Raw genomic sequence first — 72,089 nt, 5'->3', positions numbered from 1 at the left:
GTAGATAGCATTGTAGGAAACATGAATGACAAGTATTATGAATCATAAAGCATGCTTGAGAAGATCCTGTGGAATTGTTGGAAGAATTTGTGTCTTCTCTTTTCAGGAATATTTCTTTTGACTCTTGAACACAAGAAAGTAAGCAGGGAATGCATGTGATAAACCTCCAACAAAATAAAAAAGTATAGAGCATAAAACATGGTTTTGAGCTATGCAATTCATGTCAACCATAATAATAAGGATGTGGTACCAAGTATCTCATATATAAAGATGTCTATGTGTCATGAGTTTGACCTCTTATGAGTAAGTGTTGCCTCATTTTCTTGAATGCTAAGGACTACACCTCTTGCTACTCAACTCCGGGTTACCAAGACCTTTCGACATACATGTTTTAACCAAGTGTCGTAATTGGGTACCTTCATGCCACCTGTACAAAGGACCAAAGGAGATGTGCATCTCAACTATAGGCCATCCGTACCGAGACAACATGAACAACAGACGTTGAGCATCATCTCTAACTCTCTCTCACTTTTTTTCTCATACTCTTTTTGTTTCTTTTCTCATACTATTTTTTCACACAACTCTTTTTTATTTTCAGCACAACTCTTTTTTCACTCTTCCTATTGAGGATGCTCGTTGCTAAAACTTCCACCATGATTAGGCATGGCTTCGGTTAGCGGCCCATTGTTCTTCTCTAGCAATGCATGCTTACTTGCTTAAATAACCTCTACTTATTTCGCAAGAGATAGCCATCAACAAAACAAAATAAATGATGATCAACGAAGGGTGTGATACCCCAAAATTGCAATGTTGAAAGACTTCCCCAGTAAACATGGTTACGGTCTAGCTCGTTACTCATAATCACTCAAACCAACAACATGCATAGTAGTATTTCCTACCAAACCTTACTTTCTAATGAGCTTTAAATTACAGAAAAAAGAAATTTTGAAAAGGTTGGAGGCAAAACACACACATTATACTTGGAATAGCAAGTGCTATGTAGGTAGGTATGATAGACATTGGACTTGAGTTGAGCTTGGAAACAAGTCTATGCTTGTGTAAGAATTCAAATCTTTTGGCTAGCAAGAGGTCTAAAAGCATGCAATAGTATCCATAGGCTATTCATTCATATTCAAACAATGATACTTAAAATTAAACATCTATGTATACTAGCAAGAAGTAACACTGAATAAGGCACATAACAAATCATCACTCAATAGAGCATGTGAAACTAGAGATACAATACATAAAATAAATTTCAGCTTTTAGGAATTCCTTCTTTTCTTTTAAGAGCATGCAACTTAATTTACTTTGATCATTCAGAGATAGAGAGTTTGGTCCAGTAGCTCATTCATATGCATAATAAACATTCAATATGATGGTTCTCTAATAAAACAAAACAAAACTAGACACAACTAAAACAAGGATGCTTCAAGTTTTTGCGAAAATTCTATGTTGCTCAAAAAATAGAGTTTAGAGGTGCTCAAACCAGGGATTTTAAAATGAGTCCAGTGGGATTGCATGGGCACCCCCAAGCTTATGATCTTCATCATACTTGAATCATCTTAGTGTAATATTCCTCCATTCCCTGTGAAAAAACTTCAAAAACTTCAACACAAACTTTTATGCACATTCTTTTCTATGGGTGACATTAGAGGTAAAAAGAAATCATGCTTGCTGCTATTTTACTCAAGAATAAAATTATATCTTCATGAACCAGACAGGAAATAATGTTCTATTCATTATAGCATATCAAAAGATCCAAGTAAAAATCATTTTGACACTCAAAAGAATGCATCCAACAAAGCAAGGCAGAATCTGTCCAGAATTTTTGCTACAGAAAAACTGAATTTTTAGTACGACTTCGACACCTCAAAAAACTAAACCAAATTATGTAAAAATATAGGACGAAACGTTGCAGTTACAGTAATAATATCTTATTTTTAGAAGTTACCAGTAAGGAGAAAAAATTCGTGCACTAAAAAGTGCAGCACAGAAATCAGCAACTCCATATTATGTTTACAACTTTAAACATCCAAATGGGTAAAAACTTGATACTTTATTTAAAAACCAGAGATTAAAATATAATAAAACTAACATTCTACAGCAAGCATGCAAAAACAAAAAAGCACAAATAAAAACAAATCGGGTTGCCTCCCGTAAAACGCTTTCTTTATAACCATATAGCAAGGCTTATTTACTTGATTCAAGTGACATGGAAATTATGTGGTAGCATAAATGCTACCTCCTTCTTCCTAGGAAAGTGTTCCATACACTTCTTATGAGGGAACTGGAACTTAACATTCCCTTCTTTGGAATCAATGATATCCCATGTTGTTCTAAGAAAAGGTCTTCCAAAAATAATAGGACTAGAGGTATTTCTCCCCATGTCCATAATAATGAAATCAAGAGGTACATAAGTCATATGAAATTCAACCATTACATCTTTTACTTTTACTATAGCCTTTTTGGTTGAATCATCAGCAATTAATAAATCCATAGAGCATTTTTCCATATTTTTAAGATTGAGTAATTCATATAGCTCTTTTGAGATGACAGAAACACTAGATCCTAGATCAAGAATGGCATGATGTGTTTCTTTGCCAATAGATATTAAAATCTTGGGGATCCACACATCCCCAAGCTTAGGTGGAATCATGGCCTCATTATTATACCTCTGAATTTTTTCTTTAATGACATAGTTAGCAATATAAGAACCAAAGCCAGCTTGATTAACATTAATAGTGCGATCTTTAGCAAATTCATAAAGTAAATCAATCAATTCATTCAAGCTACATTTATCAAGATCCAAGAGTGGTTCCTTAGCTTCACTAAGCATCTTAACTTCTTCAATATGTTTATCATTAGCAAGCATAAGAGTTTCTTTTTCATCCATAGCATTCAAAGTTTCCCAAGATTTGTCTACAACTTCTTGCACATATTTAATTGTTTCTTCATGGCTCTTTTATTGCAAGATATTTTAACTTCCTGTGTGAAGAGCTCAACTTTATCAATCAAAGCATCTTCCCTTTCAAAATTTTCTATGAATTCTTTATTCAATTCTTTTTGTGAAGCAATAAAAGATCTAATGGTGTTTTCTAATTCATTAGAGTTACTACCACTAGCATATTTGTTGGGCACATAAAGGGGCCGGCCATAGATATTGTTGTAATTATTATTCCCGTACCCATTGTTACCAAAGTTCCTTATAAAATTAACATCCACATTTTCATTGTTGTTGCCAACTAAATCTTGTAATGGTACATTATCATTATTTTGTTTAGCTATGTGAGCAAGTATGGCATCAATTTTACTAGATAAGGGATTTTCTTCTTCAATTGAATGCACTTTATTTGTGGGATTAGGTGCTCTTTCAGTATGCCATTGACTATGATTATGCAACATTCTTTCTAATATGGCTTTAGCTTCAGGCACAGTTTTACTCATGAAGGCACCTCCCGCATCAGAATCTATCATGCTTCTAGACATTATGTTTAACCCATTATAAAAAAAGTGTAGGATAGTCCATTCATTAACTCCATGTCATGGGCAAGTTCCAAGCATGTTTTTAATTCTCTCCCACACTGTTGCTACATGTTCATTATCATGTTTTCTAAAAGACAATATACTATTTCTAATTTGTAGGATTTTAACAGGTGGATAATACTTTTTATTGAAAGCCTCTTTAAGATCATCCCAAGAATTAATTCTAGCAGTAGGTAAAGATAATAACCATTCTTTGGCTTTTCCTCTAAGAGAAAATGGGAATAACTTCAACTTAACAATATTGTTTTCCACATTTTTAAATTTTTGCATATCACAAATTTCGCAGAAATCATGTAAATGCATAGAGGCATCTTCACTGGAACTCCCGCCAAATTGTTCCCTAGTTAGAAGATTTAATAACCCAGGACTTACTTCAAAGATTTCAACAGTTATCTCACGTGTAGTAATAGGCTTAGCAATAAAATGATCATTAGGAGTGTTTGTGTAGTCACACAATTTAGTATTTCTTTCCACCATGATTTTCAGAAGATGGTTGTTACTACTTTTTAGGTGTTTTTCAATTTTTAAAGAAAGAGAAGTAACAAGCAAAAACTAAAAACAAGCAAACAAAGACTAAAAACAAGACAAATAAAATACAATGAGAAATCTAAAAGAGATAGGAGAGCTCACAGTGATGTTACCTCCCCAAGCTTTGGTGAAGCACGACACCAAAAAAATACTTGATACTGTGGGAGTTGTCAATCTCTGTGGTGTCACTCTTCTCAGTTCCCCGGCAACAACGCCAGTAAATACTTCTTGATAGCGGTAGAAGGGCTTGATTATTTCCCCGCAACTACGCCAAAAAGAATCTTGATACATTGGGACTCCAAGTGCAGAGTGATGTATCAAGGGAGTATCTTCCCCACAAGGGTGACTCGAGAGTTTATATCAAACTCTCGTGGAACTAGATGGAAAAGTATTATCTTCTCTCTTCTTCAAGCAATCCTGCAAGTAAAGTAAATGCCTTGTGTCCCCAACTCCACCGTGTGGTTGTCAAGCACAACGTTTCGCGTAAGTAAATAACACAAGTAGTAATAAAGCAAGTAGTAAACTAGACTAGATAAAATAACTAAGTAAAAACTATAAAGAGATTGATTGTTTTTGGTGTTTTGGATGCAAATAAGAAAATTAAATATTTTCGGATTTTCGGATTAAAATAGTGCAGCAAATAGAAAACAATGTAAATGCAAGATAAAGGTGTTTCTTATGATAAAAAAAATGGACCAGGGTTCATGGGTTCACTTGACTATTCTCTCTAAAAGTTGTGGTGGACAAAAGGCAATTCATCAATGAGATATGAAGGTACAAATAATATTATATGTAAGATCAGAATTAAATATGGGCATCACGTCCTAACATAGAGATGATGCAATACACCTCTCTTATACTCCACAAGAAAGAAACTTCATCAATCTTGTAGTAAGAATTAACAGAGCATAGCAATAAGTACTTTGACATGATGTTTGAATATCAAATTTGCTAACTTTAACAAACAAGATCATCATTGCTGTCACATGATGAACGTAGCACATGCATTCACTTAATCCCTAGCGAGGTAGCAAAACAAAGGTAAAAACCATAATAGATCATGAACATATTGTCACTATTCAATCACTAAAACCATGCTACTCCATCTAACACATACATCACCCCACACATGCTCTTGCATAGATGTTGGATCAGAACATAAACTTAAGAACGGGTTACATAATATGCAGATATCAATACATCTCACAATATAATAAGATAAGATCTCATAAATCAATATCATATAACAAGGATCCACCACATAGGTATTACAAATATGACCATAATCATGATAGGGAGCTCATATGGCACTAAGTACTATGAAGAACATGAGAGAAACAGATCCAGCTACTGCCACAAACCCATAGTCCAGAGGTGGACTACTCCCTCTTGATCATGGTGATGATGATGAAGATGTTGGAGAAGGTGGAGATCCCTCCGGCGGTGATCCCGGCGGAGTTTCCCCCTCCAATCTTCTCTGCAGCAGCTTCCAGTTTCGTGTTTCTATCTTTCTGCGGCGCACTCCTCCCGAGAACTCTTCAGGGTCATATATATAGTGGTTTTTAGAACAAAATACATCGGTTCGCGAAAGAATCATGGCAAACGGACGATCGATGGTCGAACAGAGGTGGGTGGCGCGGCCAAACATCCGGGCCGCACCACCTATACTCTTTCGGCGCTCGGGCCTCTCCAGGTGTGCTTCAAAAGTCCATGTTGTTCCTCCCGATGAAAAAAAATGATGCTCCAAAAATCTGTTGCGGTCAAAACCCACCGGCGGGCAGCGACGGGCAACACAGTAGAGCCGGGAACAACTTAGGGCTGCGGCTGGCCCTGGTCCCTCCGAGCGACGGCCCGCAAAGCCTCTGGTACACACGCCCGATGTTGTTGCAAGGGCGTGCCACCTGACCTATACCTGGTCAGGAAGGTGATGGAGATGCCTCGCTTAGTTTCCTGCATGGCATACACGTAAACATTAAATACGAGCCTCGATCGGCTCTCAGGTTATCCTGTGAATCGGCTCAAGGAGCCGATCCACCCATGATTCATACGAGGTGCACAAATATATGGTGGTCCTGCTTGATCAAGATAAAGCTAATACGATCTACGACGATTTAGGGTTTTCACCGCATAATCGGATCATCCTACTCACGATTGGGCCTCGCGGCCACGCACGGTGATCGTAAGCCGATCCTAGATAGGGCCTAAAAACCAACACGAGGTTGATCCCCGGAACATCCTGTCTAGGACTAGCAAGCGACACCCTACGCGCCGCTGGATCCTCCAACCCTTTGTAAGGCCTAACTATTGCAGATATTAAACTAATCCTTGTAGAACAAGGAGCAACCGTAACGGATCGGATCTACTAAATAATGATCAAGCGGGGTGCCGCCCCCACACCTAAGATAGGTGTGAGGGCGGCTAGATATGCAAGGGCTGCACTACGATAGCATGTTATACGAAGAACTATGCTAACCCTAACACATCTATGATAACTACGTTGCTCGCCATCAAAAAGGCTTCAGTACGAGCAACGCATGAACAACATAAAGCTTCTGCTGCCTAGATCGCAAGATGCGATCTAGGCAGCATGATGCTTACCGGTAGAAACCCTCGAGACGAAGGAGTTGGCGATGCGCCGAGATTGATTGGTTGGTTGAACGTTGGTTGTTGTTTATTCCATAAACCCTAGATACATATTTATAGTCCAGGGGACTTTCTAATTTAGGCGTGCACCTAACCGTGCACGGGTAAAACTCTAACTAACCGACACGTATCCTAATATATTACAGATACACGGGCTAACCAACCCAAACCTTGCATATAAAGGCCGATTCACATATTTCTTCTGTATATAATCTTCAAATCCATCTTGATCGCGGCCCACCTCTGACTCGGTCAAATTCTGGTGATAACACATGCCCCCCTGGTTTTGGAATTGATAATTCCAAAATCACTCTGTTTTTTCTTCATCGGGTCATGTCGTGGCAGAGCAGAACCGTTGCAGTATCTTTATCACGATGCCCTGTCTTCTCAGCTTCTCTGCAAAATTTGATAGCTTCAGTATCACCTCCTCGGACACTGTAATGACATCAAATCTCCACCAGGCTCCTTATTATTTAACCGTGCCGATTGGTTAGCCCACTTCATCCCCTTCCTCTGTTCTAGCTATCGGCACCAAAAAACCCTCTTTTCCTGTAGCAATGTCTTCTTCTTCCTTCGTCTCCTCTGGCCTCTCCTTCCAATCTTCTTCTTCGAGCGAGCCGATGTCGGAGCCCAAGTGGGACTTCGACTTCATGTCAGATGGCGACATGCCCCTGACTGATGGGGAGGGCAACCTCCAGTTCCTCATTGAAAGGGAACTGGAGAGCGAAAGCGAAGGTGACCTCCACTCATGGAGGAACTCCACTTCTTCCGATAAAGAGGAGGAAGAGGAAGACGAGGAGGTAGAGGAAGAAGAGGAAGAAGACGATTCCTCTTCCTCCGCTGGGTACCCGCCGGCGAAGCGTCTCCGTGCTTGGGCGGACAGTGAAGACGACGATGATGACGAAGAGGAAGAAGCTCCGGTCGAAGGCTGGGGCAGCAGTGACGAGGAGTTCTCCGGAAGCAGCGCCGGCGGCAGCTATGACGCCGACGACGAGGGCAGCGAGGATTAGTGACATAGGATCACTAGTATGTGAGCAATGGGCTCTCCTTTTGTTCCTCTTTCCTTGAGCAATCGGCTCTTCATTGTAAAAAACCCTCCTTTATTAATGAAGAAGTAGTTCCAGTCAACTCTTTTGCCGATAGTCAACGTCAAACAATCTCCCAAAAGAGCCGATGGCATCGCATCGGTCCCTATCATAAAAATACGAGTGAGGTCGACCTAGCCGCCCCTCCAAACGGTAACCTGCGACCTCCGTCTGAGAAAGCAAACTCAGATCCCCAAATCGCCGCCTGAACAGTTCCAATTCACGACCACCTGCATCCAGATCTCACCCGCGCCGCCCCCAACTTCTTCAGCGCATCCGATGGCGGAATCATCCAGCACCAACGCCACGGCCTCTGGTCTGAAGGTAACCCTTAGCCTCTTCTCACCACTTGAATGATATAGGATCAATGGCAAACACCTGAATTAATATTTTGTTCCGCCATTAATTTAGGTTTCAGACATCCTTCTGCCACATCCTTCTCTCGCAAATTCGATGTGCCTCGGTCCTCGTTCTTCCGAGAGTCCCGCCCTCTTAATTTCGTGCGAGGCTAACAGAATCCCCTTCATGAATCAGAACTTAGATCTGACTTCCTGGGCCGACTGCCTGCGAGCCTGGCCTAATCCTCCTGAGGGTTGGGTGGCATGGTACAATAGAGTATCCAAAGCCCATTATGCCACTTGGGAAACCATGGGGATAGCCGATGCCTTGTCATTATCGTTGTCTCCTCTTGAGAAGAATGAAAATATTCTGAAAACCATCGGCTACTTCTAGTCTGATGCACTGAATTGCTTCATGTTTGGCCATGGCCCTATGACACCGACCCTGCTGGATGTGGCCATGATCACAGGCCTAGACATTGCATCCCCCAGCCCTTCTGCATTCAAACTGCCGAAAGTCCCTTTCACTCTTTCCTCTAAAAAAGAGTGTACCAGCTGGGGTGCCTATCTCAATCGTTATATGAAAAACAAAGGCCCCGTGACAGAGAGGGAACATACAGCCTTCCTGAACTTCTGGTTGGAGCACTTCATATTCTGTGGCCCATCGCTCGCCCCCACCAAGAATTACCTCTCCTTGGCCTATGAACTTGCTAAAGGCACCCAACTTGGCCTAGGCAAACTGTTTCTTGGAGAGGTCTATCTATCCCTTCAACTGATGTCCGTCAAACTGTTTTCTCAGAAGACAGTTAAAACTGGCGGCCCCTGGTGGTTTATTCAGTTGTGGGCCCAGCTATACTTTCAGAACCAGACCCCAGACTTTCCACCGTTGACCTCCTGCACCTTCCCAGATGTTAATGGAAAGGAGATCCGATGCACCAGCTACGGCCAAGCTTTGTATGGTCTCCCAGGCAGCAGGCTGATCCCTAAGGAAGCAGCAGGGTGGTTCAAGATTTTCTTCCAAGGATTGGACAACCCCCTGTTCTTTCCTTATATTGAATCGGCGAACTTTGAAAACCCAGTCTCCTTTCGATTGGATAACTTTGCCGATGACGCTAGCACCCAGCATCTGTATTCTATCATGATTCGTCCTTGCTTCCTCCCTGTTGGCATGAGTACCTCGAACCGGATCATCAAGCCCGGTTATGAGTGTTATCAGCCGGTAGTGGTAGCTCGACAGCTTGGTCTCGGGCAGGTGCCTTCACACTTCTTCTTACACCACCTGACAGCAAGTAGAGCTGATCTACCTGACATCCTTACTGGCCAAAGGTGTTATACCTTCTTTGATGCTTTGGCCATTCCAATTCCCCACGACCTCCATTTTTCCTCCACTACCGATGGTTTCGAGACTTGGTGGTCCATGTGGAAGACCCATGTCTTCAGGATGGCTCTGGGACCGCTGCTGAGACAACTTGATGCCGAGTATGACATCCCGGCAGACCAGGTACCATCACTTAAACATTTCTTGTAATCAGCATTATAGTGACTAGTCATTAACCCGTGCACCCTGCACGGGCTAGTTCCTATGGCGCCTCGTATTCATAAGTTCATATATCATACAAATTTCATTTTCCGTTGTCAATAGTAGCATTATGTTTTGTATTTATTAATTAAAAGAACATTGTTGTTCGTAAACATGAGGTTTATTGTCTTTTCTATACCAAAAAAGAATATGTGATACGAACTGTAGACAAAGCCATTTTTTGACCTAGGAACGATTAAGCCATTCAACAGTTTTCAACATTGATTACTTCAAGAGTCTTCGGTCTGTATGGTTTATCTTATAATTTTGGAGTTTATCTCTTCCACATTCCCTAGTTCCTTGGAAACACACATTATGAAATTGGATGATCATGTTTTGGCGTATTGTTCTAATTAACACAGTCTACCACTGCGATTAAATTTTTGAAACCTCTCAAAGAATATGTGATACGAACCGTACCAGGAAGAAGCCATTTTTTTGACCCATGAAGGATTAAGCCATTCAACTGTTTTCAACGCTGATTACTCCTAGAGCCTTGGATCTCAATGGTTTCTCTTCAAGTTTTACTTTCTTACAATTCAGGAGTTTATCTCTTTCCACATTCCATAGTTCCTCTGAATCATACATTATGAAATTGGATGATCATGTTTTGACGCACTATGCTAATTCACAATCTACCACTGGATTAAATAAACACTACCAGAAACCGGTCTTTTCCCCACGGCCAAGTACCTACAGGAAATTAGCTATAACCGTCAGGAAAATAGTCCGTCAGGACTAATCTGACAGGGAAATTTTCAATGCCTGACGGTTGGCCGACAGGAATTATTTTCCTGGCGGTTATTCTTGCTCCCAGGAAAATATCAGCGTCAGGTTTACAAAGTGTTGTTTTCTATGTCAAGTAACCTACAGGGAAATGTCCGTTTTCCTGACCTGTTCCTTCCCTACATGAAAATGCTACCGCGCTGTCAAGGATAATAACCTGCATGGCGCTAAACTGCTCTCAAGAAACAAATCTGAGCATAATCCACATCATACAGTACAAAATTATTCAGTAAATACACTCGGCCAACTATCCAATTCATATTCAAGTACACTCATCCAGAATCAATCTATAAATAAGATTGTAACAATCCACTAAAACATGTTCCAACAAATGATAATTGACATATACAGACTTGCCCAAAAGAGGGTAATAAATGTGCCACAAATACATGAGATCGCCACTGTAATTTGCATCCAGCACACTGCACATGTCAGTACAATTTAACACAAATTACATGAATTTCTAAGTCATACAAGTTCATGATAAGTAACAACACCTACATACATATATCTTCCCTGTTTCTCATCCATCACATTCCACTAACATTGAATGCAACAAGAGATCCAACATACCATAAGAGTGTCAATAATTAGTTGAAGTGCAGGTACACTTGTGAGATCCTCCTCCAGAAGCACATTTGCTCTCACCATCGTTGCTACCTACAACATTGCCATGGCCAAAGAGAACAATTTTCAAAATGGAACAACACATAAGACATTTACAAAAAGAACTTGCCAATGATGTACAGCCCTGGCACTAGTAAACAAGGAAAGGCATCACTATCTACAGAGTACTCGATGCAAAGATCCTTTTTCTTAGAAAGCTTCTTTTTGCAATAAGCTTGTATCGTTAACACAGTTTACCTTACCAGGCTGCACCAACAGGGAACCTATATAAATTTGTATTGCTATATATAGCTGTTAAGGATCAGCATTATATAAATTTTACAAGCTTAATCTCACAGCCAGATCATCCAAGACACTTTGTTACACACGACGTTTCAGATGTTCTATATATAAGTGCTAATGGAGGTTCTGGTAAAGAGATCCTAACATGATAGAAACAAAAATAGGACTGGCATAAGATATACAACACAAACAAAAGATGGATTGGTAATTCGATACACGTTTTCAAGGATTATAAGCCAGGGACAGTATGTTCTAGAGTACTACTAGTAAGCTATAGAAATTCTTCAAATTTAGCTGTCTTTTTGTGAACACATCATCTGCACCAAGTTTTATGAGATTCTTTGTTGCTTTTTCTGACGAGGCCTACAATTTTTTTTACTTTGAGTTACAGGCCTACAACACTTCGGTTACAAAGGGAAACAAACAATTAACTTGAGAAAGATAAAGTAATCTGAAAGTAGAGCAAGTGCTTTACAACTATGCAAATTAAATGACCATGAAACTATTTAGTTTCCCAATGGCAGTTTCCTATGAGCCTTGGCTAGCTAGCCATGCCTACCTTTTCTTGCTTCCAGTCATGTTGAAGTGGCAGGGAGATTGCAGTAAGAAAGCAGAGTATCTCTGCTAAAAAAACAGAGCAGAATTTTCCGGTGCAGATTAGAATCCGTTGTTTGAACCTGGCATCAGAAGAGTGTCAGCAGAGTTGGTTTATTTATACTTAAGGAAAGCTGAATCTCCAGTAAGAAAAAAAAACACAGCAGATGCCAAGAGACCAGCACTAGGTTCTTGACCCTCTTCAAATCGGCACATACTTTCAAGTGTAACTTGGTTCAGATAGGAGTATTCAAATCTACACACTTCATAAACTCACAGATAGGTAATATCATACACGTATATTCAGCAATTGTATGGTATGCTGACTACATTCTCTACCTGAGTCAATAGTATACCTTCTCACTACACGGAGGCGCCATGCCTTTTCTCAGCTTGCTGCAAAAAAATTGTAAGCGCCTTTTGCAGCATTAGTTAGTCTCCAAAGAATTTTTTACGTGTAGTAATTGTCTTCTCTTCCCTTGTTTTTCATGTACTAATAACGCACCTACATTAACACCTAAATCTATGAGCTACAAGATAGAACAAAGTTGTTTCTTCCATCGTGAAAACTAAAATGAAACAACGCACTGAAAATTCAAAAGGCCCTCATTTTTTCCCAGTTATGAGTAATAATTTCACCAATGACCATGATTGATACTTACCACACCAAAACGAAGCTGCTGGCCTGGACAAAAGGGAGAGGAGGGAGCATGAGTTACGAAAATGGATGGAGGTGGTGGTGGTCAGAGGAGAAGGGAGGGTAGGAGGACGGCGCTCGTGCACAGAGGTGTGTTGGCAGGTTGCGCCGGAGGAGGTCAGAAGAGAAGGGAGGTGGGCGTCGCTTGTTGACGGAGGTGGGGGCAGCCGGCGTCCGTGTAGGTCGGAGGAGAAGGGGGTGGGCGGCGCTCGCGGACGTAGGTGGGAGCAGGCAGCGGTGGAGGTCGGAAGAGATTCGAGATGGCAGAAGGGAGTGGTGGAGGTCTGAGATAGGATTTTGTAGCCGGCGGCCGCGGATGGATCTGGTGGCCGGCGGCCAGGATCTGGTGGCCGGCGACCGGCGACCGAGGGGGGGGGGGGGGGGGGGGGGCCCAGGAGGCGGCGTCAATGGCGAGGAGATGGGAGGAGGAGGCGGCGATGCGCGTTGAAGACGAGAGAAAATGGGGAAATTTTCTAGGGCGCTGCCTTATGTCCTAGTACTAAGTATTTTTTTTCTCGCGCGAAGTTTCCAGTGTTGGCGCGGAGAGGGAAAATTTTAGCGCGAACTGCGTTTCATGGGCATCCGGTTGGCTCTAATCTTTTTTCCTGTGAGCTGACCAGAACACAGGAAAACCTGTTATCCTGAGATCCACTTCGGGCCTCACAGGAAAATTCATAGCTGAGAGGAAAATGTCGGTTTCTGGTAGTGAAACTACAAAATCTTGATTGAACCATAGTAACCTGGCTATCACGCTTCACTTAGAAAATCGTAGCTGCTAAAATAATCAACTACCACTGTCATAGGTATATACTTACAGCAGATTAGTCATCCATTCAAATGTTTATATACCGAGTGTATAACTGTATATTCTCATCTTTTAAGCATTGTGGATCCATTCAATGCGTTCATGTATGAACAAACAAAGCCAGCTGAACCGGTTGGGCTACAACTCTTAGCTGAACCGATCTATCTCTCTTCCATTTACTCTGCAAGTACAATTCAGTGTGCGCGTGAGCATATTTGGCCATAAAAACCAAATGCAAAATCAATCAGAAAAGGAATGTGATATGCGCCAGATTGCTGGTCTCGAATCAACATCGGAAGGCGTCTTTTGAGGCTGCTGGCCGCCGGAGCACCTGGTCTTGAATCAACAGCGACGGGAAACATTGACCGTGTCAGCACTGTTAGGGCAGGGGTGACGTCTTGGACCTTGGTGGCGCGTGAGGGCGAGGGCCGCATGGAGAGGCGGCGGCTTGCAAGACGGGGGTGACATGTTGGGAGGATTCGCGTGAGGGAAGGGACAGCGACGTCTGGTCTTCTCCTGCGGCGGCATCTTGGAGTTCCCGGCAGTGGAGTAACAGGACGTCACCGCCCCGAGCAGCGGCGGAGTAGGGGCGAGTGGAGAAGTGGATGGGGGCGACCAAAAACCGTGCAAAGATTCCATCGGTCAGCAACCTAACAAATGCATGGTGACCTCTTGAGTTTGTTGTACAATCGGAATCAACCTACTCCATCAAGCAATCAAATATCCAGGGATAGATTTAGAACTTGAAAAATTAGGATAATTAGTACAGAGAATATTAGAGGAAGATGGAGAGACTGATCGGATCGTACCTAACCACGCTTGCCGGTCGTGGCTCTCGTGAATCTCATATGCTCCCTCACGGTCGCTGCAATACCGCGTCTCTCCGCTCGCTACTCTCGCTTCTCCCTCGCCTTTGCTCTTGCCGATCCTCGTGACCTTGTGCATCCCGTCCAAGCCGGCCCTAGTCGTCCTCAATGACCTCCTCCATGACTTCACATTGGTCTGGTCGCCGGCAACTATCACCTTGTCCTCCCCGTGCTGCTCCTCGTTCAAGCTCCTCCTCCGGCTCCCCGTCTGTCTCTTCCAAGCCAGTGTGACCGTGCTGGCCGCCGTCGATCATGGAGTAGCCGGTAGTTGGTTTTCACGTTCGCCTGCTCGCGGACATCCTCGACAACATCGTGGGCCTGCTCGGATGCCGGCTGGTTCCGCATCCCATCACCAAGGCCACAGCGGCGAGCGGAAGGATGCTACGGGAAATACTTTTCGTCCATGAGCACCACAACACCAGTCGCAAGGATGGATCTGCTTGTCAGCATTGCATGTAGTAAGAGAGACCTACATGAAATCCAGATAACAAATATGTAAGCAAGTTCTTCGGCGGCTACCAACGACGTGCTCGAGGCCGGTAGGGCAGCTCCTCGTTCTACCAGCGAGAGAATGGCTGCATATTGACTTTGGTATGTTGGGTCGATCGGTACCTCTTTTTTACAGAGAATGGCCACATGCGATAGGAGTTTTTTATTTTTAAAGATGAAATCGTACATGTCAAACAAAGGATAAGTATATGTCTTGAGAGACGTGTGTACGTTGGACTTTCCTGTTCAAAAGATTAAATCCACCGTACGTGACACAAACAATATCTAGTCTCATGCCAAAAACGTTGGACTCTAGATATCTCAATTTCTTTAGCCTTGCAACAATTAAAACAACCGTACATGACATAAAGTATGTCCATGCTCGTGCCAACGTTACACCCTATGACATAATAAATTACAACTCCCTCGATTAATCTTAACCATAAATTGTAGATCTAACTGTCTTAATTATTTTGATGATGTGGATTAACGTGGTGTCTCTTATGGTGCCTCCAATTAGTAAATATAAGATTGTCTGTGACCTGATTCCATCTCCTGGTAGCAACAAGATGGCCCGGCTCCCACGCAAGCCGATGGTTCCCCTTTCGTATTCCTTCCTCCTGCACCAGTGGTTCTCTTCTGCCAGAGCTCGCCACCTCTGAAGAAAGTCATAATGCAGAGTCAGCCGATTTCACCGAAATCGGCTCCCAAGAGTAAAGCATCTTCGGGTCCAGTTGCCCCCCGAGCCTCGACTCAGGCGAGGACGGCAGTGAGGAAGGTGGCTGCCAGGAAAACCCTGAAGCGTAAAGCTCCTGCCCAAGAAAGCTTGCATGTAAGTTGGTTTATGCCCCGTCCGTACTTATTCGCTTTCCCAGTCTTTTACAACACGCTCGTATTCTTTTCTACAGACTTCCACCGAAGAAACCTCCAGCAGGGCCGTAGAATCCAGCCAGGGGGACTCGAGCTCGGGCAATTCCGAGAGGTCCACCACCCAGAGCCAGACGGCTTCACCAGCGCCGGCTTCTAAGAAAAGGTCGATCCCCGAGCCTCCTGCTCCCCAAGTCCCGACCAGATCGGGGTCACGCACGAAGCGTCGATGCGTTGAAAGGGCTCGTAAAAACCCACGAGTTTCTCCATCAAGCCAGGAGGTCTCAAATGTAATTATCTTCCCGGTCATACTTCATGCTAACCCATTGTCACTTGGACCGGCTAACCATTTCCTCCTGCAGACCGAAGAAACTTCTAGCGGAGACGTCGAGGAGGTACCGATGCTGCCCGCCACCCTGGATCTAGCCACCTCGACGATCGCGGCTGCCCAAGTGGCTGACCTATCCAAGTCCATCGACAAGCCGATCGTTACTACATCGGCTGTTCCTCCTACCTTGGGAGAGGTATGCCCCTTCTCCTTGGCTCCATCACTTTCTTCATTGTATGCTAAGCTCGCTTTGTTTGCCCTATCAGGGTTGTGATCTCTCGAGCTTGCTGACGTTCGATCCAGAATCCATCGAACCAACTTCTTTCAAGGCAAGTGGAGAGCCGAGTCTTAGTACGGTCCATGGTCCACTCCAGCGTCTCAAAGACTTGCTCTCTTCCTCAACTGAGACCCTGATCGACAATTCCGAGGAAGTCAAAGGCATCCTTGAAGATATCCAGCCCCATCTCCCTATGACACTGCAAGTGAAGCTCTGGCCTGCTGTTACCCTGTCGGTCTTCAAGTCAAGGGTGCAATCGGCTCGACAAAGGATTACTCTTCGCCACACCCAGCTTCCACTGAGAGCCGATATTGCGGGAAAGTGTCAACGGCTCAACGAGAAGAAGGCTGCTCTGGACGCCAAGACGGACACTTCTGCCACTCGCGCCGAACTCGAGACCCTGCGCAAGGAGCTGGAGAGCCTTGAAGGGAGGGTCAGGGTGACCAAGCAGCTTATTCAAGACAAGGAAGCTCTTATTGCCCGTTCCCAAGATGAAGCAAAAGGTCTCACAGCCGATCTGAAGACCGATCTGGCTGAAATCCGTACCCTGAGCAGCCAGCTGGTGACGGGTAAAGACGAGGACGACGAGGCTGAGATCGCTGAGGTAGATCGCATCCGTGTTGACGCCCTTCACGCCCTCGACGCGTTTCTTCGGTAGGGCTTCCAGAGACAAATGTTTCGCTGAACTTGAATCTGCTTCGGCTGTACTTGCTACATTTTTTTTTTACTGGCCGATTTTCCATCGGCTCCTAATATTTCATTGCCTACGCGTCTGTCTGCCTGATCATGTGCCCCCCCCGAGCCGAATCTGTCAGGTCACTGCAGATATCGGCTCTGCGGTTATCGGTAGGATTATACCTGAACATCGGCTTGGCAGTCAGGACCGATGTTGATTTCCCTGAACTCGCAAGCCGATGTAACCCCATACTCCAGTCTTCCGTTACCCGCTAGATCGACGCTGAATGTAGGCGAAGCGTACGGCAAGGATCATACGTGGCGGTTGCTGACTTGGCCCCTATTCTGATTGTATTGTTCAAACGAGGCTTACATCTCATTGTGCCAGCCGATGTCTCATCATCGGCTTTCTTTCGTTTGGGGCGCCATCCTCCCCTTTTGTGGTTGACCCTTGTTCGTGACTGGAGTGCCGTCCGCCATCTCAGATGTAGATGGCGATGTGGTTGATGACGAAGCTTGTCCCACCGGGTGTGCCAGAATGTGTTGCGGTCAAAACCCACCGGCGGGCAGCGACGGGCAACACAGTAGAGCCGGGAACAACTTAGGGCTGCGGCTGGCCCTGGTCCCTCCGAGCGACGGCCCGCAAAGCCTCTGGTACACACGTCCGATGCTGTTGCAAGGGCGTGCCACCTGACCTATACCTGGTCAGGAAGGTGATGGAGATGCCTCGCTTAGTTTCCTGCATGGCATACACGTAAACATTAAATACGAGCCTCGATCGGCTCTCAGGTTATCCTGTGAATCGGCTCAAGGAGCCGATCCACCCATGATTCGTACGAGGTGCACGAATATATGGTGGTCCTGCTTGATCAAGATAAAGCTAATGCGATCTACGATGATTTAGGGTTTTCACCGCATAATCGGATCATCCTACTCACGATTGGGCCTCGCGGCCACGCACGGTGATCGTAAGCCGATCCTAGATAGGGCCTAAAAACCAACACGAGGTTGATCCCCGGAACATCCTGTCTAGGACTAGCAAACGACACCCTACGCGCCGCTGGATCCTCCAACCCTTTGTAAGGCCTAACTATTGCAGATATTAAACTAATCCTTGTAGAACAAGGAGCAACCGTAACGGATCGAATCTACTAAATAATGATCAAGCGGGGTGCCGCCCCCACACCTAAGATAGGTGTGAGGGCGGCTAGATATGCAAGGGCTGCACTACGATAGCATGTTATACGAAGAACTATGCTAACCCTAACACATCTATGATAACTACGTTGCTCGCCATCAAAAAGGCTTCAGTACGAGCAACGCATGAACAACATAAAGCTTCTGCTGCCTAGATCGCAAGATGCGATCTAGGCAGCATGATGCTTACCGGTAGAAACCCTCGAGACGAAGGAGTTGGCGATGCGCCGAGATTGATTGGTTGGTTGAACGTTGGTTGTTGTTTATTCCATAAACCCTAGATACATATTTATAGTCCAGGGGACTTTCTAATTTAGGCGTGCACCTAACCGTGCACGGGTAAAACTCTAACTAACCGACACGTATCCTAATATATTACAGATACACGGGCTAACCAGCCCAAACCTTGCATATAAAGGCCGATTCACATATTTCTTCTGTATATAATCTTCAAATCCATCTTGATCGCGGCCCACCTCTGACTCGGTCAAATTCTGGTGATAACAAAATCCCAGGTCAATTTGACTCCGCCTGAGTTTTTGGCTCGGCCTGAGTTGAGCTCGGCCCGCAGAAAAGCCACACTAAGCCGAGCCCATTTTTCTTTCATGTTGCGAGCTTTTGGCTCGTCAAGCTCGGCTTGGGCCTGCCCGAAAGCTCTCGTTTTTTTTTGCCGAATTAAGAGCATGAGGAGATTTGGCTATTCTTTGGCCTCTTGAGATCGAGCGAGTCCTGTCGTCGTGGTGAACAGACAGATGCCATAGGATGGCTAAGGTTGGGGCCGAATGTGCGCTAGAGGATTCGGGGGAGGGTTTCCGGAAGGATAGCCGGTATCTTTCCTAAGAAGAATTTGGCCTTGGCCAGAGGAAGAAGAAGAAGAACACTCAAGCGATTTCTCCCTCAGATCTTTCTATTCCTTGAACACAAGCGATTACAAGTTTCTGGGTATGAATCTCTAGCTGAACGTAGATGATAGAACGTACCCGTGCAAGGGTGTGCCCCCTCTCCTTATATAGGGGAGAGGGTGGCTTACAGGGGAAGGAACCCTAGGAAACCCTAATAGCATCTTTGAACAGACAAACTACTTTACAAAGCGACTTTGGCTACCGGTGACGCCGGTATCTCTTTAATCAGGGGCGCCGACCTCATCCGGTACCTTTTACGTCACCTTCTGCTTTAGGCGTCAGGGCTTCGTTTAAAGCTGAAGTGCTTCGCTCATCCTTGTCCTCTAGCTCTGGAGAGAATCTTTGACCAGCCTTGCCGACGTGCTACAGTGTAGACTGTACCGGTATTCCGGTATCTTCTTAGCCGGTGCCGGTATACCCCTCTTGGGGTACCGGCACGATTCACTTCGCATAGAGCCAACTCTTGTTAGCCGGAATAACCTTTAAACCGGTATCTTGATGGCTCAAACCATCCGGTTTGGCATGCCTTTGGCATACTGGGGGCCATCCCCCCAACATTAGTCCCCGAAGCTGGTATAGTCCGGTGGATCCTATCCAACGGACCATGCCAGGTTCCCTTTCATTCACGATACCGGTTTAAACCTTCCGGCAACCAGTTTAAACCTTCCGGCTTCTCTGCCAATCTCATACTTAGCATAGTCCAGGGGATTCTATCCGATGGACCTTGTCAGGTCCTCACCCGGAGTGTACCGGATTAATCCTTCCGGTTTCCATTTAAACTCATCCGGCTCCTTGCCAAATCTTTCCGGTAGCTTCGTCATTAAGACTTTCCTCGACGGAGTCAAGAATTTCTCGGGTACAGTGCCTGTCAGTGACATGCGCACTGTGCCTGGCATGACAGTGTCAGAGGTCACTTCCCTTCGACTTCGGCGCCAGCAATTATGACGCCACACCGGATCCTTGCCGCCGTTCCGGATCCGTGCGGCTTCCCTGTGGCATTCCGTTTTCCGCGCGTGTACCGTCGCGCCACGTGGCGGCCCGCCAGGCGAACCGTCGCGGCCCGGCGGTTGCCGGCCCACGACCTCCTCTCTCTATTTAAGCGGAGCGGAGGTTCCACTTCGTCTTCTTCCCGCATTCGCACTCCCAGAGCCTCTTGAGCCCTTAGCCCTCTGCGCTCCTCTCGCCGCCGGTCGCCATCAAGATCCTCCGTTCCGCCCAGATCCTGTGAGGAAGCTCCGCGAGGGTTTGCCCCACCGCGCTTCACCGAAGCTCCTCCGCCGCTTCCATCTCGAGCTCCGCCCCAGCACCTCTTTCTCTTCTCCTTCTCCGTTCGGTTCATCTCCTCCCCTTCTCCGGCGACCAACATCCTCGCTTCCTCCGCCTCAGGTTAGCCTCAACCCCCTTACCTTCTCTCTCATTTGCTTTTCCGTTCCTGGGTCGTTAGGGTATTTATCTTTTCTTTTCCTTTGCTTTTTCTCTTACTCGTAGATCTTTGCGAGCGGGTAGATTTGGGGAAAGTTGTTTCTAGATAGACTCAAGCTCTTTTTTACCGGTATGTCTTCTGGAGAGTATGCCTCGGATTCTACCGGCAGCAGCCAGCACAGCGGATCTACCGGCAAGCTCGAGGCCGAGGTCGACCGGATGAACATCTCCTCCTCCAACTCTGAGGCCGGAACCGGGAAAGGCCAAGAAGCCGGCAGCTCCCGCCAAGCAACCGGCGCGAACCCGGCGGCAGTCACCCGCGGAGCCTGGAAAGGTTCCGACGTGAAGCAGCCGGAGATTGACTGGCTATACCGCTCCCGGAGGATACCGGCTGAGGTAGCCTGCCGCCTTCCGCGCGGCGAGATAGAGCCCGCGCCGGAAGCCGGAGAGTACGTAGTTTTCTCTGCTCATTTCGAGCGTGGCTTCGGCCTCCCGGCCTCCAATTTCTTCCGGGAATTCCTTGATTTTTACCAACTCCAACCCCATCATCTCCCCGGCAATGCCATTTTCTATCTCTCTTGCTTCGTTTCCTTCATGGAGGCCTACGTAGGTCTCCTTCCCTCAAAAGAAGCTTTTGCTCGCTTCTTCGGCCTTCGGATCAACTCGGTCCAAGGCAAAAACATTCCGAACCCCAAACCTCCGGTTCAATGCGGCTCGTGCATTATCAGCGCACGCCAGGGGAGCCCCTTCTTCAAGTTCTCCGGTCTGGAGTCATGCCGGGCATGGCAACAGACATTCTTTTATGTGAAGAACAAGGGTGCCGCAGATTTTATCAACCTGCCGGCCTACCAACCGGGGACTCCTTCAAAAACCAACTGGACGTACAATCCGGCGACCAACCATATCGAAACCAACCGGATCGTTCGCTTCCTGGAGAAGCTCAAAAGAGACACCGGCATCTGCTCTGACGATATCATCCGGGCATTTATCTCTCGTCGGGTGCTTCCTCTCCAGCGCCGGGCTCACAAGATGAGTCAGATGTGCGGCCCCCGTGATCCGACAAAGATCACCAGTTTCACATTGAGCAAAGAGGACGTAGTCCTCAAGGCTAAGCAAATCTGCCAAACGGAGATGCCGATGGATTGGGAATGGTGCCTCCTTCCTCTCTGCTCCAAGAATCCCCCAACAGCTGAAGTAAGAATCGAGCAATCCGGGTTGTTTTTCCGGCATCCTTTAATGTGTTACTAACCATTTTTTCCCTTTCTTTTTTCAGACTTGCGAGCGCTTTCCTCGCGTCGCCGCTGAGGCGCTACAGGGCCCCATCCGCAAGCGCGCTCTGGAAAGGAGGATCTGGATCCTCACGCCGCTGGGCACAAACACAAGATGGGCCGGACCCACACCTCGCGCCCGGGTAAGTTTTCAACCGCAGCTTCCGGTTACTTGGTATCTTAATCTCCCGGTATCTTATACCATGCTTTTGTGCAGATCTCCCCTCTGCCAGCGCCAACCCTCCAATTGTGGAGCATGCCACCCCGCTGGAGGCAGTGGTTGGCCAGGAGTTCCTGGACAAACTTGCCACCAGAGGCCAGAAGAAGAAAGCTCCGGCACCTGAGGCCGGCACGAGTGAGGCTCCTCCCCCCAAGCGCTCCCGGGTAGAAACTGTGGCCGGGAAGGTGGTCACCTCCAAGCGCTACCGGAAGCGGGAGATGCCGGTATCTTCCGGGTAAGTTTCCCTTTCCATCTTTCTTTTGTTTCATGATTTTTCTTTTCTCCGGAAGCTTTTTCTGAACTTCCTTTTTCTTTATCTTCTTAGCCCTCCGCTCAAGATTGCTAAGAGCGCCTCCGGCATGAGGCCGGAAAGCACTGAGGGTGCCGCCAGGGCCCCATCTCCACCTCAGCGAAGTCCGGTACCATCTGGTGCCGGCAAATCTCCAGCCTCCCCCCGGGGAGGCAACACAAGTGCGGGGCGCGCGGCCCCTGAACCTTCAGATCACCGCGCGGAGGGGGACTTCTCTTCCCCTCCAGAAGTTCGAGACACCGGCGCCACCAACATTGGCGCCGGCACAGAAGATGCCGGGAGGGCGGAACCTCTGGTTCCTCCCGACCCGGAGAAGACCACAACATCAACTGCCACTGCCGCTAAGTCCGTGCCGGATTCTTCCGCGCCGGCAAACTCCTCTGCGGCAATGGACGCACCGGAAGCTTCTGCGCCTCCGCCGGCTGCTTCTACCGGCACACCATCCACCGGCCGGCCTACAACTCCAGCGCAAGACCCTGCCGCGGTGGCCAGCGCCGCCAGCTCTCCTTCCTCTGGCTCGCGGAGCCTCGTGCTGCACGCCAGCCGCGCCGCCCATCTGGCCGGAGAAACGGCCTCAGCTCAGCTGGGCCGGATCACCGAGCTCACGCGCGGCAGAGCCGACCTGGGGCACCTCTCCGATTACACTGAAAAGTGGAATCGGGCAGATCTGTCCCCATCGACGCTTGGTCTGGGGAAGGACAGGCTGCCGGTGGTGGATCCTGCCGGCCCCCGGAGCACCGGTCAGCACTTTGGCCGGCTGCGGCGCGCGGTCAAGGAGTTCGACACCGCGTGGCACGACGCCAACCACAACGTGGCGGTAAGTTTCACAACCTTCACCACTCTTTAAATTTATGCCGGTTTCACTTTCTCAAGATTATATATATCTTCCCAGTCCCCGAGTTTCGGGTTGAGAGCGCAGCTCTCAGCGCGAAACTTTGTCAGAAAAACCAAGAAACCGGCATAGCCAGTCCCCGGGTTTCTCACCGGCATCTTCTTACCGGAACTTTTCCACTTGAACAGAACACCTTCGACACCCGGAGGCGTCTCTTTGAGGAGCTTCTGTGGGAGCACCGGGAGCTTTCCGAGGCCCACAGCAAATGCCAAGGTTAGTTTTTGTGCCTCCGGCTTCTTTTTACCGGTTGCTTCTTTCCAAGTACTTATATAAACTCTTTGCACGCCAGCTGTGCCGGAAGCCACCATCAAGGACCTCACCGACCAGCTCGCCACGCTCAAAGGTATCTTTTCTTTTCCGGTTGGTTCCCCCCCCTTTTTTTTTTTTTTTTTTTACCTACCGGTTTCTTAACATTTTGCTTCCGGATTGCAGCTGAAAAAGAGCAGCTCGCCAAGGAGCACCAAGAAGCTCTGGATGCTCAGCGGAAAGTCACCGCTGAGCTGAAGGACAAGCTCATGGAGTCCGAGGTCCGGCACTCTCAAGAGCTCAAGGACGCCAAAGCCGCCGCTGAACTGAAGTTGGTTCACAACAGCGAGGTGCTGCGGACAGAGCTGGAAGAGCAGAGCAAGGCGCGCAAAGCTGCCAAAGAATGGATCGCCGCCCTCACCACGGACCAGGCCGCATATGACCAGTTGGTCCTGCAAGCCGACGCCCTGGCTCTCAGTAAGCCCTTTCTCTCTTTTCCTTCGCTTAAAAGCTTCTCTGTTTTTCCGGCAAGATCTTTTCATATCTGTTCTCTGTCTTTTCTGCTTATAAGCTTATCTTACCGGCAACATTTTCTTATGCCGGTTCTCTTTTCTTCTTCCTCCCGCAGAACTATTTCCGGATTCACAGGCGCATGCTTCCAAGAAGGTGGCGGAATTCAGGGCTAAGCAACCCATTACTAATCCGGATGCGCCCTGGGATTCCTACGAGCACCTTGTGGCGCTGGCCGCCCGGATCTGCCACATGAGGGCGGTGGACCGGCATCTGGTCGAACTGCCGGAAAGGGCGATAGAGATTTTCAAAGTCTTGTGGCCTGAGGAAGCCGTGCCGGTGAACCTGACGCTGATCTCAGATCGGCTAAAGGATGCTTGCCGGAGGATCCAGGAGTGGAAATGGTCAGCGGCCCGTGCCGGAGCGGATGCGGCGCTACGCATCGCCTACTCCTGGTACGAAGAATTGGATCTGGACGCTTTCCATAGCATCCGTGGCGACGCGCCCACAGATACAGATCCAGTTCTGTCCGCCAAGCGCCAGGACCGCGTCAGAGACGAAGTCTCCGACGACGAAGAAGATGCTGAGGACGAGGAGGACGAAGAAACCGCAGAAGGCAGCGCTGCTCCGGGACAAGGCAATGCTCCTCCGGAAGCTTCCAAGGGCGGCCCGCAGCCTCCGGTTGCTTAAGCTTAGTCATTATGTATCACCTGTTGCCTCAGAACAATAGTCATTAAATTCTACCCCGGTATGCCGGGGTCTATGATGTAAGATAATACTTCGCCGATATCTTGTTTGTGCTAGAACATTTTATGCCGGTCAGCTATACCGGTAACTTATGAAGCTTAAGTTTGTATGCTATCTTAGCACTTTACTTATCATTTTTTTTTTCATACCGGTATACAGTTTCGGGTTAGGCACGCAGTACTTGGCACGAAACTTGCCAAAAAACTGGCATAGCCAGTCCCCGAGTTTCGGGTTAAGCACGCAGTACCTGGCGCGAAACTTGTCAATGGTTAGCTCTCGTTCTCATCTCCTTCTTTTACCGGCATCTTTTTCATACCGGTCTAGCCTTCTTGGGCTTTTGTCACTTACCGGTGTATAGCCTTCTTGGGCATATACCGGATTGGAATCTTGCCATCTTGGCATGTTTGACATTTTGCCCTCTTGGGCTTTGTCACATACCGTTGAATACCGGATTGGAATTTTGCCATCTTGGCATGTTTGACATTTTGCCCTCTTGGGCTTTGTCACATACCGGTGAATACCGGATTGGAATTTTTGCCATCCTGGCATGTTTGACATTTTGCCCTCTTGGGCTTGTCACATACCGGTGTATATACCGGATTGAAATTTTTGCCATCCTGGCATGTTTGACATTTTGCCCTCTTGGGCTTGTCACATACCGGTGTATAGCCTTCTTGGCGTATACCGGATTGGAATTTTTGCCATCCTGGCATGTTTGACATTTTGCCCTCTTGGGCTTGTCACATACCGGTGTATAGCCTTCTTGGCGTATACCGGATTGAAATTTTTGCCATCTTGGCACGTTTGACATTTTGCCCTCTTGGGCTTGTGTCATAATGATACCCGATGAGCCATGGCAGTTGGCCATCCCTGACATGCAGTGACTTGATATAGCGATCAATGCCACGTTACTCGTGATATGATGTAGCTGGCTTTGGCATGATACTTTGGCCAACCGGAATAAACGGCGATCTGAGATATTAGATGGTGCCATGATAAACGGCGATCTGGGATATTAGATGGTGCCATGATAAGCGGCGATCTGAGAGATTAGATAGTGCCGTGATAAATGGCGATCTGAGAGATTAGATGGTGCCGTGATAAATGGCGATGAATTATCATCCGGAAATGGTTATGCCTGAAGACAAGGTTAGTCAACGCATATATATCATAAATATTTAACCTTAGCAGAAACTCTACGCATAGGGATGTCAGCCCGGCTTTGTTCGAGCCCGCTGCCCCTGAGCAAGCCCCAGAAACACCTGTTGCTGCCACTCAAGCCCCGGAGAGCTCATCTCCACTTTACCCGTGACAACTTTGTTCCTGTCTCATAACAAACAACCTCGTGAAATTTCCCCGGTATGCCGGGTGGGAGAATGTATGCTACTTAAGTCTTTGGTGGTGCTACTCTTAACTTTAACCGGTGCGCCGGTAGGCTTGTACATTAAGCCGGCATTTATGTGATTAAGACCCTTTCAGTTTGTTTTGGTTTCACTTCCACTTGCATGGTGAAGATTCCGGATTTGTTGCTGCATCCAATCTGATGCACACTTGGTTCTTTTGCTTTGGCTCTGCCTACCTCTCTAGGTTTTTTGGCGTATGAGTTCCAAAGTTCTTTTGCCAAGCAAGCATTTTCTTGAACTTAGAAACAATTCGAAATGTTTCACAAAAAACCGGTATGACCGGGGTTAGTTAAACTTTTCCGGATTGTTCGTTCCCACTCCCTCTTTTCGTGGTTCACGTGTTTAATTCCTACCGGTTTATCTTGCTTGCCATGAAGCCGGGTTGCGGACAGCAGCAGAGTCGAAGATTCCGGTAAGTTCAACACGTTACTAAACCAGAAAGAAAAAACGTTCACTAAGCAACCGGTAAACTGAAAAAATAAACATATTACATGCAATTTCGATAGAGGCAGTCCCCGAGATTCATTCGAGGTGCCGGCATCTTTTGTTCATAGCGAATAAGGTACGAAAAAGAACTCCTTACATTACCGGGGTTGATAGTGATGGGCGTGGCCAACGAGCCCACGGCGGCCTGCAGCAGGGTTGGCGCCGGTGGCGCGGTAGTGGTGCCGGGATGATCCCGTCGCGCTCCGTTGGAGGCTTTGCGATGCGCCCGAACTTGGCAGGCCCAGCACCCTCCTCAGCTGGCGCTTCGCCAGCGCCTCCTGCGCCGGCCATCATCGCCTCGACGCTGCCGGCGGCGCGGTCGGAGCGCAACCCGCGAGTTGATGAAGATCTTGGCGAGTCCGGCGCCACCAACACCGGCGAGGGGTACTGGCGCTCCCTGACGGTGCCGAGGTAGACGTGGTGGCTGCCGAACTCGATGATGCTGCCGTTCTTGGGGAACTTACCGCCGTTGGCAAAGCAGCCAATGTTGTCGTTGATGAAGTCCGTCGAGAAGACGCGATCGACGAGCGCAGTGACGACACGCTCGCCGGAGATGGTGAGGAGGCCCGCCCGAATATGAACTCCAACAAGCGCCGCTGCTAGCCCCACGGTGGGCGCCAACTGTCGTCGTGGTGAACAGACAGATGCCATAGGATGGCTAAGGTTGGGGCCGAATGTGCGCTAGAGGATTCGGGGGAGGGTTTCCGGAAGGATAGCCGATATCTTTCCTAAGAAGAATTTGGCCTTGGCCAGAGGAAGAAGAAGAAGAACACTCAAGCGATTTCTCCCTCAGATCTTTCTATTCCTTGAACACAAGCGATTACAAGTTTCTGGGTATGAATCTCTAGCTGAACGTAGATGATAGAACGTACCCGTGCAAGGGTGTGCCCCCTCTCCTTATATAGGGGAGAGGGTGGCTTACAGGGGAAGGAACCCTAGGAAACCCTAATAGCATCTTTGAACAGACAAACTACTTTACAAAGCCACTTTGGCTACCGGTGACGCCGGTATCTCTTTAATCAGGGGCGCCGACCTCATCCGGTACCTTTTACGTCACCTTCTGCTTTAGGCGTCAGGGCTTCGTTTAAAGCTGAAGTGCTTCGCTCATCCTTGTCCTCTAGCTCTGGAGAGAATCTTTGACCAGCCTTGTCGACGTGCTACAGTGTAGCCTGTACCGGTATTCCGGTATCTTCTTAGCCGGTGCCGGTATACCCCTCTTGGGGTACCGGCACGATTCACTTCGCATAGAGCCAACTCTTGTTAGCCGGAATAACCTTTAAACCGGTATCTTGATGGCTCAAACCATCCGGTTTGGCATGCCTTTGGCATACCGGGGGCCATCCCCCCAACAAGTCCCTAGGGTAGGCTGCCCGCACAGAAATAGGATGTGCTCATCTGTGTGCCTCCTCTCGGGTTCTCCCACTCCCGTACCCCAAGTGCCGCCGCCGAAAAGGATTCACCACCGCCTCTCGACCACGCAGGCCAAGCCGACTTCCCCGTCCACAGCAGCACCACCGTCCCCTTCACCGCCCGACTCTGATCCCCAAGCCGTGGCTGCTGCAGAAAGGATCTGGTGGCCATTAAGGAGCTCAACGCCGGTGTTTCTTCCACGCCGTCGAACACCCACTACAGGATTTCACTGGATCTCACTGGTGCGGGCGTCATCGAGGTCATGCCACTAGCATGCTCGTCGCCCCTTGGTCCCCTCCACAACTCCACCATCGTCACCCATGGCCCTCCACGGTGTGGCCCACATGTCAGTGACTACAGGCGCCCAGCTCGCGAGCCAGCCCGAGCCATACTGAGTTTTCATCGAGCTCGAGCCGAGCCTATTTTTCAAGCTCGTGGAACAAACAACCAGCCCGAGCCGAGCCCATTTGAATCGAGCCAAAAGCAGGCTCGCACCGAGCCTAGCCCGAGCTGGCTCGTGTCTACCCTTAGGGGAGATGCAGCAGGTGTTGCGGCACAGATCAAGGACCTACCCTCAGTCTATTGGCCATCGCTGCTATCCATCGGTGGCATGCCATCGCCAACGTAGATAAGGGACCTGGCCGCTGCCACCCAGCGCAGCAGGAGGAGATCCGCCGCCGCCACCACACGGGCTTTGCCCGGTGGCGCCATCGGTGGCGGTGGGTGGGTAAGGGTTGGGGGAGGTTGGGTGTGGGAGGGTTGGGGGAGGTTGGATGCCGGAGCCATATTTACAATACATGTTAGATACAACTGGTTTATATAGGACCATACCATATACCTACACTATTGATAGCTCGAAATTTAGCACTATTTTACTAAGGTTTTTAAGTATACTATTACTCATATTGTCACTCATTTCATGCTCCAGCTAGATACACCTATGCCTATTTTGCATACTTACGAGTTCTTGTTCATTTTCATATGAGCTTCGCATATTTAGTAGTTTTAGTAAGATTTTATTATGTTTCCCTTGTGTCTTTGACATGTATTCAGGTGTTATTGGAGATCATGGAAAAAGGGAGCAAAAGGGACCAAGAGGGTACAAGATGGGAGAATTACAGGCACCAGGCTTAGCCATGTAAGGTGTAGGAAAAGTGATATTTTTCCAACATATTATATTTAAGTTCTAAGGCCATGGTGTTGTAGCCCTCGTCCATACGAGTCCAACGAGGCGAAGAACACCTCATTCAGAGTCTGGATAAAGAAATAACGAGCAAAATACGAAAGCGTCTAAAACTTTAACGACCATCGATACGGGCAGCCCCGACCATACCGTACGGCCGTACTGGGCTCCGTCGGGTCCGTTTCGTCAAACGGAACAACATTTGCGAAGGCCCGATGGGCATATTCGGCCCCAGGCTCCGTCGGTTCACGAAACCGACCTCCACCGCATATATAAAGAGGGGAGGAGGCAAGGAGAGGCACCACTTCATCCACGCCCAAGGGGGCGGAGCCCTGCTGCTCCGCCGCGCCGCCGTCGCCATCTCCGCAGCCGCCGCCTCCATCACCATCTCCATCAACACACATAAGAGGAGGATGAGGCTAGGATCTTGAAGGGCAACGCATCAATCTCCGTCATCAACACCAGCATCAACGTCTTCACTGTGATCCCCTTTGTATACTTGTTTGTGATCCGAACTCTATTCGGATTTACACTTGTATGCAATTCTACCTTCATATTCATATTGCCATGATGTTGATACCCTTCATGTATGAGTAGTCCCTTTGTTCTTGGGGAGATATGGAGAAACCCTAGTAATATTATGATGTGAAATAAAGATGTTTTATACCTTTGATCAATGAATGTGTGTTAGTTCTCTTCTTGATGTTATGTGAAGTGCACCACATAATATTTGCATTATGGACAAGGAGGGAACTACCCTTTGAAGTGTGGTAGAGTGAACGGCGGGAAGTGACATTACCATATCGGCGCTCTAACACATGGATGAGGGGGATAAGGAGGGATTCACTAAGCTCATATCGATAACCATGGGGTAAAACCCTTAATAGCAAATAGTCAATATGTGGCTTGCAGAAAGCTGGCTGCTATGGTTATTTAGAAAACTGTTTCTACTAATCTTGTCTTCCAGGATGTCTATTAGAGAACTTATGCAACTTGCAATGGAGGAGAAGGGATACGATGAATTCCTAAACATGGCTGCTCAAGAAGAGGACGACGTCTACAACAAAGAAGAACACATAACCACTAATGAGGCGCAGGTATACAAGATGTATCATCAAATAATATGCTGTGCTCACACATTATGTTCTTCTTATCAAATAATATGTCCTCAATGTATGTGTGCCTGTCATTTTCGCTTTCAATATTTTAATACTTATTATGATTCCGTGGAGTCTTTCCATAGTAAAGATGCTAATAGAGAATTGATAGAGTATGTTCTTTATGAAGGTGCCCATGAGCTACTCCGAAAAATTATGATACTTATGATGAGTAGTGATGATAAATATTTACGAATGGCATACGAAACCTTATAATATTTTGTTGAGTATTGCCAGGAAAATCTTAGTGATAATGCACTTGTGATAAAGAATAAGGAACATTGCAAACTTGTAGTTCCCGAAAATAACCATTTGCAGGATTCACAAGATAAAGAGGAGGAACACCAAAAAGGTGAGATTGACAATGAGTTGCACACTACAAATTCTATGGTTCTTAATGATGCATCTCTCTTTAGTGATGATTTTTGTAATGCTAAAACTAAACATAATTTATATGCGGAGGCCTTGTGCCTAGATACTCATGAGGAGAGCATTACTAATGATGAACTGGAGATAGAACCTTGCTATGAATCTTTCGATGCTAATATGCAGGAACAAATTTCTTATGCGAAAGAAGAATACTATGAAGTGTTCCCCTACAAGGAAAGCCAAGGTAAAGATTTAAAATTTATTCATGAATCCCTAACCTTTTTGTTGCAGCCACATAAGAAGGCATGCTCACCATGCTTAGTGCATCCACACTCACTTGAAAGCGAGAACCTATTCATCTACAAGATGCCGATGCACCGCAAGAGGGTACGACTCCGATCGTACTCCACTATGAGATGCTCCAGACCTCATGAAGGTAAAATCTATAATTCAAAGTTCATCTTTTGAAATAATAATGGAGCATCAAAGCCTATCTATATGGCTTTAAAGAAAGCGCTTCCCGGGAGGCAACCCGGAAGTTATTAGGTGTCTTTCCTAATTTTTTGTCTTGAGTATAGTTGCATTGGAACTTTTATATATGCATGATTTTCTATTAGAGTTGGCTTGGGACTATTTCAAAAGGTAGAATTGATCATTGATGAAATCATGTGTTGCATATCCTGGTTAAAATTTTCCTACAGAATATATGCATGCGTTTTTGGATGCTGGACTAATGTTTCAGGTCCTTCGTGAATTTTCGGAGAAGAATGAATGGTTTTTGAGACTCCAGGGAGTTTAACGGGCACCGGTACGGGCGCATCTACCTATACCACCTGCCCGTACCACTCCTACGAAGCAATGAAGAAACCAATAATTTTTCCAGAGAAGTGGCTATAAGTTTAGCGACCGTCGGTACGGCGGGACATGGCCGTACCGCGCGCCCGTACCAACTTCACCACACGATGCACTGATTCGAAGAAATTTCCAGTAGGAATAGCGAGCATCAGTACGAGCACATTTACCCATACCACCCGCCCATACCGGGAGGCGACAGAATGCAATAAGGATAGGTATACCAAACAAAATCGAACTTTTTTTACAAGTTAATGTTAGTAGAGTACCTTCTCCATGTTCTATTGCATCTTGTTTTAATGCATCTACCTTTGAAACTCCCTAGCCTATAATTCTCTGTAGTGTTTCATGTCTCTTTTTGTTTTTTTGTTTTCACGGTTGGGTGAATGAACTCCGTTCATACACCGAACTATTTGCTTTTTACTTCGTGTGTTATTTTCGCAGGGACTTGAACCTTGTGTGGGAACATAGAAGGTGTGTGCTAACCATTCAAACGTCCACACTGGCGACTTGGTTGATTCAACTCAACGCTTCAACAACAAGTGTATAGTAAATCCTTCCAACTCGAACCTTGCTCAATAAATTTCTAGTAGCAAGTTTTCCGCCTTAAGCGGGACTTCTCATTTTTAATTAAGCACATAGGTCTGCACACTTGTGTCTCATATGTTGTCTCATTTACACTTTATCAAATCCAAGAGTTTGTACAACTCTTAGACTTAGTTTGTTGACTTAAGCGTGGTGCTTAGGTTGATGAACTGACCTCATGAGACTTATGCTTTTATCACTTGTGATCTAACCCCGTGCTTCCAAAAGAACAAAAATATTTTGTTTTCTTTTTAAGTTTTCAAGCAGGTTCTCGAGGAAGGAAATCACCATGCCATACCAAAAAAGGTTCATTGAAGCAAAGATTCTTGTCCAATGAAAGAGAGGTCATTCGCACCGCAACGGTAAAAGTGCATCACCCTTGCTTTAATCAAGCTTGGGGAGGTAACCACTTCCCACACTCTCTTTTGAAAACTGCATTTTCTCTTTTATTTTGGTGATATATTTAAATTTGGTTCTTGCAAGAGCCTAGCTTGGGGAAGTTACTTTAGCATGTGTAGGACCATGTGCAATGCTCTCATTTAATAAAATTTGAACAAGCATGTATCCCGCTATTTTTGATTGACTTGCTTGAGTAAGTTATGTTTCGTACTTATATAAGGGATGCACTTGCTTTTTGTTAATCTCCATAAGAGCGGAGTTAGAGCTTTGATGCACCATGTTCAAGTCTTTATCCAGCTTGATAAAATACAGTAAGAAAAAGTTTTCAATAATGACTTATGTAATGATCAACTGTTTTAAGAGTTTAACCATGAAGATATTCAACCCCGTAGATACGATGATAGGAGTTGTTGGATGGAATTGAAACTTAGTGGTAGTTGAGACACATGCCAAGATGTAAGGTTGTGAGTAAATATGAGATATTGCTTTACGCGTGTAAACATATAAATTAATGTATGATATTGCTTTACGCGTGTCAACATGACTGTTGTGCACACTCTCATGACTTTTGCTTGGAAACTGTCAAAGGAATCCAAAAATATCACTTCTCGAGTCTTGGCATGGACTCGCTACTATTAGATGAATATTCTTAAAAGACAATGAATAGATAGTAAGTGTTTTGATAACCTTGATTTATTGATGTGGGTGTTAATGAAACACTCCGTTGTTATGCTTCTTTTCACATGATCTATTACTCTTAATATACGAACATAAAAAAAGAGTGGAATAGGAGGATCACAAGTTTTATTTCAAGGTAGATTTACTTTTGACATGAGGCATAGAAGTTGTAAGTGATCTCTTATGGACCAACACAACTGAATTGGTGCTTCCTTGTATGATTATGTTACATCTTACTTCTAGCTTGGGGAAGTATAGGATATCACCTCATACTTGTGAGTCTTTCTACCCAAGTTCATTTCTTGCTATTATTCTTTTTCACTTTGTCACTCGAGGGCAAGTAACAGCTAAGCTTGGGGAAGCTGATAGCTCGAAATTTAGCACTATTTTACTAAGTTTTTTAAGTATACTATTACTCATATTGTCACTCATTTCATCCTCCAACTAGATAAACCTATGCCTATTTTGCATACTTACGAGTTCTTGTTCATTTTCATATGAGCTTCGCATATTTAGTAGTTTTAGTAGGATTTTATTATGTTTCCCTTGCCTTTGACATGTATTCTGGTGTTATTGGACATAATGGAAAAAAGGAGCGTAAGGGACCAAGAGGGTACAAGATGGGAGAATTACAGGCACCGGACTTAGCCATATAAGGTGTAGGAAAAGTAATCTTTTTCCAACATCTTATATTTAAGTTGTAAGGCCATGGTGTTGTAGCCCTCGTCCATATGAGTCCAACGAGCCGAAGAACACCTCAATCGGAGTCCGGATGAAGAAATGACGAGCAAAATACGAAAGCGTCTAAAAGTTTAACGACCATCGGTACGGGCAGCCCCGCCCGTACCGTATGGCCATACCGGGCTCCGTCGGGTCCGTTTCGTCAAACGGAACAACATTTGTGAAGGCCCGATGGGCATATTCGGCCCTAGGCTCCGTCGGTTCGCGAAACCGACCTCTAGTGCCTATATAAAGAGGGGAGGAGGCAAGGAGAGGCACCAGTGAAAGTGCATGGAGCCCTATGTGTGGTTTTGGTAATTGATGACAATCCCTATGGATTAATGTTTGCATTGAGTTATATTTGTAGGAGTTGTCCATAGGCAATGCTTGAACCATATGTTGGCTTCAAGGTTGCAATAAGAAGAAATTTATGAAGAATATCAAGTATCAATTATGTCTTGAAGATGAAGATGAAGTGAGCACTCAAGTTTAACTTCAAGACATCAACATGATGAAGAATGAATAAATGAAGTGCAAGTTCAAGATGAGCCATCTCGAAGAGATCATTTGCTTGAAGCTTGCCATCCATATGGTGATCACGGATATGTGAGGATGTGCCAAAGAAGAAGCTCTCCCATGGTGGATTACGGGGGAGTAATCCACAAGACTTCATCAAGCAAGTACTATCAAGAAAGGCGTTCCATCTTATTGCAGTCAAGATCGTCATCATCGAGCTCAAGAGCAACGCACAAGGTTAAGGTTTGCTCTTGATAGGTTTTCTTTCTTACTGGTCTCATGGTGTAGTTGGAGATCGGTTTATAGTTTAGTTGATGTACTATCAAGAGGGCTCTCGAGTGAGTAACTCGATCGTATCCTTCGGAGAGCTCAAACCTTTGCATCCTTGTATCATCTTTCTTGGTTTTTATTTGGATCATATTCTCATGACAAGCTCTAGATCATCGAGAACGGATTTTGCACGGGAAACTTGTTGTGTTTTCAAGGATGGATGTTTTACCGGTTTGTCTTTTATAGATAGGTCAAACATTTTATCTTTTGTTTCTATCCTCCCCTAATGGACTATGATTTTTCCCTGCATGATCTTGTAGAGCTTGTTAGTAGCTTCAAAACGAGCCCAAGATCATCAAAATCGGAGTCCGGATGCTCAAGTTATGGTCTTTCTTGTTTTGTTGTTTCTGCCAGTTTTCAGGGTGGCGGAATATCCGACCCTAGTGGGGGGGGGCGGATTTTCCGGGGGCGGATATTTCAAATAATCCGGCCCTCGAAAAATGGCTAAGGACCTAAGGAAAAAACCCCCACCCCCGGATATTTGGCCGAATATTTCATCCCGGGGGCCGGATATTCCGGCCTGGGGCGGATTTTCCGGCCCGAGAAGACCTAAACGGTCATATTTCGTGGGGGACCTATAAAATGCCCCCTTCTTCCTCCTTGGGCTTGTCACTACTCATATTCTATCTCCTCCATTGTTGTTCTTGAGTAGCTTGCTCTATCTCCCAATCCCTCCATGATTCTTGCCCCCATTTGAGGGAAAAGAGAGAGGAGCTCTAGATCTACATTTCCACCAATCAATATCCTCTCTAAGTGAGGGGAACTCACTAGATCTAGATCTTGGAGTTCTTTGTGTTCTTCTACTTTGTTCTTCCTCCCTTATTCCCCCAATAGCTTTTGTAGCTTTGTTGGAATTTGGGAGTGAAGGATTTGCCATTGCATTTGGTGCATCGGTTTGAGCTTTCCACGGTGATTCGTGGAAGTGAAAGTGAGAAGGTTTTTCCTCTTGGCTTCTTGGAACCCTATGTCTTTGTGGTGTTCTTGGGGTCTCCAATTAAGTTGTGGAGATTGCCTCAAGTTTGTAGCTTTGTGGCTTAGTGGTGTTCTTGGGGGCTCCAATTAAGTTGTGGAGATTCCTCAAGTGCAAGGCCTTTGTGGCAGAATATTGGGAGCATCCAATTAAGTTGTGGAGTTAGTTGTGGAGTTAGCCCCAAGCTTTGTGCGGGTTCGGTGACCACCCTAAGGTTCCATAGTGTATCGAGGACATCCCTTTTGGTGGGAATTCTCGAGGAGAATACGGTGAGGCCTTCTTGGTGTTTGGAGTGACTTGTCCTCCACACCGCTCCAACGGAGAGTAGCACTCGCAAGAGTGTGAACTTCGGGATACATCGTTGTCTCCGCGTCACCTCGGTATTACTATACCTGAGCTCTTTACTTATGCACTTTACTTTGTGATAGCCTTGGTGCTTGAAGTTATATATCTTGCTATCACATAGTTACTTGTATTGCTTAGCATAAGTTGTTGGTGCACATAGGTTAACGCAAGTTATATAAGTTTTGTGCTTATCAAATTAAACAGTAGTTTTATTCCACATTTGTTAAGCCATATTCGTAAAAGTTTTAAACCGCCTATTCACCCCCCCTCTAGGTGGCATCCGTGTACTTTCAATTGGTATCAGAGCCCGGTCTCTCATTTTAGGCCTCACCGCCTTGAGAGTAAGGATGTCGGCTAGAGATTTAGTGCATGATCACACTTTTATATTCGATGGCACAAATTATGATGTTTGGAAAATTCGCATGCTTAGTCTTCTTCGGTCCATTGACCCTCATATGGAGCGAATTGTAGATATAGGTTTTTCTCCTCCGATGGATTCCCAAAATCTATCTTTAGAACATGAGAAAATTTTATATCTCAATGCTCAAGCTTCTAATGTGCTTGTTCATGCTTTGAGCAATATAGATATTTTTGCAATCTTGCGTTCCCAGAGCGCTCATGATTTATGGACAAAGCTTCGAGAAAAATATGATGTGTCCAACATTATTGAGGATGGTTCTATTCCCTATACTTTCGGCCGTAATGAATTTTCATCCACTTCACCAAAGTTTTGCAAGACACAAGGAAAAGCCATGGTGAGTGGTGATGAACTATGCAATGTTGATAGTGTGATTAATCTTTATGATACTTCATCTCTATCTCATTGTAATGCTTCATCTTTGGACTTAAACACCTCTAGCACAATAAATGATTCACATGCTTGTGTTCATAGTCCTTGCATACCATGTGTTAAATGCTTATCTAAATGCCATGGTGATATGCTTGCTATTTATTGTCGCCATAATATAAATGCTTCTATTTCCTCTAGTTGTTGTGTGTCTAACAATGTAGAGGAAACAGAAGAATTCATTATCAATGACAAGATCTTGAATGGAGCTTCAAGTAGCTCGTCTTCTCCATCATCTCAAGTTTCTCACATATGCCTTATGGTTAGGGCCTCTACGGTATCTCATACCTCGGAAGCTAATATTCCGCATGATGATGAAGATGAAGTACATGGAGAAGAAGAGGATTTGATCGCCTCTTTACATGATATGGGTGAGTTTGTCTTTCGTGCTCTTCGCAACAATAAAATTGCTCGCACTAACTTTGTTAAAATCTTAGTTGTTGCTATTGAGAGCCAAAAACTAATTGAGGAGCATGAAAACACCATATCAACAAGAGGTACTCTTGAGTGTGAGTATGCCGATGAAATAGCTTCTATAAAGAATGAACTTGAAGAAGAACAAACCACCAAAGAATCTCTTGAGGAGACCTTTTCTCTAGAATTGTCTAGAATAAAGGAAAACCATGATAGAGATCTTTAAGTGGCAAATGATTTGAAGCTAAAAAATGATAAGCTTGTGTTTGTTAATGCTATACTCCTTGAGGATTTTGAGAAACTCAAAAATAGCTCAAGGGTCATTGAGAGTGCGCTCACCAAACTCACCGAGTCACATGAGCAACTTAAAGCTTCATATCTAAGAGATAATTCCAACTTGCATTCTCCTATTGCTATTAATGATGATGCTTGTGCTACTAACTCTACATCTTGTGAAGAATCCATTTTGAAGGAGAATGTTGAGCTAAGGGCTCAACTTGAATTGCTAACTAGCAATTATGGGATTTTGGAAGAAAGTCATGCAAAGCTCTCTAGCTCCCATGATGATCTTCTAGTTTCCCATGATAGGCTAAAGTTAGCTCATGAGGCTATCATGTCAAAGGTAACATCTTGTGACCCTCATGTGGATACTAGCACTAATTCTCAAAATGCTATATTGCCATGTGCGAGTCCTATTAATTCATCTACTCATAGTATTGCAAAATCTTGTGATGAATTATCTTCCTTCCCTTGTTGCTCTAACAATGAAGTTTCTACTTCCTCTAGTATTTGTGTTGTTACTAACCATGTAGAGGAAATCAAAGAGCTCAAGGCTCAAGTCACTTCCTTGAAGAATCACTTGAAAAAGAGTCATGAAGGGAAAAGCAAACTTGACAAGATGTTGAGTGTGCAACAATCCCTCAATGATAAGAGCGGAGTTGGATTTATCTCCAACAACAAGAAGAAGTCCAAAAGCTCCAAGAACAAAAAGGGCCAAGTACAAGTCAAAGACCCGGCCAAGATTACTTGCTTCAAGTGCAAAATTGAAGGGCTTCATGTTAGATCTTGCCCATTAAAGAAGAAACCTCTTAGTGAGAAGCAAGAAGGCATGCAGCCTCAAGTTCAAGGCCATGCCCAACCTCGGGTTGAATAAAGGCCACTTCCCAAGAAGAATCAAGCTAATGCTCCCATTGTGGAGAAACCTATTGAGAAGAAGGAGAAGAGAAGAACTTGCTACATATGCCGTGAGAAGGGCCACATCTCCTCCTTTTGCACTATTGGTACCTCATCCAACCCTACCATCATTGATGATTTTTATTCTCTTAGGAAGGATGAGGTTGGCAATGTGTTTGCCAAATATGTTGGTGCTCAAAGTGGTGTCAAGAAAAGAACCATTTGGGTTGCCAAGCCTATTGTGACTAACCTCATAGGACCCAACTTGGTTGGGGACCAACAAGCTAAAACTTGATCAATAGGTGGTGATTGGAGGGCATTGAAGACTTGGCTACATCATGAAGAAATAAGGGACCTTCATAATTTATATTCTCTCAAGCCAAGTCATTTGGATTATCTCATTTATATCATAGATCCAATGTTCCTCCTTGCGGTAACATCTGCTCAACTTATTTACATTGAAAGTTACTCGCCCCTTTGCATGTGTTGGTTTGGTACCTTGCATATGCTTGTATATGTTGTGCTTCCTACTTGCTTTATCTTGAGAAATCAAGTCTATGTATGTTAGGTTGTGCACCATGTATTTGTGTTTGTGTTGGAGCCTCTTTGCATCTTGTTGTATCTTATATGGCTCTTGTGAGTGATTAATGAACTATCCCATTTTGGGGGAGTAATATGCCCTTGGGAATGTCACAACCCTAAAGATGTGTGTACATGAGGAATGCCACTTAGAGTTGATATTGCAAGTTTATCTAGTCTATGTGGTATGCCATCCTCATGAGAAATTCAAATTCTATACTGTCCTTTAATGATCTCTTGTTGGTTCTTTGTTGCCTCTTGTGAAAATAAAATCTTTATCACATTATGGGGGAGTATTATGCTTTGTGTGTAGTACAAGCCATGGAAATGTGTATACTTGAGGTTGTGTCACATAGTAGTGATATTGTAAATTATCTTGCTCCTATGTGACATGTTTGCTCAAACATGTTCCAATTTGTTTAAATGGCTTCATTGCTAATATCTTTGTGGATCTTGTTTGTGAGAACCTTTCTTGGCATGGTTTTCCACAATGTGTTTCTCAATATCATTTTTTGGAAATCATGTGCTTCAAGTTATGCTATTCATCGCTTTGTATGGTCGTGTAAATAATTGAAGCTATTAAGAAACTCTCTTTGCATAATGGTTAACTCTTATCTTTCACCATATGCTTTCTTGTTGTAAATATGATCTTAGGTATACTTACAAACTACCACCGGGAAATATTTCCTAATACCTGTTGTCCTAGGACAATTGGCAATCTATTATGAGATAGATATTTATTGATCATATTTACATTGGCTCTTGTGTTTAATTGCCTTATGTATTTCCATGAATTTGTTGTGCTTTTATTCCCATGTGTCTTCCTTGCATCTTATTGATCTAATTTGCCTATTTGAACTTTCTTAGCATTTTTAGTAGTTATAGGTAGCGTGATGATCCTAGTTTTGTGCATTTTGTATTCATATGCAAAATCCTAGATAATGCACTAATATTGGGGGAGCTCTCTTATATTTGTTAGAATGCTTAACATCTCTTCATCATTATCAAGAATTTTGTTTTGGGAGACAAACCTTTTCTTTTTGGTACTTTGTGCCATCATAAAAAGTGTTGAGGGTTTGATTTATTTGGAACCTTGCTCTCTTGGGAGTTGGTTATCTCATTCCTTTGTTTTTGGGTTTAATTAGCTTCTTATAATGAGATAAGTCTTTGGAGTCAGTATTGTGTTAATTTAATTGTTTGATATAATTTGGACAATCATTGTTTCTTGATTTAATTGGTGTTTTGTCCTTCCTTTGGTTCTTGAATGTATTGTGCATGCATATTTAATATATGTATATCTTATGGCATGTGTTACTTTCTTTGATCCAATATATAGGGTAAACTCCATCAAATCCTAATTTGGCTAAGATGTGCATGAAATTTAATTTCATATCTATATGTACATAGTTATGTGGAGTTTGTCCTATATGTTGTAGTGTGTCTAACTACTTCGGACCCAATTAGTTTGGGACCATATTGTACTTACCTTTGTGTTAGGTACAATGGAGATGCATTGGATGCTTGTCTCACTCTTAGGAAGAAGTGGTGACTCAATGGTAATTTGAGGCAAGCTATGATGGTCGACGAACTCATATCTACTACATCTACACCAATGCTATCTCGGTAACAAATATCTTCTCATGCATATTTTTCTAGCATCCAACTGTGTGGTTGCATCTTGGCATGGAACTCTTGATTTGCAAATATTGTGCTTCTTGCAAAGGTCTTAGTGTGAACCTCTTTGTTGCAAATATGAGTAAATTTAGATGAGTGCATATGTTGGGAAGTATATAAAATCATGTTCATGATTCACCCATCCCAAATATGTCTATCTAGCAATTTATTGCATATCAATTACTCAAGTTTCTCACATGAGCAACATTGATGAAAGTGCAAATTGAGTTATTTGTTTTGGTATCCTTTTTTTGTGAAACTTGTTGCTCTTCTCAAAGCATCTCAACTATCTTCTTTCCCTTGTTGATATTTGTGATGTCTTTGATGTGTTTGTGCTTGATATTGAATCGAAGTTGTTGTTTATCAGGTGCGCGACCAGCGCTCCCGGTGGGAGTAGCCCCCGAGTCTATGGGCTAGTGCTTGCAGCTGCGCATAGACTCAAGTTGTACCACTCGAAGAACATGAGAAAGATATCAATGTTTTTCTCTATTGGGTGGGCGACCAGCGCTCCCGATGGGAGTAGCCCCCGAGTCTATGGGCGGGTGCTTGCAACCGTGCGTAGACTCAAGTTGTACTAGTTGAAGAACTTGATGTTTGATGTCGATGCTTTCGAATCCTTTCCATCTTTCGATGCTTTTAGATTTATTGGGTTGTACAAGAGTATAGTCTCGAAAGAAGCCGGAGAATTGAATGTACGTAAGGGATGAAGTAACGAGCCCGGATTTACTCGATGAGTCGAAACCGGTTAACTATCGAAGCAAAACAACGTTACCCTACACAGATTCGCGTCCTCGGGCTCGAACCTGGATTGCTAGAACCTTCGGGTCCATTCCTATTATTAACGAAGCTTTCATCTTTTATCGGGTGCGTGACCAACGCTCCCGATGAGAGTAGCCCCCTAGTCTGTGGATGACTATGAAGTAGTTATGTATAGGCTATAAATTGCCGAATCGAATATCGTAGTTTCCTTCGAGTTCTGATAATAGTCGGGTGTTGTGTGGCAACTGCTGCTGCGTGCTAGTGTTCGGGCTCTGCTTCAATTATAATCGACAGGTTGGAGGCGGGCACCGATGCAGACCTACAAGCTCGGGCCAATCGAAGGGCAGGAGGGTCGAATTAATTTGTCGATTGATCGCGCAGGTGACGTACTTTTTGTATGTAATTGATAGAGCATCTCGTCATCTGCAGCCCCAAGTGTTCGGGTGTGCTGTAAATCGAGGCAGTTTTCATCATATAGCCGATGTAATTATTGCTGAGCTAATTCTTTTTGCGTTGAAGACTTATCGATGGCGATGCCCATGAGAACGGATGAACTGCACTATCGATTGACCCATGGTAAAGCTTATCGTGAGAACGACGTGTTACATAGAGCCGTTTTTTGGTATAATTGTTAAGCAGCAGCCCCTGGGTAATCGGGTGAGCCACAGACTCGTGGCTCAAATATCGTGAAGACGACATTTTGGCTCGGAGCCGTGGTATAGTTTGTATGGCGCCGGCGGCAACTTTTGAGTGATCAAGTCATGTTCAAGCTCGACGGACCCGTAGCAATCTTATCACGTAAATGATGCATTATGCGTAGTCGTATTTAATTTTCAATTGTATCGGCAGCAGCACCCGAGTCATCGGGTGAGCCATGTGCGTGATGGACTCGTAGCCCAAGTATCGTGAGAATGACGTTTTGGCATGAGCCGTTGTTATTATATAAGTTTTGTCGGCTGCAACCCCCGAATGTTCAGGTGCGCTACAGGCTTCGACAGACTCGTGGCTTAATTATCGTGTAAACGATGTTTTGGCGTGGAGCCGTAGGTTTATGTATTTATCATCGGCAGCAGCCCCCGAGCATCAGGTACGCTGCAAGCTCGACGGATCATAGCGCTTGTTATCGTGAATACGATGAATCGCCTGGAGCCCTATGTTTTCGTGCAGAGAACTTATCGACTGCAGCCCCCGAGTATTCGGGTGTACTTTCTGGTAATCAATAGTTTCTAAGGTTTTATGGCAATTTATCGTGCATATGATGTTTATTTTGAAGACCAGCGCTCCCGATGGGAGTAGACGTTGTAGCCGAAGATCTTCTGGTGTGTCCTACGGAACAGAGCAATAGTTGTATAAACTAGAACTTTATTGAGTAACTGTAACTGATGTACATGTCGTCTTGCTATGGCTGAGAAGCCTTATGGAACGAAGTAAGAGAAAAATCCTAAACATAGAATCGTCGTAGCTGCGCAACATTCCATGGGTTGCTCTCCTCCAATCCTGGTGAAGTGTTTCTGATGTGGTAAGCGCCTCCTAGGATGACTTTGGTGACGATGTAAGGTCCCTCCCATGGAGACTCTAGCTTCAGGTGGCCTTTTTGTTTCAGCCGCAAAACTAGGTCACCCTTGGCGAAGCTTCGGGTGCGTACCCTTCGACTGTGATAGTTGCGTATCGCTTGTTGGTACACGACCGTTCTGGCGAGAGCGATGTCGCGAGCTTCATCAACTAGATCCACAGCGTCTTGGAGCGCTTGTGTAGATGTTTGCTCGTTATACGCGATGACCCGGGGTGCTTCGAATCGAACATGGGCAGGCAGAACAGCTTCGGCTCCGTGCACCAGGAAGAAGGGTGTGTACTGCATTGATCTATTTGGGGTGGTGCGCAAGCTCCATAGTAGCGATGGCAACTCTTCCACCCACGTGCCAGCTGTCTTTGTGAGACGCTTCTTTATCCCGTCGCAGATTAGACCGTTTATCTTCTCCACCTGACCATTGGTTTGAGGGTGTGAGATCGAGGTGAAGCTGAGTTTGATGCCAAGTCTTTCGCAAAATTTATGGAAAACGTTGGAGGCGAAGTTGCTTCCATTGTCCGTGATGATGTTGTGCGATACACCGAAGTGGCAAGTGATGCCTTTAAAGAACTTGACAGTTGTGGCAGCCGTTTGACTCGTGACTGGTATTGCGTCTATCCACTTGGTGAACTTGTCACCAACGACCAGGAGATAAGTATGACCTCCTGGCGAAGATTTCGGCATTGGTCCAACTTGATCGAGTCACCACTGCGCGAACGGCCACGCGAGAGGTATCGTCATCAGGTCCGTGGCTGGAGTGTGTGGTTTTGGCGCGAAGCCCCGAAAGGGTTCGCATTTCATGACCAGATCCCTAGCATCTTTGGCTGCTGTTAGCCAGTAGAATCCAAATCTGAAGGCTTTGGCGACAAGTGGTGGCCGCAAGTGCCTTCGTGTATCTCTCGTAACAGAGCTTTTCCATCTTCGAGTGCGATGCACCGTTGAAATATGCCTGATATAGTCCTTTTGTAGAGCTCACCTGACACTACCATTTACGCTTTGGATCGGCGTACGATGCGCCGTGCCTCTGCTGGGTCTTCGGGTAATTACTGCCATAGTAAATATGCAAGAAAAGGCTGAGTCCAAACCGGTTCGAGGAGCAGAACCTGTTGGCTTGGACTGATGATGACGTTTTCGTCGACTTCGTCGGGCGCAGCCCCCAAGTTGGTAGTCGACTATGTAAGGGGTGCGGGAGGTTTGACATTGATGGAGCGTTGTTTGATTACTACATAGAAGACTCCGTTCGGAATTGCAGCCCATGTGGAGCCGATGTTTGCCAGAGTATCGACTTCTTCAATGCTGGCCCTGCCAATGTGCTTCAGTTCACAGCATTCGAATTTTCCTTCCATCAAGCGGTATATCTCACGGTAGGCGATCATGTTGTCGCTTACCGCATCGCACAGATTCATCGACTTCTGCACGATGAGGCTCGAGTCTCCGTAAATTTCCAGGCGTGTGGCGCCGCAGGCTTTTGCCATGCACATGTCGTGCAGCATGGCTTCATATTCAGCTTCATTGTTTGTCGGCGGCGGGAAATTCATCCGTAGCACGTACTTCATCTTGTCGCCTTGAGGTGATATGAAGACAACGCCAGCACCGGCGCCCATATTGCGCTTTGAGCCGTCGAAGTATATGGTCTAGGAACCCGATGTATCGGGAGCGGCCGACGTTTGTGACTGGATCTAGTCGACGAAGACGTCCGGGAGGACCTGCGATTTGATGGCTGTTCGATCGACGTAGGAGATATCGTGTGGCGCAAACTCGATGGCCCACTGGGATACTCAACCCGTACCATCTGGGTTGGTGACTATATTCTTCAGTGGAGCTTCGCTGACGATGATGATCGGGTGCTCTGCAAAGTAGTGTCGTAGATTACGTGTTGTCATCCATACGGCGTATGCCAGCTTCTGATGATGCGGGTACCACTGCTTGGCTGGGGTGAGTACTTCGCTAAGGTAATAGACAAGACGTTGTGCGCTGTGAACCTTCCCTGCCTCTTCACGTTCGACAACGAGTATAGTACTGACCACCTGGCTTGTGGTGGCGACGTAGAATAGCATCGGCTCTCTATCATGAGGGGTGATGAGGATTGGGGAAGTCGATAGGACTTTCTTGAGATTATCGAAAGCTTCCTGAGCTTCTGAGGTCCACTCGAACTTCTCTGATTTCTTCATCAAGTGGTAGAAGGGCAACACCTTTTCCCCTAGCTTGGCGATGGATCTGCTGAGAGCTGCCACCCGACCCGCCAATTTTTGCACTTGTCGTAGGTTTCTTGGCGGCTCCATGTTGAGGACGGGCTTGATCTTGAGGGGGTTGGCTTCGATTCCTCGGGCAGATATGAAATACCCAAGTACTTGGCCTCCAGGGACCCCGAAGAAGCATTTCTTCGGGTTTAGCTTGATCTTGTAGCGGTCGAGGTTGTCGAGTGTCTCCCGAAGATCGTCGATGAGCATGGCGGCGTCCGTGGTCTTGACGACGATGTCGTCAATATAGACCTCTATGTTCGTGCCGATCTGTTCTCCGAGGCATGCTTGCATGCATCACTGGTATGCTGCGTTCTTCAAACCAAAGGTCATGACGTTATACCATAAGATACCGTGTGGTCTTATGAACGCGGTTAGTTCCTGATCCTCTTCCTTCATCCTGATTTGGTTGTAGCCAGAGTAGGCGTCGAGGAAGGAGAGGCGCTCGCAGCCCGCCGTGGAGTCAACAATCTGGTCGATGCGTGGCAGCGGGAAGTGGTCCTTTGGGCAGTGCTTGTTGAGGCTGGTGAAGTCGATGCACATGTGTAGGACCTTCATGTCCTTCTTCGGCACCATAACTAGGTTGGCCACTGAAGGAGAACGTTGCATAGAAAACAAAATTTTTCCTACCGCGAACACGCAATCCAAGCCAAGATGCAATCTAGAAGACGGTAGCAACGAGGGGTTTATCGAGTCTCACCCTTGAAGAGATTCCAAAGCCTACAAGAGGAGGCTCTTGTTGCTGCGGTAGACGTTCACTTGCCGCTTGCAAAAGCGCGTAGAAGATCTTGATCACGATCGGTTCCGGCGCCACGAACGGGCAGCACCTCCGTACTCGGTCACACGTTCGGTTGTTGATGAAGACGACGTCCACCTCCCGTTCCAGCGGGCAGCGGAAGTAGTAGCTCCTCTTGAATCCGACAGCACGACGGCGTGGTGTCGGTGGCGGTGGAGAACTCCGGCGGAGCTTCGCTAAAGCTACACGGGAGATATGGAGGAGAGGGGGCGGCTAGGGTTTGGGAGGGGGTGGCCGGCCACTTCAAGGGGGGCGGCCAGCTTGTGGTCTTGGGGTGGCCGGCCCCCTCCCTTGGCCCCTCATTATATAGGTGGATCCCCAAGAGTTGGTCTCCAAGTCTTCGAATAAGACCCGAACCAAAAACCTTCCATATGGAGGGGAAACCTAGCCAAGCTAGGACTCCCACTAGAGGTGGGAGTTCCACCTTCCATATGGGGGGGTGGCCGGCCCCCTAAGGGGGAGTCCACTTGGGACTCCTCCCCCACTAGGGTTGGCCGGCCATGGAGGTGGAGTCCCATGTGGACTCCACCTTCCTTGGTGGTTTCTTCCGGACTTTTCTAGAACCTTCTAGAACCTTCCATAGAACCTTCCGCGACATTTTAATTCACATAAAATGACATCCTATATATGAATCTTATTCTCCGGACCATTCCGGAACTCCTCGTGATGTCCGGGATCTTATCCGGGACTCCGAACAAATATTCGAACTCCATTCCATATTCAAATTCTACCATTTCAACATCCAACTTTAAGTGTGTCACCCTACGGTTCGTGAACTATGCAGACATGGTTGAGTACTCACTCCGACCAATAACCAATAGCGGGATCTGGAGATCCATAATGGCTCCCACATATTCAACGATGACTTTTAGTGATCGAATGAACCATTCACATATAATACCAATTCCCTTTGTCACGCGATATTTTACTTATCCGAGGTTTGATCTTCGGTATCACTCTATACCTTGTTCAACCTCGTCTCCTGACAAGTACTCTTTACTCGTACCGTGGTATGTGGTCTCTTATGAACTCATTCATATGCTTGCAAGACATTAGACGACATTCCACCGAGAGGGCCCAGAGTATATCTATCCGTCATCGGGATGGACAAATCCCACTGTTGATCCATATGCCTCAACTCATACTTTCCGGATACTTAATCCCACCTTTATAGCCACCCATTTACGCAGTGGTGTTTGGTGTAATCAAAGTACCTTTCCGGTATAAGTGATTTACATGATCTCATGGTCATAAGGACTAGGTAACTATGTATCGAAAGCTTATAGCAAATAACTTAATGACGAGATCTTATGCTACGCTTAATTGGGTGTGTCCATTACATCATTCATATAATGATATAACCTTGTTATTAATAACATCCAATGTTCATGATTATGAAACTAATCATCCATTAATCAACAAGCTAGTTTAAGAGGCATACTAGGGACTTCTTGTTGTCTACATATCACACATGTACCAATGTTTCGGTTAATACAATTATAGCATGATATATAAACATTTATCATAAACATAAAGATATAAATAATAACCACTTTATTATTGCCTCTAGGGCATATCTCCTTCAGTCTCCCACTTGCACTAGAGTCAATAATCTAGATTACATTGTAATATACCTAACACCCATGGCATTCTGGTGTTGGTCATGCTTCGCCCTAGGGAGAGCTTTAGTCAACGGATCTGCTACATTCAGATCAGTGTGTACTTTGCAAATCTTTACTTCTCCATCTTCGATGTACTCGCGAATCGAGTGGTAACGTAGCTTGATATGCTTCAGCCTCTTGTGTGACCTTGGCTCTTGTGCATTGGCGATGGCACCCATGTTATCACAGTAAATGATTAATGGGTCCAATGCACTAGGAACCACACCGAGCTCTACAATGAACCTCTTCATCCATACCGCTTCGATGAAGCCTCGAAGCCGCTATGTACTACGATTCCGTTGAAGACTTCGCCACCGTGCAATCGCTTTCGAGCTTGCCCACCATCGCAAAGCACCATTCAATATAAACACGTACCCAGATTGTGACTTAGAGTCATCAGGATCAGTGTTCCAACTTGCATCGGTGTAACCATTTACAACGAGCTCTTGGTCACCTCCATAACAAAGAAACATATCCTTAGTTCTTTTCAAGTACTTCAGGATATTCTTGACCGCTGTCCAGTGTTCCATTCCTGGATCACTTTGATATCTGCTAGTCAAACTAACAGCATGTGCTATATCCGGTCTAGTACATAGCATGGCATACATGATAGATCCTACTGCCGAGGCATAGGGGATTTTACTCATCCTTTCTCTTTCTTCTGCCGTAGCCGGTCCTTGAGTCTTACTCAAGACTTTGCCTGGTAACATAGGTAAGAACCCTTTCTTACTTTCGTCCATTCTAAACTTCTTTAGAATCTTGTCCAGATATGTACTCTGTGATAGCCCTATTAGGCGTCTTGATCTATCTCTATAGATCTTGATGCCTAATATATATGATGCTTCACCAAGGTCTTTCATTGAAAAACTATTATTCAAATAACCTTTAACACTGCTTAATAGTTCTATATCATTCCCGATCAATAATATGTCATCTACATATAATATCAGGAATGCTACAGAGCTCCCACTCACTTTCTTGTAAATACAGGTCTCTCCATGACACTGTATAAACCCGAAGTCTTTGATCACCTTATCAAAACGTCGGTTCCAACTTCTTGATGCTTGCTTCAGTCCATAGATTGAACGCTGAAGTTTGCATACTTTGTCAGCATTTTTAGGATCGACAAAACCTTTGGGTTGTACCATATACAACTCTTCCTCAATGTCTCCATTAAGGAACGCCGTTTTGACATCCATCTGCCAAATCTCATAATCGAAAAATGCAGCTATTGCTAACAAAATCCTCACAGATTTTAGCTTCGCTACAGGTGAGAAAGTCTCATCGTAGTCAACTCCTTGAATTTGTCGGAAACCCTTTGCGACAAGTCGAGCTTTATAGACAGTAATATTACCATCAGCATCTGTTTTTCTCTTGAAGATCCATTTATTTTCGACAGCCTTTCGGCTATCAGGTAAGTCTACCAAAGTCCATACTTTGTTATCATACATGGATCCCATTTCGGATTTCATGGCTTCTTGCCATTTGTTGGAATCTGGGCTCATCATCGCTTCTTCATACGTCGCAGGGTCCTCATCATTGTTATCAACAATCATGAAATTTAGACAAGGATCATACCAAACAGGAGTGGTACGTTCCCTTGTCGATCTGCGAGGTTCAGTAGTTTCCTCGTTCGAAGTTTCATGATCATTATCATTAGCTTCCTCTGTTGCCGGTGTAGGCGGTACTGGTACAACTTCCGGTACTGCGCTACTCTGATCAACGAGTATAGATTCATCAATCTCATCGAGTTCTACTTTTCTTCCAGTCACTTCTTTAGTGAGAAATTCTTTCGAAAGAAAGGTTCCGTTCTTAGCAACAAAGATTTTGCCTTCGGATTTGTGATAGAAAGTATACCCTATAGTTTCCTTAGGGTATCCTATGAAGACGCATTTCTCCGCTTTGGGTTCTAGCTTGTCCGGTTGTAACTTCTTTACATAGGCTTCGCAACCCCAAACTTTCAGGAACGACAGCTTAGGTTTCTTATTAAACCATAATTCATACGGTGTCGTTTCTACGGATTTTGATGGTGCTCTATTTAAAGTGAATGCGGCTATCTCTAATGCATAACTCCAAAATGATAATGGCAAATCAGTAAGAGACATCATAGAACGAACCATATCTAAGAGAGTTCGATTACGACGTTCGGACACACCGTTTCGTTGTGGTGTTCCCGGCGGTGTCAATTGTGAAAGTATTCCGCATTTCTTTAAATGCATGCCAAACTCATAACTCAGATATTCACCTCCACGATCAGATCGTAGAAATTTGATCTTCTTGTTACGTTGATTTTCTACTTCACTTTGGAATTCCTTAAACTTCTCGAAAGTTTCGGATTTATGTTTCATGAAATAGATATACCCATATCTACTCAGATCATCTGTGAAGGTTAGAACATAACGATAACCACCGCGCGATGCTACGCTCATTGGTCCACATACATCGGTATGTATGATTTCCAATAAGTCAGTAGCTCACTCCATCATACCAGAAAATGGAGTCTTTGTCATTTTTCCCATTAGACATGCTTCGCATCTATCAAGTGACTCAAAGTCAAGTGATTCAAGTAATCCATCAGTATGGAGTTTCTTCATGCGTTTCACTCCAATATGACCAAGACGACAGTGCCATATATAAGTAGAATTATCATTCAATTTAATTCGCTTAGCATCAATGTTATGTATATGCGTATCACTACTATCGAGATCTAACAGAAATAAGCCATTCTTCTGTGGTGCTCGACCATAAAAGATATTATTCATAAAAATAGAACAACCATTATTCTCAGACTTGAATGAATAACCGTCTTGCATTAAACAAGATCCTGATATAATGTTCATGCTCAACGCAGGTACATAATAACAATTATTTAGGCTTAAAACTAATCCCGAAGGTAGATGTAGAGGAAGTGTGCCGACTGCGATCGCATTGACCTTGGATCCGTTTCCAACGCGCATCGTCACTTCATCTTTCAGCAGTTGTCGTTTATTCTTTAGTTCCTGTTTCGAGTTACAAATATGAGCAACCGAACCAGTATCAAATACCCAGGTACTAGAACGAGAACCAGTGAAATGAACATCTATAACATGTATATCAGATATACCTTCTTTCTTCTTCTTGACAAGGCCGCTCTTCAGATCAGCCAGATACTTGGAGCAATTACGCTTCCAGTGTCCCTTCTCCTTGCAGTAATAGCACTCAGCATCAGGCTTAGGGCCGTTCTTAGGTTTCACAGGAGGTGTGGCAGCTTTCTTGCCACCCTTCTTGAATTTTCCCTTAGACTTGCCCTGTTTCTTGAAACTGGTGGTCTTGTTGACCATCAACACTTGGTGCTCTTTCTTGATCTCAATCTCAGCAGCTTTTAGCATGCCAAAGAGTTCAGGTAACTCCTTGTTCATGTTCTGCATATTGTAGTTCATCACGAAGTTCTTGTAACTTGGTGGCAGTGATTGAAGGACACGATTAATCCCTAGTCTGTTAGGAATCACTATTCCCAAGTCACTGAGTTTCTTCGCATGCCCGGTCATGGCGAGCATGTGCTCACTAACGGAGCTGCCTTCTTCCATCATGCAGCTGAAGAATTGTTTCGATGCTTCATAGCATTCCACGGCCGCATGAGTCTCAAAAATAGCTTTCAGCTCTTTCATCAACTCATGAGGATCGTGGTGCTCAAAACGTTTTTGAAGATCGGATTCCAGACTGCATAGGATGGCACACTGAACTTGAGAGTACCGTATTTTTCGAGTCTCGTAAACAGCTTTTACTTCATCGGTTTCAGTTTCTGCAGGAGGGTCACCTAGCGGTGCATCAAGCACATATTGCAGATTTCCGCCAGAGAGGAAGATCCTCACATGACGGAACCAGTCGGTGAAGTTGCTACCGTTGCTCTTAAGTTTCTCTTTCTCTAGGAACTGATTAAAATTGATTGGGGACGCCATCTCTACAACATATATTTGCAAAAGTTTAGACTAAGTTTATGACAAATTGAGTTCAAATTTTAATTCAACATAATTAAAAATCTAAGTGAACTCCCACTCAAAACAATATCCCTCGCATTGTCTTAGTGATCACACGAACCAAAACAACCGCACCTAAACCCGATCATCACGAGAAAAGGTGTGATTTCAATGGCGAACACTCAAAGTGTTCATCATATCAACCATATGATTCATGCTCTACCTTTCGGTATCACGTGTTCCGAGACCATGTCTGTACATGCTAGGCTCGTCAAGGCCACCTTAGTATCCGCATGTGCAAAACTGTCTTGCACCCGTTGTATGTACTTATTGAATCTATCACACCCGATCATCACGAGATGCTTCGAAATGACAAGACTTGGTAACGGTGCTACTAAGGATGAACACTTTATTATCTTGAGATTTTAGTGAGGGATCATCTTATAATGCTACCGTCGCGATCTAAGCAAAATAAGATGCATAAAAGGATTAACATCACATGCAGTTCATATGTGATATGATATGGCCCTTTTGTCTTTGCGCCTTTGATCTTCATCTCCAAAGCACGGACATGATCTCCATCATCTTCGGGCATGATCTCCATCATCGTCGGCGTAGCGTCAAGGTCAATGGCGCCGTCTTCATGATTGTCCTCCATGTAGCAACTATTACAACTACTTTGAAATACTACTCAACATGAATTTTAAAGACAACCATAAGGCTCCTGCCGGTTGCCACAATACAATAATGATCATCTCATACATATTCATCATCACATTATGGCCATATCACATCACCAAACCCTGCAAAAACAAGTTAGACGTCTCTAATTTGGTTTGCATATTTTACGTGGTTTAGGGTTTTCGAGAGAGATCTAATCTACCTACGAACATGAACCACAACGTTGATACTAATGTTTTCAATAGAAGAGTAAATTGAATCTTCACTATAGTAGGAGAGACAGACACCCGCAACGCCTCTTATGCAATACAAGTTGCATGTCGAACGAGGAACAAGTCTCATGAACGCGGTCATGTAAAGTTAGTCCGAGCCGCTTCATCCCACTATGCCACAAAGATGCAAAGTACTCAAACTAAAGATAACAAGAGCATCAACGCCCACAAAACCATTGTGTTCTACTCGTGCAACCATCTATGCATAGACACGGCTCTGATACCACTGAAGGAGAACGTTGCATAGAAAACAAAAATTTTCCTACCGCGAACACGCAATCCAAGCCAAGATGCAATCTAGAAGACGGTAGCAACGAGGGGTTTATCGAGTCTCACCCTTGAAGAGATTCCAAAGCCTACAAGAGGAGGCTCTTGTTGCTGCGGTAGACGTTCACTTGCCGCTTGCAAAAGCGCGTAGAAGATCTTGATCATGATCGGTTCCGGCGCCACGAACGGGCAGCACCTCCGTACTCGGTCACACGTTCGGTTGTTGATGAAGACGACGTCCACCTCCCGTTCCAGCGGGCAGCGGAAGTAGTAGCTCCTCTTGAATCCGACAGCACGACGGCGTGGTGTCGGTGGCGGTGGAGAACTCCGGCGGAGCTTCGCTAAAGCTACACGGGAGATATGGAGGAGAGGGGGCGGCTAGGGTTTGGGAGGGGGTGGCCGGCCACTTCAAGGGGGGCGGCCAGCTTGTGGTCTTGGGGTGGCCGGCCCCCTCCCTTGGCCCCTCATTATATAGGTGGATCCCCAAGAGTTGGTCTCCAAGTCTTCGAATAAGACCCGAACCAAAAACCTTCCATATGGAGGGGAAACCTAGCCAAGCTAGGACTCCCACTAGAGGTGGGAGTTCCACCTTCCATATGGGGGGGTGGCCGGCCCCCTAAGGGGGAGTCCACTTGGGACTCCTCCCCCACTAGGGTTGGCCGGCCATGGAGGTGGAGTCCCATGTGGACTCCACCTTCCTTGGTGGTTTCTTTCGGACTTTTCTAGAACCTTCTAGAACCTTCCATAGAACCTTCCGCGACATTTTAATTCACATAAAATGACATCCTATATATGAATCTTATTCTCCGGACCATTCCGGAACTCCTCGTGATGTCCGGGATCTTATCCGGGACTCCGAACAAATATTCGAACTCCATTCCATATTCAAATTCTACCATTTCAACATCCAACTTTAAGTGTGTCACCCTACGGTTCGTGAACTATGCAGACATGGTTGAGTACTCACTCCGACCAATAACCAATAGCGGGATCTGGAGATCCATAATGGCTCCCACATATTCAACGATGACTTTTAGTGATCGAATGAACCATTCACATATAATACCAATTCCCTTTGTCACGCGATATTTTACTTATCCGAGGTTTGATCTTCGGTATCACTCTATACCTTGTTCAACCTCGTCTCCTGACAAGTACTCTTTACTCGTACCGTGGTATGTGGTCTCTTATGAACTCATTCATATGCTTGCAAGACATTAGACGACATTCCACCGAGAGGGCCCAGAGTATATCTATCCGTCATCGGGATGGACAAATCCCACTGTTGATCCATATGCCTCAACTCATACTTTCCGGATACTTAATCCCACCTTTATAGCCACCCATTTACGCAGAGGTGTTTGGTGTAATCAAAGTACCTTTCCGGTATAAGTGATTTACATGATCTCATGGTCATAAGGACTAGGTAACTATGTATCGAAAGCTTATAGCAAATAACTTAATGACGAGATCTTATGCTACGCTTAATTGGGTGTGTCCATTACATCATTCATATAATGATATAACATTGTTATTAATAACATCCAATGTTCATGATTATGAAACTAATCATCCATTAATCAACAAGCTAGTTTAAGAGGCATACTAGGGACTTCTTGTTGTCTGCATATCACACATGTACCAATATTTCGGTTAATACAATTATAGCATGATATATAAACATTTATCATAAACATAAAGATATAAATAATAACCACTTTATTATTGCCTCTAGGGCATATCTCCTTCAGCCACCCACTTAGCTTCCTTTGTGTAAAACATTGTGGAATTTGTGTAAAACAAGCATGGAGCATCAAAAATTATAGATACGTTTGAGACGTATCAATGAGCGTGCCTTCCTATGCGATAGCAAGGTCAGCTGATGTGTTGACTGTTTTCTTCGGGTCGGAATGATGCACATGCTGCTTCTTAGAATCTTTGGCGGCGTCAAACTTGTCGGTTTTTGTGTTCCGATTATCGGCAGGTGGTTGCTTGTGGTCGGTGACTACATCAAGTGCATTGAGCTCCTCCTTGACCCCAAACTTGGAAGCGATCTTCTGGAAGTCTTTGTCGTAGTTATCAGAGTGTGAGAAGCTTCCGCTGACGGTGATTGTGGTTCCGTTGTTGCCAGGCATCTTGAGCATCAGGTACGCATCAGGCGCTGGCCTCCCGAGGATAGCGTGGTACTGCGATTCCCAATTCACTACCTCGAACTCGAGTCATTCTTTCCTAAAGTTATCGGGTTTGCCGAAGACAATGTCTACGGAGATCTTGCCGAGAGGATATGCAGGCAAGATCGGGATGATGCCATGGAAGCATGTGTCTGATTCTTGCAACATGTCGGTTGTGATGCACATTGCCTCCATTGTACTACCGAACAGAAGGTTTAAACTGCTACCCCCGTCCATGAAGACTTTGCTCATGTTGAATCCACCAATATGTGCTTCGAGTACCAGTGCGGCGTGGCCTGACCTAGGAACGATCATCGGATGATCAGCCCTGCTAAACAGGATGCTTTGCTCGGACTAGTCGATGTATTCCGGGGCATTTACCATAGTGACTTCTGCGAGGTTTATCTCCCGCGTGAATTTCTTCAGTTCCCTTTTGGAAACGCCGGTCTTATGGATCATGTTCACCTGCCCCCGTGGTTGAGGGAAAATTTCGGTTGGAGTGAGAGGTTGGACCTGCTGCTCCTGGAACTGTGGCGCGGGTGGCGGATTAGGGCCAGGTGCTCCCTGTATCATCTGTGCATTGGCACCAGAGTTCAACATCTCATAGAACTTCTGAAGCTCGAGAAACTACCAACAATCCCTGAGCGAATGAGTTGATTTCTTCAGGTTGTCCTTTGGGTCAATGTAGGCGTGCATGTAGCAGGGAGCGTTCAGCTGCTCCACGACCGGTAGGTCGGGCACCCGCGGGGGTGGTCCCGCCGGCTGCCTCGGCTGCATCTGGATTCACTGCGACGGTTCTCCCGATGGTCGTCGCGTCGATCGCTGCATTGGTCCCCACGCAGGTTAGTGTGACTAGCTGCAACCATGTTGGTGTTGTTGGCCGCTTCATAACCGCGACCTCTCCTCTTCCTGCGGTGATCATTGTCGCGATCTCTTCGGCTACCTGAGTCACTCAGGTGTCTTTGATTGGCTTCGTCGTCGTCGTTGCGTGGGCGAGATTTTCGCACGTGGTCTCCGCCATCAGCCTAGCTGTTGGTGGTTTTCATCAATTTGGTGATGGTCTTTGATAGGTCAGCCGCCAATCGAAGTCGATTAAGTTCTGCTTGCTCCTTGACTAGCCGAACATAGTTCTGCGCTGCATCCCACTCTGTCTGGGAGACTAAGATGGTGGTGTCGGCGTTGTTTCCGCTAGCCTCGCCGTCCCGCCGCCAATCGTTGTTGGTGTGCGCAGTATCGCCACTTGATGGCTCCCAAGTGCAGGAGATCAATTGTAGTACTTTTCAATAAAGAAAGGTTGTTGAACCCACGAGGAGCTGATGGTATTGGTTAGCAAAATAACAAGAAAGCAGTAATAATAAAGTAACGGTTTTGGTGTTTTGGGTATATAGTTTGTAGTAAAAAAAAAGTGTGGAAAGTAAATAGCAAATAAGTAAATGCTCTCGATGAGAGAAAATACCAATCCTCTATGCAGCAAGAGGACAAGCTCAAGTGTGTGTGCTTATATGAGACTAAAGTTCCCGAGGGCGGCATGGATTCACTAGCATCTGAGTTCAAAACAACATGACAAATATTTTGTCAAGCTTTATTCAGTTAGGGGCGGAGCCTTAATTAGGTGCAGCCATAAGCATGTGCAAATACACCCCTTATGATGGGTCCTAGAGCCATTTTCATGTGCAAACATAGGAATCATTAAGACATAAATGTCCCATCATAGCCATAAGATTTAGGGTCCCCGACATAAACCCCTCTAATGCAACCCATAGTGTTGGAATACGGTTTCTGTCATTTCGACCCCTCCAACACTAATGCATTACATCAAAGTGCAGCCCTATGAGCCCATATAGGTGAAGTAATATGCAGTTGACCTTCACATACAACCATCTTAGAACAACATAAAAGATAGAAAACTTGACCAAATACTCATTGCACATCGTATAGAATCATAGCCAGATCATCCTATGCCCTCAGGAATGTGGCGAACTACTCACAAGTGACAAACATAATATGGACCAGAGGCATAATGGTTCCAACACAATCTGAATATATAATCTCCCCACCAAATAATGACAAAGTACCAATCACGAACATGCAAAAGCACTAAAAACAATATATGGGGTTCAATACAACACAAACTATGAGGGGGATGACGTCAATCTCGTAGATGGAGATGGTGGTGATGATGGTGCTGATGGAGATGTCGATGGAGATGCCTCCTCCCAAGCCCAGGAGGAGTGGGGATGTCGATGGCGTCGCTTTCCACTTAACCGGAGGCACCGGTGCAGCAGGATCTGCCCTCTCCCGGAGTAGGAGAGGACTTTCGCCTCCGCCGCCGCCACAATAAATCTCGGGAAAAATATGGCTTAGTTTTTTTGGCGAAACGGAGCATCTGGGATAAAAGGGGGCCGAAATGGTGTACGATGTGTGAACGGACCTAGGTGGCGTGGCCAGGAAGTTGGGCCGCGCCACCTGGTGCCATTTGCACTTCGTGGCCCCTCTCGCTTGTTTCTTTCGCTCACGGCCTTCCCTCGGGTGAAAAACTGATCAGGTAATTTTTCCTCGAATTTTTGCGATCCAGAAAGTCCTGAAACAAATAAAATACGAAAAAGGAGGTTTTTTGCCTCCCAGGAATTAAGTACCAATGAAGGGGACTTTGTAGGAAAGTCCCGGAAATCATCTAAAAAATGCATAAATAACAATGTATGAGGCAAATAACAATGAAAACTAACTCTATATGTAGCAATAATGATGATACAAAATGCACTTATCAACTCCCCCAAGCTTGAACCTTTGCTCGTCCTCGAACAAATAAGAGAATAGATCATATCATGCATCAATGAGCTTATAGTTGATAAAAGAAATAGGAGCATTGTATCATCAACTTATGAATATTCAATTGTAAAGAAAGATCTCTGAACCAACAAGCATGCAAATATGAACTTCATAAGTAGAAACTCTAGCAACTACCTCTTACCGTTTGAACAACATCAACCGTTGCATGTTGGACAGTTGAACAATGTTTCACGTGTTTCTATAAATATAGATCACTTCTTTGCTTGGCCTTTTACTAGCTTGTTCTTCAATACTTCGCCTTTGCACCGAAGATAACTCTCATAGTGCAACTAGTTACAAGAAGAGGAATAACTAGATGACAAGAAGAGCATGAAGCTTGATATTCATCAAACACTTTGCTTTTCTTTTTCATGATTAGTTAATAGTATTGCCCCTTGGTAACCAGTATAAACCTTATTCATGGATCTTTCAATCATGTCATATGCTTTACATCCACCTTTGTCTTTCACTTTCCATGGCTAACCGAATCCTCGGGTGCCGACCTTTTCATTCACAAACTTGTTTGAGCATGTGTATTGAAATATCCATGACATCAATTTACCCGTTGATTGCCAAGTAGCACAAGAATATCTCATACTTCCTTGTCATCTCCTCTTCCTAACTATTTGTTCTCCAAGACCACATATCCAACACAACTTCAAGGTATTTTTAAATTTTTCTTATCATAATCAGTATTGCTTGCTGGATCTTTCCTTTGCTGCATGCCATACTTACAAAAGTTCAATGCTTGTCCAACATGTTCAAGTTAATTAAGTTCAAGGTAAGATGTGATTGAAATTTCTAAATACGAGGAACACATCTGCATGAGTGTTACCCATAACTCTCCATACAAAAGAATCATGGATGAAACCATACTTCCAATTTCATTAAAAACCACTTGACCAAAGATATATGATAATGCTCTAGGAGCTCTCTAAACTATAAGAGACTTGATACTACTAGATAAAAGCAAAGATTGAACTAAGATGATGAACTAAAAATGATATGATAAACTAAAAAGCACAAAAGACTTGATATAACTCCCCCAAGCTTAGTTTGTTGAAGTGGTGTAGATCTTCAAGTGATGCTTCCCATGATCTCCTCATCGGTTGCACTTCTGATGCTTGTCAAGGCTGTATGCAGCCTCTGATTGGCTTCCACTTGTTCCATCCACTTGGTCTTGTACCAGTTGACCTTCTCCTCCAAACTTTCAATGGTCTCCATACAAGCTGCAGTGCTGGTCTCCATATTTTTGATGTACTTAACATTCACCGCCTTTTCATAATCCTGCAACAGCTTAATATGATGGCGAGAACCGTAGGAGTGCTTTTCTTCATCAGCAATTTGTTGATGAAGGAAATCAATCCTTGCCTGAAGCTCGGAGTTACTCAAGCTTCTGAGTTTAGATCCTTCAATTTCCTTCATCCTTCTCGCCCTCTCTTCATATTGAGCCCTCCATGCTCCACCTTGTCCAGATCCTTCCTCCTCCTTCAAAGGCTCCTCCCTTGGCGGTAAACTCCACCAAGAAGTCCTGGTTGGAGCACATGGGAATACTCCAACAGGGGTGCTCCATCGCGAAGACATGGCTTCAATTAGAGGCTAGATATGAAAACAGGGTCGAAAACAAGGTTCCCTCGAAAAAGACTCGATGCGAGATTAGATCGGCAGAGGGAGGTATATATTGACAAGTTTTAGGTAAAAACGAAGAGTTTGAGTCGAAAATGGTGCGGAAAGGGAGTCCGAGGCGCGGACGAGTAGGGGTGGCGCGGCCAGAAGTTTGGGCCACACCACTTGTACTCTTTCGTACCTCGTGGCTCCGTTTCGCCCAAATCTTTCGTGAATATTCCTTATTTTGCAAAAAAGTAACTATCCTAAAATATCAACAGATTTCGAGATCGCTACGTACCAGATTTCGACTTTATTGGTTTCTGGTGTCTGGCAGAAGGAAATTTTCGGCAATGATGGCTTCCGGAGTCTGGAGGTGTACTTCCTCCATGTTTCCAATGAAGTGTTCTCCTACAATATAATGTTTAAGACATTGTCCATTAACGACATGAGGCTTACCCTTGTAATCTCCATGGAGACGGATGACTCCGGAGCGATACACCTTTTGCACAACCAATGGTCCTCGCCATCTTGATAGAAGGTTACCTGCAGAGAACTTGAAACGAGAGTTGAACAACAACACTTGGTCTCCTACTTTGAATTCTCTTTTCTTTATCCTTCTATCATGCCAAATTTTAACCTTCTCCTTAAACAATCCCGCACTTTCATAAGCTTCATTTCTCCATTCATCCAGTAAATTTATATCTAAGATTCTCTTTTCCCCCGCAGTTTTAAAATCAAAGTTAAGTTCCTTAATGGCCCACCCAGCTTTGTGTTCTAATTCTACAGGTAAATGACAAGCTTTTCCATAAGCCATTCTATAAGGAGACATTCCCATTGGATTTTTGAAAGCAGTTCTATAAGCCCATAAAGCTTCATTAATTTTAGTTGGCCAATCAGACCAGGACTTATTAACTGTCATTTTGAAGATAAGTTTCATTTCCCTATTACTCAATTCAACTTGACCACTAGTTTATGGGTGATACGGAGATGCTACTCTATGATTAACACCATATTTATCCAAAGTCTTTCTAAAAACTTAATGAATAAAGTGAGAACCACCATCAGTAATTAAAAATCTAGGTACTCCAAATCAGGGAAGAATGATGTCCTTGTACATCTTCATTGCAGTAGCATGGTCAGCACTCTTTGATGGAATTGCTTCCACCCACTTAGTAACATAATCCACTGCAACCAAAATGTGAGTATACTGCGACTTGTTGGCAGGAAATGGCCCCATAAAGTCAAATCCCCAAACATCAAACGGTTCAAGAGGTAAAGTATAATTCATATGCATTTCATTTCTCTTACCGATGTTACCAACGCGTTGACATTTATCACAAGCTTTAACATATGCAGGACAATCTTTAAATAAAGTAGGCCAATAAAAACCAGATTGCAATACCTTTGCGGCTGTGCGGTCTCCCGCGTGATGGCCTCAATAAGGACTGTCATGACAGTCTTTAATGATGCCCTGATGTTCAAACTCAGGCACACAACGTCTAATAATACCATACACTCCCTTCTTATAAAGAAAAGGATCATCCCAAAAGTAATGTCGAAGTTCATAAAAGAATTTCTTTCTTTGTTGATAAGTAAAATGTGATGGCATAACTTTCCCAACAATAAAATTATCATAATCAGCGAACCATGGGGAAGCTACTCTTGCACTAGACACATTAATATTTGCAAGTTGTTCATTAGCAAAGCCATCATTAATAGGGGTTGGATCATCCGGAATGTTTTCCATTCTAGACAATGATCAGCTACAGGGTTATCTTCACCCTTTCTATCAAGAATATGTAAATCAAACTCTTGCAATAATAAAACCCATCTAATAAGTCTAGGCTTAGCATCTTTCTTATTCATAAGATATTTAATAGCAGAATGATCAGAGTGCACAATAACTTTAGAATCTACTATGTAAGATCTAAACTTATCACAAGCAAAGATAACAGCTAAAAATTCCTTTTCAGTAGTAGCATAATTTCTTTGAGCACCATCAAGAGTCTTACTAGCATAATATATAACATTTAATTTCTTATCAACTCTTTGTCCCAAAACAGCGCCTACTGCATAATCACTTGCATCACACATAATTTCAAAAGGTAAACTCCAATAAGGCGGTTGAATAATAGGAGCACTTATTAAAGCATTCTTCAAAACATTAAAAGACTGCACACAATCATCATCAAAAGAAAACGGAACATCCTTTTGCAAAAGATTAGAAAGAGGCTTTGATATCTTAGAAAAATGCTTAATGAATCTTCTATAAAAACCAGTGTGCGCAAGGAAACTTCTTATACCTTTAATATCCCGCGGATATGGCAGCTTTTCTATTGCTTCTATCTTCGCGCGGTCCACTTCAATGCCTCTTCCAGATACTCGATGACCAAGGACTACACCTTCCGTACCTATAAAATGGCACTTCTCCCAATTAAGGACTAGGAGCTGATCCTCACACCGCCGCAGAACTTTGTTAAGATTGAATAGGCAATTATCGAAAGAAGTACCATAGATAGAAAAAAGATCTTCTCAATATAATAAGCAAATATAGCATTCATGCATCTTTGAAAAGTAGCAGGAGCATTACATAAACCAAATGGCATTCTTCTATAAGCAAAAGTACCAAAGGGACAAGTAAAAGTAGTCTTTTCTTGATCATCTTTGTGCACAGGTATTTCAGAAAAACCAGAATAACCATCAAGATAACAAAAGTGTGAATGCTTAGATAATCTTTCTAACATTTGATCAATAAAAGGTAAGGATAATGATCCTTACAAGTGGCTTTATTTAATTTCCTGAAATCAATACACATCCTATAACCAGTAATAGTGCGCTGAGCAACAAGTTCATTTTCATCATTTGGAACCACAGTGATTCCACCTTTCTTAGGAACACAATGAACATGACTTACCCATTTACTGTCAGCTACAGGATAAATGATACCAGCTTCTATAAGTTTGATTACCTATTTTCTTAGCATTTCCTTCATTTGTGCATGAAGACAGTGTTGATAATCAATAACAGGTTTTGCATCTTCTTCCAAATTAATTTTATGCATGCATAGAGTTGGGCTTATACCTTTGAGATCATCAAGAGAATATCCAATAGCCGTCCTATGCGCACGCAATACCTCCAGTAATTTTGTTTCTTCTTCTACTGAAAGATTAGCACTAATAATAACAGGATATATATTTTTCTCATCAAGGTATGCATATTTCATATCATCATGCAAAGGTTTTAACTCAGAACTGGGATCTTCCTTAGGTGGTGGTAACACTCCAAGATTATCAGGTGGAATATGCAATTGTAAATGCGGTGGTTGTTGAGATAAAATTTGTTCTAATGCTTCTCTTTCTTCATTACTATATGGTTCCTCTTGATTAAGTACATACCGTTCCACCGCGTCCGATGAAGCGACTGTCACAGAAGCAAGGGTTTCCACGATATCTTTTGAAACTTTTCTTTTTCTAGATGCTTATCAGTAAACTTGGAAAAATTAAATTCTAACCTTTCTCCACCACATTTAATAAACACTCTCTCTTTTGGCAAATCAATTTCAGCACCAACAGTATGTAGGAAAGGTCTACCACATATAATAGGACAAAATGCATCTTGGGAGCAACCAAGCACAATAAAATCAGCGGGAAACTTAATCTTTCCTACTAATACTTCAACATCTCTTACCATACTAAGAGGACTAATAAATTCTCTATTAGCAAGTTGGATAGTTATACATGTTTCCTCCATGTGTATGGGATCAATATCAGGTTTGATTTCAAGATAGAGAGAATATGGTATCACACTTATCGGATGAACACTGGTGAGCAGATGGGTAGCTGCGCACGCATAGAGAGACCGACGCGTGGCTAACACCGTTTGTTTCTCTGTGAGGCGTGTCAGCATTGTTAAGACCCACCGCTGCATGTGACTGGTTTGGCCTGAAAAGGAATCTCCAACAGTGAGCCATGCAAGGCAAAAGATAACACCTCGATCCATCCAAACCAGCCTGCATTCTTAATATATCTAACAAGTGCATGCACGTAATGGTGTGGGCTCCATTAGCATGTCTGCATTGGAGACACACAAAAGAAAAGGCACTGGAGCCTGGAGGCTCATGCCTTCACCGAAATGACTGGAGGCCTCGAATGTGGTCATGCCATGCTGCCTAGCTATTCTTCGATCAATTGCAATAGAGCTGATACGTATGTACGAACGCCATGACCACGTACTTGCAGCTCGACGACGGCTCGAACGAGAAGCCCGTGAGCAACTGAGCAAGAACCGGCCGGTGGCGAGGAAGCGGGAAGTATTGTAATCCATACAAGCCAGCTGACGTGATTATGCATGTAGTACATGAAGAGCGAGTTTGCACCTTGAGCTGGCCGACAACACCTGCAGCCGGCCTCCTCGATCGCCGCCATACTCTTTATTTTCACGCGTCAAACCATTAGCTCGGTCAAGGTTTCCTCCTAACAAACGTACTTCACCTGCAAGGAGCAGGTCGCATGCCATAGCTTTCTCGTCAGGAGAACACGTGAGGCCAGTTCAAGCCGCAAAAGCAGATTCCACACCGTTTGGTCGCCGTCAGTGATGGCAGAATCTCAAAGCAAATCCAGTGGTAGAGGGACTATGCGTAGCTACCCATCTGCTCACCGAATCCACTCTCTCACACTTATACTTGCTCCAATATCACAAAGACCATGATAACATGAAGTTCCAATAGCACAAGATATAATAGGTTTACCAATTCTAGTAGTCTTACCTTGAATTACCTTAGTGGAATCTTCGCATAAATAGACATCACAAGGAGTTTCTTCATTTAATTCCTTCATGGCCAAAATTTGAGGCTTCATGGAGATTTGTTCATAAGGCTCATGACATCTTTTAGCACTCTTATTTGCAACAGCGGCGAGCAAATTTTTTTTCACCCTGTTTGGATATGGAGGAGATTCCACATATTCTTCGATAATAACCGATGAAGTTTGCTGAACCTGTTTCTCAACTTTATCAAGATCCCATGCAGCTGAGTTATTAGCAATAGTATCCAATAAATTCTTGCTTCTTTTTTAGTTCTATTAGTAAAACTCCCTTTAGATGAATTATCCAGAAAATCCCTATGATGCGGGGGTAGCCTCACATGGAAGTTTATCAATATCAGAATATCAGGAATACCGTAACAAGGATTCTTGCGGATGAGTTCATTAAACCTCCCCCAAGCTTGAGCAATACTTTCTCCAAGATGAGACCAAAAATTATAAATATGACAACAATTATCATAAGCTTCTTTAGGAGTATAAAACTTGGGGTAGAAAACCTTCCTCAATAATTCCCAGTCAAGACGGCATTTAATATCAAAAGATCGAAACCAAATTGGAGCATTACCGGAAAGAGATAGATATAATAACATCCTCTTCACATGATCATGAGGAACATCAGCCAATTTCAATAAAGAGCGTAAATCTTCAATAGCGTCAAGGTGTCTGATGTCTACGCACGCTTCTATTCCTGTAGACAGTGTTGGGCCTCTAAGAGCAGAGGTTTGTAGAACAGCAGCAAGTTTCCCTTAAGTGAATCACCCAAGGTTTATCGAACTCAGGGAGGTAGAGGTCAAAGATATCCCTCTCAAGCAACCCTGCAATTAAGATACAAGAAGTCTCTTGTGTCCCCAACACACCTAATACACTTGTCAGATGTATAGGTGCACTAGTTCGGCGAAGAGATAGTGAAATACAATTAATATGGATGATTGTAAGTAGTAATTGCAATCTGAAATAAAAATGGCAGAAAGCAAACATGTAGCAGAACTTGTTGGAAACGGTGTTTCAATGCTTAGAAATAAGGCCTAGGGATCATACTTTCACTAGTGGACACTCTCAACAATGATCACATAACTGAATAAATAAATGCTACTCTTAAACACTCTCTTGTTGGATAACAAACACCATTCATTGTGTAGGGCTACAAAGCACACCTCAAGCCGGAGTAAACAAGCTCCACAACTTCATAAAGGAATCACACACGATGCGCACACTGTCACCATCACACCGTGGAGAGTGAATCCGGAGTTCATATTAAAGTAACCTCTAGAGTGCATAATAGACCGTTGCAATTTAGACAGAGTACTAACATAGCATACACACTGTCAACAATAGCTATGAAAGGGGGAATAGATCACATCAATACTATCATAGTAATAGTTAACTTCATAATCTACAAGAGATTACAATCATAACCTACGCCAAGTACTACATGATGCACACACTGTCAACTTTACATCGTGGAGGAGGAATAGACTACTTTAATAACATCACTAGAGTAGCACATAGATTAATAGTGATACAAAGCTCATGATCACATAAAGATCACACCATGGGAGAGAGAGATGAACCACATAGCTACCGGTAGAGCCCTCAGCCTCGGGGGAGAACTACTCCCTCCTCATCATGGGAGACAGCAATGGCGATGAAGATGGCGGTGGTGTCGATGGAAATTACTCCGGGGGCAATTCCCCGTCCCGGCGGCGTGCCGGAACAGAGACTTCTATCCCCCGAAACTTGTCTTCGCGATGGCGGCGGCTACGGAACTCTTCGTGGAATATCGTCGACCGTCTTAGGGTTTTCGGAGACGGAGGAATATATAGGCGAAGGGGCGATGTCGGTGGAGTCCCGAGGGGCCCACCCCATAGGGTGGCGCGGCCAGGGGTGGGGCCGCGCCCCCCTAGGGTGTGGCCGCCTCGTGGCTCCTCTTCGTCTCCTCTTCGGTGTTCTGGAAGCCTCCGTGAAAAATAAGACCATGGGCTTTTGTTTCGTCCAATTCCGAGAATATTTCCTGTGTAGGATTTCTGAAACCAAAAACAGCAGAAAACAGGAACTGGCGCTTCGGCATCTTGTTAATAGGTTAGTCCCAGAAAATGCATAAAAATGATATAAAGTGTATATAAAACATGTAGGTATTGTCATAAAACTAGCATGGAACATCAGAAATTATAGATACATTGGAGACGTATCAAGCATCCCCAAGCTTAGTTCTTACTCGCCCTCGAGTAGGTAAACGATAAATAGAATAATTTTCTGAAGTGACATGCTACCAACATGATCTTGATCAATACTATTGTAAAGCATATGAGATGAATGAAGTGATTCAAAGCAATGGTCTATAGTTTGCTAACAAAAAGGTAATGACTAAACAATTGAATCATATAGCAAAGACTTTTCATGAATAATACTTTCAAGACAAGCATCAAAAAGTCTTGCATAAGAGTTAACTCATAAAGCAATAGATTCTTAATAGAAGGTTTTGAAGCAACACAAAGGAAGATTTAAGTTTCAGCAGTTGCTTTCAACTTTCAACATGGATATCTCATGGATAATTGTCAACACAAAGTAATATGATGAGTGCAATAAGCAAGCATGTAAGAATCAATGCACACAGTTGACACAAGTGTTTGCTTCTAAGATAGAAAGAAGTAGGTAAACTGACTCAACATAAAGTAAAAGAAAGGCCCTTCGCAGAGGGAAGCAGGGATTACTCATGTGCTAGAGCTTTTTATTTTGAAAACATGGAAACAATTTTGTCAACGGTAGTAATAATTCATATGTGTTATGCATAAAACCTCCTATAAGTTGCAAGCCTCATGCATCGAATACTAATAGTGCCCGCTCCTTGTCCTAATTAGCTCGGATTTCCATGGATTATCATTGCATTACATATGTTTCAACCAAGTGTCACAAAGGGGTACCTCTATGCCACCTGTACAAAGGTCCAAGGAGATAGATCGCATTTGATCTCTCAATTTTGATAGATCTCAAATTGAGGACATCCATACCGGGACAACATAGAAAACAGATAATGGACTCCTCTTTTATGCTTTAAGCATTCAACAACAGATAATATTCTCATAAGAGATTTGAGGATTAATGTCCAAGCTGAAACTTCCACCATGATACATGGCTTTGGTTGGCGGCCCAAAGTTCTTCTCTAACAATATGCATACTCAAACCATTCAACTCATGGCAAATCTCCCTTACTTCAGACAAGACGAACATGCATAGCAACTCACATGATATTCAACAAAGGTGTAACAGTTGATGGCGTTCCCAGAAACATGGTTACCGCTCAACAAGCAACTTATAAGAAATAAGATACATAAGCGACATATTCATTACCACAATAGTTTTTAGGCTACTTTCCCATGAGCTATGTATTGCAAAGACAAGGAATGAATTTTTTTAAAGGTAGCACGCAAGCAATTTACTTTGGAATGGCAGAAAAATACCACATAGTAGGTAGTTATGGTGGACACAAATGGCATAGGTTTTGGCTCAAGGTTTTGGATGCACGAGAAGCGTTCCCTCTCAGTACAAGGCTTTGGCTAGCAAGGTTGTTGAAGCAAACACAATTATGAACCGGTACAGCAAAACTTACATAAGAACATATTGCAAGTATTATAAGACTCTACACTGTCTTCCTTGTTGCGCAAACACTTTTTCCAGAAAATATCTAGACTTTAGAGAGACCAATCATGCGAACCAAATTTCAACAAGCTCTACGGTAGTTCTCCACTAATAGGTTTAAACTACATGATGCAAGAGCTTAAACATGATCTACTTGAGAGATCAAAACAATTGCCAAGTATCAAATTATTCAAGACAATATACCAATTACCACATGAAGCATTTTCTGTTTCCAACCAAATAGCAATAAATGCAGCAGCTTTCAACTTTTGCCATGAACATTAAAAGTAAAACGAAGAACACAAGTGTTCAAATGAAAAGGCGGAGCGTGTCTCTCTCCCACACAAGCATGATAGGATCCAATTTATTCAGAGAACTAAGATAACAAAACAAAAATAAAAACACACAGACGCTCCAAGTAAAGCACATAAGATGTGACCGAATAAAAATATAGTTTCACTAGAGGTGACCTGATAAGTTGTTGATGAAGAAGGGGATGCCTTGGGCATCCCCAAGCTTAGATGCTTGAGTCTTCTTGAAATATGCAGGGATGAACCACGGGGGCATCCCCAAGCTTAGGCTCTTCACTCTTCTTGATCATATTATATCATCCTCCTCTCTTGATCCTTGAAAACTTCCTTCACACCAAACTCAAAACAATCTCATTAGAGGGTTAGTGCATAATCAAAAATTCACATGTTCAGCAAGGATACAATCATTCCCAACACTTCTGGACATTACCCAAGGTTACTGAAATTTAATGGAGCAAAGAAATCCACTCAAACACAGTAAAGGAGGCAATGTGAAATAAAAGGCAGAATCTGTCAAAACAGAACAGTCCGTAAAGACGAATTTTTTCGAGGCACTTAACATGCTCAGATGAAGAAGCTCAAATTTAATGAAAGTTGCGTACATATCTGAGGATTACTCATGAATTTTTACAGAATTTTTAGATTCTCCTACAGAGACAACAGCTCAAATTCGTGACAGCTAAAAATCTGTTTCTGCGCAGAAATCCAAATCTAGTATCAACTCTCTATCAAAGACTTTACTTGGCACAACAATGCAATAAAATAAAGATAAGGAGAGGTTGCTTCAGTAGTAACAACTTCCAAGACACAACAAAACAGTAGCAAAATAAAAACATGGGTTATCTCCCAAGAAGTGCTTTCTTTATAGCCATTAAGATGGGCTCAGTAATTTTAATGATGCTCTCGCAAGAAATAAAGGTTGAAGCAAAAAGAGAGCATCAAAAGCAAATAAGAAACACTTTTAAGTCTAACCCACTTCCTATGAAAAGGAATCTTGTACACAAATAGATTCATGAAGAACAAAGTGACAAGCATAGGAAGATAAAACACGAGTAACTTCAAAATTTTCAGCATGTAGAGAGGTGTTTTAGTACCATGAAAATTTCTACAACCATATTTTCCTCTCTCATAATAATTTCCAATAGCATCATGAACAAACTCAACAATATAACTATCACATAAAGCATTCTTATTCACATGCATAAAAGTATCATTACTCTCCACATAAGCATAATCAATTTTATTAGTAATAGTGGGAGTAAAACTATCACAACCATCATTGTAATCATCATAAATTGCAGGCATGGTATAATCATAATAAACTTTATCCTCCATAGTAGGTGGCACCAAAATACCACTATCATTATAATCATCATAAATGGGAGGCAAAGTATCATCAAAGAAAATTTTCTCCTCAAAACTTGGGGGACTAAAAATATCACAACCAGCTTCCCCAAGCTTAAATTCTTCCATAGCATTAGCAATAATAGTGTTCAAAGAGTTCATGCTAATAACATTGCTACAACTATTTTGCAAACAAAGTTCCATGGGTTTTTTAATTCTCTCTTCAAACACATCATGTCCTAATTCAATATAAAGTTCATAAAGATCTCTAATTTTTTTGTTGTTTTCCATTAAGCCTAACTAGTGAAAAATAAAAACAAGAAACAAAAAGATATAATTGCAGGATCTAAAGGAAATAGCTTCGAGCACTCACACACCGGCAACAGTGCTAGGAAATAGCTTAGTAGTCAGAGGATGTGAATACCTTTTACCTTACCTCCCCGGCAACGGCGCCAGAAAATAGCTTGATGTCTACGCACGCTTCTATTCCTGTAGACAGTGTTGGGCCTCCAAGAGCAGAGGTTTGTAGAACAGCAGCAAGTTTCCCTTAAGTGAATCACCCATGGTTTATCGAACTCAGGGAGGTAGAGGTCAAAGATATCCCTCTCAAGCAACCCTGCAATTAAGATACAAGAAGTCTCTTGTGTCCCCAACACACCTAATACACTTGTCAGATGTATAGGTGCACTAGTTCGGCGAAGAGATAGTGAAATACAAGTAATATGGATGATTGTAAGTAGTAATTGCAATCTGAAATAAAAATGGCAGCAAGCAAACATGTAGCAGAACTTGTTGGAAACGGTGTTTTAATGCTTAGAAATAAGGTCTAGGGATCATACTTTCACTAGTGGACACTCTCAACAATGATCACATAACTGAATAAATAAATGCTACTCTTAAACACTCTCTTGTTGGATAACAAACACCATTCATTGTGTAGGGCTACAAAGCACACCTCAAGCCGGAGTAAACAAGCTCCACAACTTCATAAAGGAATCACACACGATGCGCACACTGTCACCATCACACCGTGGAGAGTGAATCCGGAGTTCATATTAAAGTAACCTCTAGAGTGCATAATAGACCGTTGCAATTTAGACCGAGTACTAACATAGCATACACACTGTCAACAATAGCTATGAAAGGGGGAATAGATCACATCAATACTATCATAGTAATAGTTAACTTCATAATCTACAAGAGATTACAATCATAACCTACGCCAAGTACTACATGATACACACACTGTCAACTTTACATCATGGAGGAGGAATAGACTACTTTAATAACATCACTAGAGTAGCACATAGATAAATAGTGATACAAAGCTCATGATCACATAAAGATCACACCATGGGAGAGAGAGATGAACCACATAGCTACCGGTAGAGCCCTCAGCCTCGGGGGAGAACTACTCCCTCCTCATCATGGGAGACAGCAATGGCGATGAAGATGGCGGTGGTGTCGATGGAGATGACTCCGGGGGCAATTCCCCGTCCCGGCGGCGTGCCGGAACAGAGACTTCTGTCCCCCGAAACTTGTCTTCGCGATGGCGGCGGCTATGGAACTCTTCGTGGAATATCGTCGATCGTCTTAGGGTTTTCGGAGACGGAGGAATATATAGGCGAAGGGGCGATGTCGGTGGAGTCCCGAGGGCCCACCCCATAGGGTCGGTGTTCTGGAAGCCTCCGTGAAAAATAAGACCGTGGGCTTTAGTTTCGTCCAATTTCGAGAATATTTCCTGTTTAGGATTTCTGAAACCAAAAATAGCAGAAAACAGGAACTGGCGCTTCGGCATCTTGTTAATAGATTAGTCCCGGAAAAAGCATAAAAATGATATAAAGTGTATATAAAACATGTAGGTATTGTCATAAAACTAGCATGGAACATCAGAAATTATAGATACGTTGGAGACGTATCAGTGTCCCATAGCAGTTTTACTCTTATCACCTGTGAAGGTTAGTTTCATAGCTTGTTTGGCAGTAGCAAAAGGAATTTGAAACGCCACCTTAAGCTCAGGTGGTTTCTCTTCATTTTCTCTCAGAGCTTGAATATAGGCATAATCATAAAAAATCAAACCAACCTCATCACGGCTAGTATCCATGATGAGACAAATAGCAAATAGTAAAAGCTTCCTTAACATTCACTTACCAATAGCGCTACGCTCCCCGGCAACGGTGCCAGAAAAGTGTCTTGATGGCTCCCAAGTGCAGGAGATCAATTATAGTACTTTTCAATAAAGAAAGGTTGTCAAACCCACGAGGAGCTGAAGGTATTGGTTAGCAAAATAACAAGAAAGCAGTAATAATAAAGTAACGGTTTTGGTGTTTTGGGTATATAGTTTGTAGTAAAAAT

At 44.2% G+C, this 72,089-nt stretch overlaps 1 protein-coding gene and 1 long non-coding RNA gene across 2 annotated transcripts; both read right to left on the bottom strand.

The window, feature by feature from the left end:
- Positions 1-10,804: 10,804 nt before the first annotated feature.
- On the bottom strand, positions 10,805-13,060 carry LOC127326337 (uncharacterized). Its single transcript, XR_007867776.2, has 3 exons — positions 12,671-13,060; positions 11,974-12,091; positions 10,805-11,165 (listed from the first exon to the last, which is right to left on the bottom strand). It is a non-coding gene; the product is annotated as an uncharacterized lncRNA (long non-coding RNA).
- A 31,254-nt stretch (positions 13,061-44,314) lies between these two features.
- On the bottom strand, positions 44,315-44,746 carry LOC139831387 (uncharacterized). Its single transcript, XM_071820649.1, has one exon. It carries the CDS (start codon positions 44,744-44,746, stop codon positions 44,315-44,317), a length of 432 nt encoding a protein of 143 aa, XP_071676750.1.
- Between the last annotated feature and the right edge of the window lie 27,343 nt (positions 44,747-72,089).

Source organism: Lolium perenne, chromosome 5, assembly GCF_019359855.2.
Source record: "Lolium perenne isolate Kyuss_39 chromosome 5, Kyuss_2.0, whole genome shotgun sequence".
Taxonomy (NCBI): Eukaryota; Viridiplantae; Streptophyta; class Magnoliopsida; order Poales; family Poaceae; genus Lolium; species Lolium perenne.
The sequence above is the reverse complement of the archived record's forward strand: the minus strand, read 5'-3'. Positions and strand labels throughout refer to the sequence as shown.

Bases quoted from the DNA above. Each gene is read 5' to 3' on its own strand.
- LOC139831387 (XM_071820649.1), bottom strand. From the start codon at position 44,746: ATGGGCGCCGGTGCTGGCGTTGTCTTCATATCACCTCAAGGCGACAAG.